General features: G+C 40.3%; 2 protein-coding genes and 1 long non-coding RNA gene across 3 annotated transcripts; 1 reads left to right on the forward strand and 2 right to left on the reverse strand.

The window, feature by feature from the left end:
* Positions 1–1611: 1611 nt before the first annotated feature.
* Positions 1612–17044, reverse strand: eve1 (even-skipped-like1). Its single transcript, XM_056400743.1, has 3 exons — positions 17017–17044; positions 10045–10268; positions 1612–3963 (listed from the first exon to the last, which is right to left on the reverse strand). The coding sequence occupies exons 1-3, from the start codon at positions 17042–17044 to the stop codon at positions 3478–3480; spliced, it is 738 nt and encodes a 245-aa protein (XP_056256718.1). The 3' UTR covers positions 1612–3477.
* Positions 17045–34422: 17378 nt separating this feature from the next.
* Positions 34423–36921, forward strand: hoxb13a (homeobox B13a). Its single transcript, XM_056401886.1, has 2 exons — positions 34423–35395; positions 36240–36921. The coding sequence occupies exons 1-2, from the start codon at positions 34669–34671 to the stop codon at positions 36485–36487; spliced, it is 975 nt and encodes a 324-aa protein (XP_056257861.1). The 5' UTR covers positions 34423–34668; the 3' UTR covers positions 36488–36921.
* Positions 36922–69468: 32547 nt separating this feature from the next.
* On the reverse strand, positions 69469–71975 carry LOC130184579 (uncharacterized). Its single transcript, XR_008830022.1, has 2 exons — positions 71848–71975; positions 69469–70411 (listed from the first exon to the last, which is right to left on the reverse strand). It is a non-coding gene; the product is annotated as an uncharacterized LOC130184579 (long non-coding RNA).
* Positions 71976–72089: the final 114 nt, after the last annotated feature.

Genomic DNA, 72089 nt, shown 5'->3' on the forward strand with positions numbered 1-72089 from the left:
TCTTGCTGATTACCTGATAACATTAGTACATTAGATTCATTATTCAACTTTTTGACAGATCTTTGTCTCTGTATGTCAAAATACTTCCTGCAACTGAACAGACAGAAGACAGAAATCATAGTATTTAGAGCAAAGGCACAGAGGCAGCAGGTCTGCACATACTTGGAGTCCAACTCCTCTTTACCATCACAGACCATGTCAAAAACTTGTTATTATTGACTCTTTTCATCATCTCAAAAATGAGTCGTTTAGAAACCCCATGCTTTTCTGACAAGCAGTCCTCTCTATAAAGCAATAAATGTCCTGGCATCTGAATATACAGTATATGTGACATGCATACTGTCTGCCTGTATCTTTGTCCAAACCTAATTATTACTGTTGTGCCACTCAGTAAAGCACTTTGAATTAATTCTGTATGAGATTGTGCTCTACAAATAAACTTGACTTTTGTTTATGACCAACTATCTACAAAATCAACAACATTCCCCCCAGCCTCAGGTGGTCTTTGTATTTAGTGCTAAATAGCAAATGTTAGTATGCTAATTTGCTAAACTAAGATGGGAAAGATCATAAATGTTGTCAGCATTGCCATTGTGAGCATATTAGCACACTGATGTACAGTCTTGCAAAACTGTAGACTAAACTTCTCCAAACCTTATTCTATTTTAAGTCTGTTAGTTTAATTCTGCCCAAATGTCCAGAATTAAACCTTCCAGTTGTTATAATTTTATATTATTTTATGTTTATAGGTTTTCACCTGGGGATGGTGTATATATACCTGGCAGTCTAAAGCCACGTATATCCAGTTTTAAAGTTTTAAAACTCATTTCTTTTGCTACGTTTACACCTGCCGTCCACACTACTTCACAGTGCTGCTGACCCCATTTTAATTTGAATATCCAGGATTGTGCAAAAGCTGAGACCTTTGCTAGCAGCTGTTGCGCAGTTAAATTCTGCCATTTACAGACAACTGCTACAACTGTCTTTACTGTTCCATGTTTGTAGTATTTTCCACAACGATTCAACTACAGAGTAGACAATCTGCTTCCTGTTTACACCAGCTCAACATGCACAATGTACCTGAACGCTCATGTGATATGCGGTTTCAGGTGTGATTATCTGGACAGAGATCGTTTGAAGGAATAAGAAGAGAGGCTCAGAGCCTCCTCTCTTCTGATTGGCTCACTGACCTGTTGTTACTAGAGCTCCAGAGAGAAGCCTGAGAGAGGAGATGTAAAACTTTGTGATTGTTTTTGGTTTGTAAAACCACAAATATATCTTATGGATCATCACTTCCAATAAAACACAGGAAAAGTGTACAATATGGACCTTTAACTGTGGACAGAGTGAGGCTAGCTGTTTTTTTATGCTACCTGGGCTAACCACATGTTCACTCCAGCTACATACTTGGACATGAACTTTTCATCTCACCCTCAGAAAGAAAGCTAATTCCTATAACTTTAAGTACATGTAGAAGCTGGAAGTAAAGGTTACTGTTGCATTTAGCATTTCCACAAGATTGTTTGACAATTTATTCAATATATTTTTTTAACACACTTCAACACCTTCTGTCTAACATAATCATACAACTGAAACCCTGCCAGAAGCACACTGATATACAGGAACTTTATGTTCTCTTCAATGAAATGTAAACAGCTTCGAACTGTACTCTCTTTACCCTGAAATAGCCCAAGGTGTCAGTGAATGCCACTTAAAGTTTTACAGTTGTAGAAATAAATAAAAGCAGTAGTCTGTAGTGTTACAGCAGAGAAAACAATGAAAATCCAACCAAACCCTGATATGTACATTAAAGGCTTCACTCAGTGTGATTGTGCTTTTGCGACCACTTCAACATATATATATATATATATATATATATATATATATATATATATATATATACCCCTGTGTTGCTTTTTCCTGGTTAAACGCCCTAAAAAATAGAAAGATATATTATCTGAGTCACATCGAACATCCTTATACAAACTACTCTTTGCATTGTCTGTGTCCATTCTTTTTTATGCCGGCCAGGTAAATGTGATATCTTGGGAACACCTTGAGGGAACTGCTTCAAATGTGACACAAATGTTTTCATTTGGACTCAAGGATGAACTGATTAGATTCTGGTGATCAAAGGTCAAAGGTTAATGTTGCTGTGACCCTAATGTTTATCCCATTCTAATGAATTTGATATCTCAGGTACAGTTTGAGGGAATTTCTTAAAATCAGGCACAAACGTTTGCTTGGACTCAAGGATGGACTGATTACATTTTGTTGGTCAAAAGTCAAAGCTTTAATGTAAAGCTGCAACAATTAGTCGATTATATTATTGACAGAATATTAATTAGCAATATTCATAACTACCTGATTAATTGTTTAAGTAATCTTAAATTGAACCCTAGTTTAGACTTAAAAATGTAATGCCCATCAGGAGCGCTGTTGCTTTTCATCTTTTTATACAAACCTGATGTCATTCATTTCTGCAGTACCTATACTGTGGACTTAAAGTGATAGTTTAGGTTATTTGACGTGGGGTTGTGTGAGGTACTGTTCTATACTCAGCGTATTACCTTTTCTCAGGGTATATTTTTTTTAAAGTGACTAAAACAGGTTTGTGCGGATGTCTCCGTCCACAGCAGCTCCTCATTCAGCTTCTGTGCTGATGCTCCTGCTGCTTCTCTAGACTGGGAGAGCTCTGATCTGAATCTACTGCAGGTAATACACTGACTACAGATAAGTACCTCACATCATGTAACTTGAACTATCACTTTAAGGTTTCTCAAGGTGTGCTCAGACTGAATCCAAACCAATTCAGACAGGTCACTTCAAAATGAATGGAAATTGCATCCATGTGACAGCTTGAATGAGTAACCACAGCTATAACCAAGGTCCCCTCTTCAGGAACATTACCAAGAATGAGAGAGAGACTGGGAGAATATAATAGAAAGACCGGAAGTTCGCATTAAGAGTCTGAGCCATCAGGTTAACATTACTACAATTGCTACATTAACTGTTTGGGATGAACAAACGGTGATTGTACAAACAAAAGCAAAGTGAGACAAACATTTGTTTTATAGCCAATTTGAAGGCATCTTTTTTGGGCTGGCAGTGTTAACCAAATGAAATTGAGTTCGATGTGTTAGCACTGACAAAATAGTTAGTGTTCAGGCCGATAAACTGAACTTGTTAGTGGCACGGCTCTCCATTACGCTGCCAGTTTGCAGTGCCATGTGATTTTTGATGTTTTAGATAAGACCTTTGACTTGCGTGTTTCCATTTCCAGTGTTTTGAGGTGCTTTTGATATGAGTCTCTTATTTAGAGTATTTAGACCACACGACACTTTAGTGTATAGCAGTTGCCCCTCCTTGTCGACAGCATTGAATGAAGGCAAAGGGAGTATGCTGCTACTTGTGGCAGCTTATTTGTTTGCAGCAGTTTGACAATCTTGGAGATCATGGTGTAGTTTCCATCTGGATTTACACCATCTCTTCTGTCCACTCCACACCAGCAGGCTGGATGTTGGCCTTGAGACCACGGGGCTGGCTCAGTCCCAGTGCCTCCCCTCTGGCTTTAAGGAGTTGTTCTGGTCCCGAGTGCAGACAAAGGGGACAGGGGCACGAAGATGGATGGTGCACGATGCTGGCGGGGGGGTAGAGGGTTGCTGTCGCCTGAGGCAGCCCCCCAGGCCTGTTGTGGTACTGGAAGAAGCGGAGTGCATCCAGGGGCCTCATGGGTGCACTGTAGGGACTGTGAGCTGAGGATGCTGGCAAGGAGAAAGCCAGGGAGGAGTAGTGGTGAAGGGGGAGGTGGGGGAGTGGGGGCGGGATGAAGGGGTATGGTAAGGTGGAGGAAGAAGACGCACGGCCCATCAAGAGTGCACCCAGGGGGTCGACGAGAGGGTGAGGCCAAGGCACGGAGTGTCTCTGGCGTTTATCCTTCATCCTCCTGTTCTGGAACCACACCTGGAGAGAGGGGATGGAGCAAAGGAGTGAGGAAAAAAAAACAATATGGAGAAAGTCAGAAAGGTGAGAAGGTGGAGTCGCTGTGAGTCTCCTCTATGGAGAGAAAGTACTGAAGCATACATGGTCACAGCCACTCTCGATGAAAGTGAAGCTGTTCATAGACGTCGACAGCAGTGCTCATGTGTTCAAACAGTACAGGAAGAGCAGGCAGGAAGTAGTGTGACATTGGTGTAGCATTGGTGTGGCGCAGGAAAAGTATCAGGGAGGATGGATGGATGTACAGAGGATTTATGTTTCCTCCCAACATCAATTAGAGCGACTCAACATACAGGTCAGCATGATATTTCCTGTCTTGTGTTTAACTAATTACAGTACAACCACATCATGACTGGACTGGACTGTGGACTAACAGGCTGGATGTGGTGACATCTACACTGCTAACGCACACATCCACGTCTTTTGTTGTTTTGTTATGTATAGAATTTACACAATTACAATGTTAACATGCTAATATTTACCAGGTTATGTTAGTTCCTCCAGACATGTTTTAAACTATATAAAAATCCTCTCATATGATCAACATTTTAACATAGTTTTTCCACATTAAAGGTGAAAAAACTGTGTCAGAAGCTCATGTACTCTTACTTCCTATACATGGATCAGGCCTTGAGCCCCGCCCACCACCTGCTGTCTCCAGGTGGACAGGTGAAAGAGCAGAGAGTATCAAGATGGTTAGAGGAGGAAACATCAGAGAGACTCAGCCACATGTTTGAGCCTCAGTCAGACTCAGACTCAGATGAGGAGTCTGAGACCAGAACTAGAGACTAGCAGACGTATCAGAACAGTTAGCATAGTTAGCATCTTTTATTTGTTTTTATTGTTTGTTAGCTTGTAACTGGCAGTGGCTGACACAGTGTTAGTTGTTGTACTAATGCTAACTCTCTCTCTCTCTCTACTGACAGGTCTCAGGTTTATTTAGCCCCGCCCCCCATCCCCACAAGCTGACAGGATTGGTTCCTGAGGTTTGTGACGTATGAAACCCTGGCTTTCTGAATCTGTGTTTATGAGACTGTCATTGGTTCACTGCAGGTCAAGGTGGAAACACTCAGTCATGGAGTTGATGATTATTTCTCTCATCATATGTCTTGTGTTATATAAAAACATCATATGTATGTTAACAAGGTTAAATACTGCTTTTCATCAGAGGAGTCTTTAACATGTTTATGGTCATTAGCATGCTAACACCTGCTAAGTAGCACTAAACACAAAGTGCAGCTGAGGCTGATGGTAATGTCCTTAGTGTTGCAGGTATGTGGTCATAAACCAAAGTATTTAATTTAGACCTGATCATGGTGCCAGATGATAAGACGGGATCATTAATAAAAATGTAATTAAGCCGGAAGTTGGATATCTATCTCAATGTTCATGATAATCCATCCAATATTTCAATCAAAAAAAAAAGTCAACCAGCTGGTGGAGCTGAAATAAAAGTTAAATGATCACCAAATCCTGTAAGATCCATCATGTGGGAAACATGAATGTGTTTATATTTCACAGCAATCCATTCAATTTTTTGCTTTTCAATTTCTAAACATACCAACCTGCTGGTGGTGCTACAGGTAATGTCAGGGGATCATCAAAGTCATTGGGATACATTGTGTGGGAATCATGAATATTACTGTACTAACGACTCCTAATTTATGTAAATATTCCAATTGCATTACTCTGCAGCAGATTCAATTTCGCTTCAGTTTGTCACATTAATACAGCACTAATGTCTCCACCTTCTTAAAACTTTATAGCTGAGGCTGACAAGTTGTGTGTGTGTCTGTCTGTCCAGTCCTCAACTATTTTACTCACAGACTCTCCCGGAAGACTGCGCTTCTAAAACGTCAGGTGGTGGCGTTTACAAGGCCTCGCCTCGCATTCCTGCTCTTTCATAAAAGACTCTCCAGTAGTTGCCAAAAAGGTGGCTGCATTTACTGCATATTAAAGCTGCTGCAGTGGGTCAGTGGGCCTCTGCGTCAAATGTTAGATGCTGCTAAACCTGTCACTACTCAATCTCCTGCGCTGATTGAAATGACAAATAAGAGGAGAGAAGATGAAAAACTCACATTCATGGGAAATGTCAAGGGAGTGTAATCATGTAGGTGAGTAGCTGTCTCTGATTCTGTTTTGATCTGCTTGTTTTTGTGGTCTATAAGCAAAGAAACTGTGTGTGAACAAATGAGGTGAGACAATAGAATTTCATAAGAGCTTAAAATCAGTGAAGGATGTACATTAGACACTGTTGTTGTTCCATATGGAGGTGGAGCTAAAGGGTAATTAGCTTAGCTTTACATATAGAGTAGAAGCAGGTGGTAACAATTAGCCTAGCCTTTCTAAAGGTCAAATATACACCTCTAATGCTGACTAAATAACATTTTCTGACTTGTTTAATCTGTAAAAAAAGAAAAAAAAAAAAAAAACAGAAATGTAGAAATGATTTTTGACACAGAGATGCTGCACAAAAGTACTGTGGAAAAAATGCTCACCAAAAAAAGTTCCAGTATTTAACTTCACCTAAAACCACATGATTTTTACTCTTCTGTTTGTGTAAAGATTGGATAAACCATACAAAAATACACTAATTTGCTTTCCTACATTTTAATAGATACTCTCATGTCTGTGAGATAAATATGTTGCTGCAGCCAGCAGATAGTTAGCTTAGCTTAGCACAAAGACAGGAAACAGAGGGAAACAGCTAGCATAGTTCTTTCCAGTCAATTATTTTCTCCTGAAGGCTCTTTTAAACTCATTAATGAAGACATGACATGTCTTTTGTCTAATCCTCCTTAAGAACAAAGTAGAAGAACAATTTTTTGTTTTGTTTTAGGGAGGTAAACTGCTGGGCTTGGTCATCATCATTTAATTAGGGAGCTTTTGAAAAGAGCCAGGCTAAGGCCAGGAAGCATGCACACTGGATGCGTGGCGTAAGCGTGGTGGCTGTGGAATGTGTTGATTTTAATTTCAGCGCACATTAACGGGTTAGAGCGAACACACTGGCGACGAGACGCAGAAATAGACACAGAAAAGACCCGTTGTTGTCATGTTGACGCCATAGCAGCAACATGACATAAAACTGACACCTTCCACTATAGCTGTCTCTGTCTATCCTGAAGCTGAATATGATACATATTCTGCTACATACACATAAATATTTTAACCTTTTTAACAGCTTTTTAGCAGCTGCATGTGGAGACAGTGGCTGTTTTCTGTCAAAAATAAATAAGAAAAGAATTAATAACGAATAGAAATCCAACATTCAGTAACCTGCAAACTGTAGAGAGATAAAGCTGAGCGCACACACACACACACACTTGTGAGTCACAGCAGTTCACTGACATAGCCACCTCGCACATGCAACGCAGGCAGTGTGTTCCTGCCATAACTGTTGCACCTGTATTCAGACTTTATGCTAAGCTAAGCTAACTGGCTGCTGATGGTAGCTTCATATTACTTACTGTACAGACATGGTACACTGACACTGGTAATGATTTTCTCATTTAAATCTTATTTATTAGAAAATGACCAAAAACATCTTCCAAAATGTAGAACTATTCTTGTAATTATGTAGCATAAGAGGTGTGGGTCAGTGTACTTTTGTATATTTGCCAGAGTCAGACATGCCAGCTGTTCTCTCCTTCCTTCAGTCTTAATGCTTATAGCTAAAGGTAAACATCTCTCGAGTCCAGCTCTGTACTCAGACATTTATTGTGGAAAGAAATCTAAGTGTATTTCCCAAAATGCTGAAGGATTTCCTTAAATTCTCTCTCCCCCTGCTTCTCCCTCCTCTGCTCACATATAAACCAGTGTTTTTAGCTTCAAACTAAATACAAGGTTTAAAAGAACTACAACCATGACAACAAAAGCATCTATGCAGAAATCATGTGGAGTAAAGATAGTTGTATTTTATGTTTCACCTTATGTCCAGCAAGCTGATGTTCATGGACAGACCAACCTTTCATCGCACACTACCTCCACAGCTGCACACACATATGCAGACTGAGTCTCCCTGATGTCTAATGCCAAGAGAAGTGAACAATCATATACAAGCTTTGTGCAGGGATCCTCACATACTAACATTGTTGCAGCTGATCTTGGAAAAGAACAGGAGGGCAGGTGTGTTGAGACTGAAAGCAGAGACAGTGTTGCACTTTGTCTGATTAAAAGTAGTGGAAAATGATAATATACGGCCCTGCATTTGCCGTGTAATAGTTTCATTAAGCACAAATTGATTTAAGAATATGCACCATATAAAGACACTATCAGTAACGTTTAAATACCACGTGCAGGAAACGCAGGAAACCTTTTACAAGATCAGATAATATGGAAGGACCCACCTAAAGGCCTCAATTATAATTCCTTCAGGACACACACACGGACAGCTGCAGACACCACGGTGTTGATATTACACTTACTTCTAGTCTGCTTGGAGGAGCACGTGGACAGTTAGTGCCCTACTGTGTGAACAGGCAACAAGTCCACACGGACACAACAAAGTGCTTACACCCTCTGATGATGAAGTTTACCCAACACGGACCCTCGTGTACTTCCACATGCGGAAAGTATAACACTAAGTTACGGCCCTAATCATGTCAGGTCATGTTGTTGTGCTTCAGTGGTGCATCATACCATGTTCCAATACTAAATTACAATTTAAAATGACAGTGCACTCTTGAATCTATCAATTTGAGTCATAGGTCTTTTTCACAGAAGACATTTGGACGTATCATAGTAGCAAATGTAAATAATTAATAAATAATGAATTAATGATGGTTGTTAGTGGGTTTTTGACTGTAGTGTAAAAGGGGCTGTACTGTTCATGCAGGCTCACTGTCATCCTGTCACGACTCACCAGACACTTGAATACAACAGAGCCATCGTTCATGTTATTAGTAACACCTGTGCTTTTCTTGTTATGACAAATAAACATGTCTGCTATGAAAAAGGACTATTCAGGAATTTCTAGTTATTACTTTTGACCTGATAAAGACTTAATGAAACAGTCAAAACTGCTAATAAGATTGTTTTGTTCACTGCTGTTTCCAAGGTCAAACATAGAGCAACAGAACAATTTTCATCTGCTGATGAAGACAGTGAGTAAAGAAAATCAGTCCATCTATCTATCTATCTATCTATCTATCTATCTATCTATCTATCTATCTATCTATCTATCTATCTTAACACACAATAAAAACACAAACAAATGAATTACCATACAATAAACCTGCACAGTTTCCCGTTTTGCTTGGTAATCCCGCCTGATTCTCATTGATCTATTCAACCATCTAAATCCTCCAGACCTGCCTCTGAGCACCAGGAGTTAATAGCAGATGAAAGTATCTTTCTAACATTAAAATACAGGTAGGTTGATGCTCTAACTGTATAAGCTACCCCTTTAAAACATCTCATATTGTGAATGATTGAACATTAGTTGTTGTTGGGGATAATATGTGGAATATAATGATCTTCAGATTGTTTTCATTTTGATGAAACCATTATGCTGCATGCAGACTTCATTTCAGCTGTGTTATGTATGAAGGATGAAACATGTGTCAGTCTATATTGTAAAGGCTAAAAATTAAAAATGTAGTTTTTTAATAGATTATCCAGGTAAAACACCAGTTTTCATTCACTTTAGCAAACAATGAGAAAATGAGAGAGCACAGACTCTAAGTCCAGTAAAGTGAATTGATAGAGGAGCCTACATGACTTTCAAATCACTATCTAAGCATCATGCAACCAGAACATAACTTTAATAAAACATAAAAACAAGAGAAAGAGAAGTTCTACACTGTTCACTGTTATAGATTATTGATCTCTGTCACATTGTTATATATAGCTAATCTCTAACATTTCATAATTTAGCCACTGCATGAGTTGAAACTAATGGCTTCCTATAGGGGAAAGCATTCTGAAATGTATGACAGTAGCTAATATCATTAGTCCTTATAAACTTATTGGTTTTAGTGTAAAACATAGAAGAACTGCGGCATGCCCTTTAACCACGCTGACTGCAGGGCTGCTTCACCGCTGTACCTTTATGGTTGTCTCTGGTAAATTGAGCGCCGTGGCCAGCTCGCACCGCCGGGGTCTGGACACATAGCTCTCCTTGCCGTACTCCTGCTCCAGTCGGGACAGCTGCTCTCGCGTGAACGCCGTCCGGTGCCGCCGACTCTGGTCGAGGAAGACGCTGCGCTGGGAGGGCTCCTGCTGCTCCTCCCCGGCCACAGCCGCCACCGGCGTCCGTCTGCCCTCCGCCACTGAAATGATGGATACGGAAGCACGAGCTCACAGCAGGCACGTGGCACACTTTACAATAAGGCCTAATATTAATATAGCCTGTACCTGTTAGTGGATGTAGCTTTGTTATTATGTCTGATTAGGAAAGACTTCAAACAGATGTTTCTATGCTGAACGCTACAGCCTGTACCTGTAACTCAGACATTAAAAACACAATCAAACTTTGATAGTCACTTTTCTATACTTACTTCTTGACCCTAATGATCTTTCTGGGCTCTTTATAGGCTCAAAAACGGATTTTGACGTGACATGTTCCAGGAAATATCAAACATAATAATTGCAGCCATGGTTAAATACAATAGATTTTTATCAACCTACACGCTCTACATCTGTGATTGGTGTTGACAGAATGTTTTTTACTCAGAAACTCCCTCTCCCAAATCCCAAATAAGTCTACGAAGTGTTTTATAACAGTTTGATGTTTGGAGTATGACTGTATAATAAGACAGGGCCTACTGTACATCTCTTTATTACTTTGGCTGTGGGTGAGGTTTCGGCATTAAAAAGACATATAGATTTTTTTGGTCCATTCAACGCATAAAGCATGAAAATGTCCTAATTTGGTGCAGTAATGTATGTTAATTTATGCATTTTGTCACGATAAAAAGTTTATGACAAATGGAACTACTTTTCTAAATATTAGGTCATAATATGGTCAGATGAAAAAAACATGTGGGCTAATTATCTTTTTTTACACACAGAGGAGTGGGGGTCTGTGGGACAATGAGGAAGTAAGGTATTAATCAAAAGTATAAATCATAAGGACATATTTCTATTTCTCAACTGTTTAGAATATTTGGAAAATGTTTTTTTTTTTGTAAAAAAAAATAAAAATAAAAGACTTTTGTTTTGTTTTTTTTTGTTGTGCAACAAAACACAACATTAGGAATTGATTGTTTGGGTCTCAGTGATAACAAAGTTTGCTCAAAACGTTTACTCACGCATCAGGTTGTTTTTCTTTAAAGGTGTAGAAATGACAAAATTTCCCTCCGTCTTTTTCACGACGGTCCCGTGTTTCTTCTCCCCTCCAGGACTGCAGGCAGCTCCGCTTCAGAGGCACCGGTGAAGATACTGGCCCAAGTCTCCTTTGACACTCTCTCACACACACACACACTTCATTCAGGTTTGTTCAGACACACAGGGAGAAGATGAGGTGTTTCTGTCCCAACAAACACCCCCTCCCTCCCCCCTCACGCCCCGCTACTGTCTGAGTTCCCCCGGGGCAGCTCTTCTCTCCTCCTCTGCCCCATCACCGGCGCTCCAGACAGGCCGAGGAGTGCTCGTCGGCCCGGCGCGGCGCCGCGGCCCGAAGAGGTGTTAAATGTGTTTAGGGGTAAAGCCTTTGGTCTCCGTCTCGGCCTTTGTACTTTTGTTATGGAGAATTAAAGACGTGCAGGCAGAGACAGCAGCCAGACCCTCATTGTGCTCCACCGTTTGATGTTTGGAAGTAAATCATTACAGGCCTAATGGCTCCAAATTGGCCGATGTGGAGCACTGTGCAGAGGACTTATTAATTACTATAATTATTATGGCTACAGCTGTCCGTATGATAGACCTATCATTCATTCTCAGTCTGGTTTGACAAATATTATAACTTATTATCATTTCTTATAGCCTATCGATTATTCTCAAGGCATTTCCTTCCCTTTCCTTTTTTCGAGAGTCGATGTATTTTTTAATTTTTCTGGGATGTAAATAAAGTAAACAAGCATCTTATTTTGAAATAAGAATTTCAGACCTGTTATAAAATAAATTGGCTCGTGGTTTTGCATTTAGATTTGAAGAAATATTCAGATCAGTTTAAAAAAATAATAATAAGCGGTTATGACTTCACGGGGCAGATGAATTGAGCTTTAGCAGCACATTAATCAAACCGTTCGGCTATAAGTGCACAGCCGTACCTCCAGGGTAGAAGCTGACCTTTGAACCTGTGTTTTGGGGTTTATTATAGCTATAATCTGCTCTGATTGTTAATCCAGCGGTCAGATGATGATAAAAAGGACAGAGACAGACAGACGCCAGGTAGGGTGGAGTCACTGTTACACGGAGGAAAGTTATCATTATAAAAAGAAAACACAGGTGCTATAGAAGAATCATATCCAGACCGAGCAGTCCCAGTTGCAGAGTATTATCATGAATGAACATTTTGATGCGTAAAGAGCTCAACTCTGCTCATCTGTTGTTCAATAGTGTGTGAACTGCAGTGGAGGGAGAGCTTTTATTTAATGAAGTAAAAGAAGCAAATAGCTCAGTGTAGCTGACCTACAGTCAATTTTCAAAAAGTATTAGCACAGAAATATGAATAAAAAGCCCAAAGTAAAAACACTCATCATGCAGAATAATGAAACTATAACCACTGACGCATTAATGTGATATTTTGTGGGCTACTGTCAGAATCTGCAAAGTAACTGATAGCCTACCTGAAGTTATCCACTGAGTGTTAGGAGAAGTAGAATATTTCACTCTATAACGTAGTAAAAGTATGAAGTAGCATGAAATGGAATTAGTGGAATAAAGAAAAAGTACCTCAACATTTTACAAGTGAAATGTAGTTTTATGACTGTGCAGTGTCGTTTCCTGAGAAACGTTTGTCTTTTCTTGACAGTGGCTTTGTTTCCTCCTACGTACAGGGAAGTAAAGGCTGAAAATATGAGAGTGAAAATAAAGCACTGTTAATACATCAAATATTCATGATTTTATTTCATGCATGTAAATGACATACTATGCATGAACAAATTCCTTTTTGTTTGTCATATCATTCACAAACACAGAGATGTGCAGTATGTAGAGTGATGTTCAGGTCAGTTAGACAGAGGGGTGGAGCTTTTATGAACAAACTGATAAAACTTGGTTGTACTGTGTAAAAACTACTGTCAACACCAATCAAAGATATAGAGCATAATAAAAATCCTTTGTATTTAACTGTGATTTATAGCTGGAGTCTCTCTAACAGAAGTAATCATTTTCTGTAGCAGACTTCTGAAACATGGGATCATTTCAAAATAAAAGTTATTCTTATAAAATTTGTTAGAGTTATGAAGTATGATTGTACATTTACCAATCAAAAAGTGACAGAATGAGAGCCAGCTGTTGATGATGTCTGACAGTGCTCTTTGCACACTCGCATGAAGTAGGAGGATTAACAAGAGACATTAAAAACAAAATGGACAAAAAACCAGACAGAGATGCTCTGACTTTAAGTCCATGCCGTATGCACCGGTGATCCTGGATATTGAAACTCTAACACCACTGTCAGGGAGGGTTTATATCTGTTGACTGCTGGCTGCTTATTTAAGAAGCTGAATGTCCTGATATTTACTTTGATCTGTTATTTCTTCACCCTTGTTTCCAATCTCTTCCTCCAAGCAGCCTCTCACACATTAATGCCTACAGTATCCTGCCAATGTTTCTATGGGTCAAGCTCCAAAAACACTGGATCCTTTAACCTCCATAATGCAAGTTAATAGCATCTCTATTACAGCCTCCCTGTCTGGTTAATTCCCACATCTTTTAAACTGCATTATTCTAATTTGAAATGTAGGTTTCTGTTATGAATTTAAAGTCTTCAAGCATAAGCACATTAACAGATCTTCATAATATTATCATGTCACACTTGAAAAAATACTTGGATTTGTCCCTGGTTTTTGTTTTGGTATGAGAGGAATCTGCTTGTTTCATTTCACTGTTGCTGTCACTTGTGTAGGAATGGCAGGAGCTTGGGGAGGTATTCATGCCCACAACACACACACACACACACACACACACACACACACAGGGGAGAACAGAGAAGACACAGGGAAATACAATGGAAGGGAGAAAAAAGAACTAACCTGAGCCTTGACACTTTGATCACACTGACCCACTGATGCCATTCAAACGCTCAGAACATTATTTCAAATTCTTGTATAGATACCATATGTGTCCAGATATATAAGGACAAGATTGGGTTAGGGTTCTTTTTTTTTTATTAGAAAATAAAGTGAAACTAGCGGAGTAATCTGTTTTTCCACACTTTTTCTTTAAACTTAGTGACAAAATAAATTGTTCCAGACTTATCTGATGGCCTGATCTGCAGGACGTCTTTCCAAAAACTGTTACAATTCACAGTTGAAACAAAACTGCTTCAAAACTACTTCAGAGGAAATAAAAGGAAAGCTGGTTTAGTGCACAGTCATAATGTATGAGGTGATAGGATGCTTCTGGGTAAATACTGTGTGTGACTAGTGCTCAGTTAACGTGCTATAATATTGCTGAACCTGAATACTGAGTGAGCAGGTGAAAGGTTCAGCATGTTCCTCATGAACACACGGGATGTATCTTCACAGTCCAGCAGCTTTCTGCCCTCCTGCTTAACTTGCTGTTCCCTCTCTCTGGGGTAAACACTGGAACAATGTGAAGATGGTTAGAGAAATGGTCTGACCTCAGTTTGAGGCTGTGGGAATAAAGGTTGGGAGGCTGTCACTGAGAGGGATGAAGTGTCTCGCTCTGTTGACTGATCAAACCCTAACACTCTGTCTTCTTCACTGTTTTCATATTGGAGGAACCATGCACATGCTGCATTACTTCTAGGTGCAACATGTGTTAAACATATGCAGCTAGGTCGCACATGTTGCTATACTGTTTATGAACTTACAGAAAATATGTGTGCTGTCCCCGAGTACACCCATATCATCAATGTGTTCAAAATGAAACAACCTAGCTGGGTTTGTGCAACATCTGCCAACGTCTCCATACCAGTAGTGTGTACAATGTATAGCCCATACCCCCCCCCCCCCCCCCCCAACCCTCAGTGGCAGTGATGATTGGAAGCCTTTTTGTTCAGCATGATGGTTAACAGTCTTATATTTGTATTTTCTTTGTAAGGCCTGTTCTAAAGTGTTTCTTATATGCACAACCTCCAGATATTATAAAGAACTCATCTCTTCAGTCCAAACTCAATATTCCATAATGACAAAGCAAAAGCTGAATTTTTTTAAATGTTTGCAAATGTGTTAAAAATCAAACAACTGAAATATCAAATTGACATAAGTATTCAGACACTTTGCTATGACACATTTCTCTTGATCATCTCTGAGATGTTTCTACACCTTGACTGGGGTAAACTTGTGTTAAATTCAGCTGATTGGACAAACACTATCTATATATAGTCTCACAGATGACAATGCAGATCAGAGAAAAACCAAGCTGTGAGGTGCCTGCAGAACTCAGACAGGATTGTGTCGAGGCTCAGATATGGGTGAGGATACAACAAAATTCCTGCTGCATTGAAGGTTCCCAAGAGCACAGTGGCGTCCATCATTCTTAAATGAAGAAGTTTGGAACAACCAGGACTGGACCCGGACTAACTGAGTGATCAGGGAGAAGGGCCTTGGTGAGAGAGAAGACCAAGAACCTGATGGTCACTCTGAGCTTTAGAGAACCTGTCCCATCAGTCCACAGAATCTTGTTTCTCTGAGAGAGACTTTCACAGAGAAGAAACTTCATCTGGCCTTTCTGCGGCTCGGTTCACACCTGGCATTAACATGCGTCACAGGTGGGCTGATCACAAGCTAACAGCTCTAAGCACGTCAGTTCACACCTGGCATTAGACTTCGTCTCCATGTGCGTCTCAAGTGACCCACTTCCCCACTCTAAATGTAAATAAACATGTGTTTGTTGTTTTTAGCTAGTTTAACTATGACTGAGAGAAAGAGAGAGAGAGAGAGAGAGAGAGAGAGAGCTCACGGCTCTACAGTGAAATCAGGTTTTATCTAGTTGAAATAGTCCAGTATTTTCGGTTCATGATGGAACAGTGTTGGGACTAATCAGACTGTAGCAGAGGACGTCAGTAGAGTAGCTGCTCCTTCAGTGTGGCCCAGGACACATTTGCATTCACACTGCTAAAAGAATGTGGCCACATGTGGTCCAGACCTCCTCCGAATGTGGTCTGAGTGACTGGATCTCAAATGCGTCCTAAATGTGTCTCAATGCGTGATTGGATCACCTGAGACGGATGTTAATATCAGGTCTGAACAGGGCCTGTCATAAAGTCCAGATCGGTGGAGTGTTGCAGTGATGGTCGACCCTCTGGAAGTTTCTCCCATCTTCACACAGGATCTCAGCTCACCAATCTATTAGCTTACAGACAGAGAGACAGACAGAGAGACAGACAGACAGACAGACAGACAGAGAGACAGAGAGACAGAGAGACAGACAGACAGACAGACAGACAGAGAGACAGACAGACAGACAGACAGAGAGACAGAGAGACAGACAGACAGACAGACAGAGAGACAGACAGACAGACAGACAGACAGACAGACAGACAGACACTGCCATTCCTAAGCCATGTGAACAGCGTGACGAAAAGTGAACATAAATTGTGAATGAGCCCAAATTCTGGTCTCTTCTGTGAACGTCAGATGCTAGTCCACCACTGTGACCTCCACATCCTTGCTTGCATATTTGCTACATAATAGGACACTACTTCCTGTATTGATACCAAACATATGTGCTGTACATAAAGCAAACTAATCCTCTATGAATGTATTTCCTGGGGTACTAAGCTGGATTTGACTATTAGCCACATTTAGCCTTTTCTGCTGTGTGGAACACAGATATTTGTAAGAACTTGTGAATGTGAATGTGTTGTTGAGTGCACCTCTTTCTTCATTAGATTCTTGAAGGGAGCATGTCTTTTATGTTTTCTGTCGAGGACTTTTGTTTAACCTATGTTCCCCAACAGGGGGCTGGCCATGGTGGAAGCTTCCTTATGAAATCTAACCTTCAAAATCCCTGTGTCGAGCTATTTACACAACACATGGGTGTGGGGTGGCTGAGGTTGGGGAACAAATGTGTTCAGGGTTGAAAAACAGCATTTAGTTATTAGGTGTTCAGACTGCATTAAAAATGAGAGGTTGTATTGTTTGGGTCATGCTGTTTTACATACCTGTGAGAAGATGAAACTCAATTCAGTAGTCCATTTTAAAGGTCCCATATTTTCTTCTTCTCTGTGTTTTGTTTGACATGTTGATCCATAAGAAGATATACTTGTAGTTTTAAGAACCAAAAACCATCTCAATGTAGTTTTACATCTCCTCTCTCAGGCTTCTCAGGAGGCTCTGAGCCTCTCTTCTGATTGGCTGACTGTTTTCTGAGTGATCCAATAGAAATATAACAGATTTCAGGTAAACACTCAGAGAAACCAAATCCTGCAAGGTTGGATGCTGGGTCCCGGTGGGTGGGGCTTCGTGACTGCTTTGTTGTGACATCACAAAGTTCCTGAAGTCCGGGTGGCTGGTTGTAAGGCTCAGTGTCTGAACACAGGCTGTGTGCATTTCTCTGTGGACTGAGGCTTTGATACTTTCACAGTATTAATATAGAACCTAGACCTGCTTTATAATCAAACTACACATGGACATCTACCTTTAGACTATATGAGGCCTTAAGGAACATCCATGAGTGAAGGTTTAAAACACTGCATATTGGTTTATAATGCTATGAGACATGAGAATATACTATAAGACAGGAAGTTTAATAATTTAACAATAATTTAACCTTCATGACTGGGAATTTTTTTTGTCTGACCTAAATTTGTCATAAAAATCATAATTCACGTGGCCACTAGAGGTTCATGTCAGGTATACGTAAACAAGTTTGAATATACGATGCTATTGTTTTCCTTGTGACGACAGTGTTGCTATAAATCACGTAAATATGAAATTTCAGAACAGAACATTCTTCATTAATATAAAGTACTTACATTTAACTTCAGCAAGGCTCTGACAGTTAACCAGTTGTATAAAATTAATTAGACTGAATTCAATCCTCTCACAATCGCTTTGAATTTGATGTTCAAACAGAACCGGACTGCCTGTGTTTAAAATAGTAGGTGGAAAGTTGCCTTGCTTGGGGCAGTTAGGGACAGCATTGTGTTTCTCATTGACTTTGATCCATCCGGATTTCATCCAGATCAGATTTCTACCAGCTGTTATTTTTACACTCTTGTTTCAGCAGTCATTCACTAACACCTGGCTTCTTATTAGAAACACATTGAATGCAGAGGGAAGAATAACTTCCCATACAGACACCTATTAGGACATATTTCTTCAAGCAGGATAAACAGCTTCATTTGTGCATACCAATGAGATTTATTTGGTGGCTTTGATTTCTTCCTCAACACCAGGGCTTTTTAGAGATGTAATGCTTTCCATTGGTTGCTGTCACACTCTGCCAAATCCTGTTATCCCAAAGGACTGGTAGTTTTGATCCAATGATCAAAGTACACAGTTATATCTGTAAAACATATGGCTATTGAATATGCTTTATCACCACGCTCTGGTGTTTTACCGTCCATACTTGAGCCGAATCTGCATGGCAATAATCACTTACTGAGAACACAGACTCTGTTCATAATTTTTCTGTTGTAGTTTTACCTCTGGTGTTATAAGATTGACCACTTTCTATCAACTTAAATCAATCTAAATTACTGACATTCTTAATTTACCTGAATGTTCTTCAACAACCCGCCAGGAAAGAGTTGTGACTTGTTGCATACTTTGAATTCTTACTGGATTTGAATTCTTTCACAATGAAAACTTACCAAATGCAAAGCAAGGTGTGGGGATGGGTTGGTGTGTTGTCAGTAAAGTTTGAATGCTCGTCAAATACCAGAAGACATTAACTTATGATGTGCAGCTCGGCTTGTTGATATCATCAATGATTCTCTCTTCAGTCTTATTTTTCCATGATTTTTCCAGCCGGAGTGGAGCTAGCTGATTAGCATGCTAACTTCAGTAGAAGAAAAGAAGTGACAGAAATAGAATCAAAAGAAGAGTTAACATTGGTGTTGCTTTCCACCAAGCATCAACCTGTTGGGGCTGAAAATGAAGCCAACATGTATTATACCCCTTTTACACTTAAATTTGTGCATATAGGCAGATTTTTCAAACCTGTTAAAAGGCCGTTGACTCCTTTCACCAGATGAGTTTGCCTTTCTGTTCAGACTGAGAGGACACAGACACACAACTGCACGGAGCATTGTCATCACATGCAGTTACAGAGCACACACACAGACCACACACACACACACACACACACACACACACACACACACACACACACACACAGATTCAAATGGCAAGCTGCCTGCTGCAATGAAGACTGTTAAAATGAATCTGCTGCGTCGCATCCATGAGTTGGTGTCACAGCCTCCATTTGAGATGCTTTGGTCTGTGATTGTACATTTTTAAAAGTTACTGAGTGCAGCCCTGAGCACAGCACACTGTCAGGTGTAGGAGGGTGTAGCTGCAGTAACAGGTGCAGGTGACAGCTCTGTTTACAGTGTTTGTGCTCGGAAATTTGTGTATTCACATCACTCAGGTGTCGTGTTTTTATCATGGAGTTGGAGCTGATAAATACCTTTGAGTTATTGGACCTGGGAGTGAATAAAAACCTGAAGTTGTTTGTTTTTTTTGTTCAGTGTAAAGACAAACAGCAAGTTTCCATAATATCTGTTTTTTTTCAGACTACAAAAAAGTATTGTCTTAGAGCTTTAAAGGTCCATATAGTATAAAGGTAGGTGGCCATGTGTTGTTTGATTATAGATCAGGTCTAGGTTCTATATTAATACTGTGAAAGTATCAGAGCCTCAGTCCACAGAGAAATGCACACAGCCTGTATTCAGACACTGAGACTTAAAACCAGCCGTCAGGACTTCTGGAAATTTGTGACGCCACTCAGAGAACAGTCAGCCAATCAGAAGAGAGGCTCAGGGCTTTCTCTCTTCTGATTGGCTCACTGACGTGTTACTAGAGCTCCAGAGGGGAGGGGACAGCCTGCATACATAGTACTGAGACATGCTGTGTGTGTGTGTGACTGAAGATTTTAATGAATTGTAATTCATTAAGGACATGTTATGAACTGATCCTCACTGATCCACTCAAGTGTTAACAGAAGAAAAGATCAATAGTCAAGTCACACGTCACACTGGCTGAATGTCAGAACGGTGTTACTGACCTCTCCAGAGCTGTCTTGTAGAGAACAATCGTCACACTGAAGCGAACAGAGCAGCTCCTTCTTATTGCACGCACCAGTTAAGACGTGCAGCTGTTCATCTTTCCTGTTTCAGCTGACTCTGCTGCAGATTATGGTGCTGCCCAGATGTGATGCACTGTTTGTTCAATAAATCTCTGGGCTTTGTGTTAAGAGGCAGTGAAAGCAGCTGCTGCTTTGAACAACAGCAGGGACAACACAACTCGTTATCTCTAAAAAATGTGGGACTATCACGAAGCAGCATTTTACAAGACGTTGGAAATGATTATCACCAGCGCTGCTGTGGTTTGCACTGTTTAGCTCTTTTCTGGCTCGTTGCATTTCTTAGTCTGTTGGAGTCTGTTGGTGTATCTCTGTTGTTCTACTGGAACAGTCTGACACCTGGGATTGGTGTTAATTTTGTTAGTGAAAACGAAAGTGCATCAGTAACGTTTCCTGTGCTGCACGTCACGTCAGGACGACATCGGCTGGCAGCACTCAGTGAGCACAGCAGCGCAGTGAGGAGTAATTTACTGGTCATCAACAAAGACAATAACAGTGATCGTAGACCTGTTGTAGAACAGCAACATCACAGTTGACCTACGACCGAATCACAGCAGTGCTGATATCCAGTATAACATCACTCCCTCTCACGTGATATTGCTTAAATAGCACCTCGCAACATTGCTACATCGCTTGCAGATGTAATGGGATTTAGTCTCACTGAAAGAAGGGTTAGGTGATGACATTTTATATTCAAAAGGTTAAAGGTCAACTTCATTGTGACATCATAAAGTTCTGCTAAAACACTGGCTATTATTCAACGCTGTAACTCAGGAAGGAGAGACTGTGACCATATTTTTGGGCGGTGGAGGGACACAACCATGACGTGGTAATTCTTATCTTTTTTCTGGACAATTTCTGATTGACATATTGTGCAAGAGTGGGATTGCATTGGATTTGCTAATGTTGTTCCAACTTTCCAGAATTATTTATTTGAACACAGTTTGCTGAACTCTGACTAAAATGTTCATTCTTGGTCTATAATAAAACTAGACTAAAATGTTTATTTGTGCCCGTCTGTCTGCCTGTCTGCCTGTCTGCCTGTCTGTCTGCCTGTCTGTCTGTCTGTCTGTTTGTCTGCCTGTCTGTCTGCCTGTCTGTTTGTCTGCCTGTCTGCCTGTCTGTTTATCTGCCTGTCTGCCTGTCTGTCTGCCTGTCCGTCTGTCTGCCTGTCTGTCTGCCTGTCTGTTTGTCTGCCTGTCTGCCTGTCTGTCTGCCTGTCTGTCTGTCTGCCTGTAGCATCACAACTGTGTAAGATACCACGTGAGTAGCTGAGATCAAAATGGAGACTGAGTTCAAAGGTGGGTGTGGACCGACTCATGGGTCTGACGGTCTGATGCGAGTCTAATTCCTTGTATGTTTAAACAAACTTGACCAATAAAACTGATTCTGATTCTGAGTTCTTCCACATTCATTTAACTTTCTTACAACAACCAAAAATCTGAAAATAAGCCTCATCCAGTTATGGTCAGTTCATTCTACTGCAGTAGTTTTTTTATTTCAACCTAGCGACAGTGCACAATGCCAAGCAGTATCTATGTAGATAGGTAATATGGATGGATATAAGTAGAATATATAGATAAGATAGAAATAGTCAGTTCTGATACTACAGGCTGACCTGAGCTAGTCTGAGGCTTCCTGGAAAACAAAAGGAGATTTCAACTTTGACATGAGTTTCAATTTCTAAACAAAATCTGTTCATTACAGTGATGTTATTGAGTGACTATCTGATCACAGGGCAGCAGTCTGTCAGGTTCTATACACAGTGTTTGATTTTGAGAGGCTGAAATTAATGCCTGACATTTACTGTTGATGTTATTGATCAATTGAACAGTTTCTCCCAGAATCCATCAGGACAGGTCTCCACGAGAAGAAGAAATGTGTGTAAACCAAACTGCATTGACAGCTCTTCAACAGCGTAATTGTGTCTTCAGTGGGTGATTGTTATAAATCCAGAAGAAAGTCAGATGTCTCTGTTAGAGCTTTTCATGTGATGATCACCTGAGCTGCACACTGAGGTACAAGGCTCCCTCCTATTGGCCACTGAGGGAACAGAACATCACACAGAAAGACCTGCCATCACAGACCTGAATGAACAAAGGTCCAGTCAGAATTATTTTTATATAGCCCAATATCACAAGCTTGTATCAAGGGGCTTAACAATCTGTACAGCATTACAACACCCTCTGTCCTCAGACCCTCAAATCAAGCTAGGAAAAACTTCCCAAAATAAAACCCCCTCTATTCTGAAAAATGGAAGAGCCACAGAGGAGGATTCCCTCCTCCAGGACGGATATTTTGTAGACCTCAGCGTGACAACATTATAGACTGTAAAAAATTAATGAACAATATGATCTGGAAGGATATTGAGCAACTTTCAGGTTTCAGCTGCAGCTGATTGGACCTGAGCCACACAACCTCGTCTCCACCATGAAGCCCTGGACAGAGGACAGACTCCACCAACACACAGGAGGGAAAACCAAGTACGTCATTATCACATGTAGGAGGAAACAATCACGCAGAAGGAGAGAGTTAACGGATATCCTGTCTGTTCACAGAAAAATACTTGAATACCCTAAAAACAGTTGACAGTTTCAACTGTAAAATCAGGATCTGAATACTTGACAGGTTTTTTATTTAAATATGTTTGACAGCATCACCAGAAAGAAAAGAATTACAACAAGCCACCCTCTGTATGTTGGCTTAAAAAAAGAAACATTTATTTATTCATATTAATCCACTGAAGAGATTTGGCTGACTTCAGAGACAGTGAGCAGCAGATTCAATTCCTACACGGAAATAAATTTAATGAATTAAAAAAAACCCTATAAATACATCAGCATGCTATAGAGAAACTTAAAGTAAGAAGTTAACAAGAACAAAAGATGCACAATGCTACAGATGTAAGAAACCTGTTTCTCATAATTATAGTTCATCCAGGGTCCTTTTTCCAAAATTAGCAATCAATAAATAAGATTGAAAAAAGTAGCATGATATGAAATATATATTTTATACAGTATAATACCACATGAGCTGCAGGATTTCCACCTTGATGCATTTTGTTCCTTCACTTAAATATATCCCATCATTTGATCTCTAAGGTGAACAGGTTTCGGAGTTTGGAGTTTGTTGCCAAATGGTCAACAAGTTCTAAACTGTGATACTGATACCTGACATTTTACCTGGAGATGTTTATAACAGAAGACAGGAGCCAGAGGTGACCACAGCTGGTTCAGTCAGAGCCACGTCAACAAAATAAATCACATTCTTAGATCTATATCTCTACTTTTCCTCTATTTCTTGATTTCTGTTTTGTTATTTCATTGTCAGTATTTCTAAATAGGTTCAGTTATTCTTGTCTTTCTTTCTTGGCTGCAAATGATTGTTTTACTTATCAAGTAATCTGCTGATTACTATAAAGTCCGTTTTATTCAGCTGGTTTACAAAGTCCTCAGATGCTTTGTTTTGGAAACCACCAGTCAAAAAACCCAAGATATTCAGGTTAGTATCAGAGAAAACCGAAGACAACCTGAAAATATTCACATATGCGAAACTGGAGACAATTTTACACATTTTTGCTTTTAAATTATTCAAATAATTATAGACAGTTGCAATTGAATTTTGTATCAATCATCTAATCAAGCAAATTGGTTCAGCTCCACGCTTTGTTAATGTACAGCTCTTTACAATATTGCTACTGGATTGTTTCTACTGTCACTAAAATAAATATTCCTCAGTCAGAGAGCAGCAGACTCAGGCTCACTGTGATGAACTGTTTTAAAAACTCCAGCTGTTTGTTCACTGTGCACATGGGACATCATCAGATTAGTTCAGTTGTCTTGTTCATCACAGCGAGATAAGCATTTAAACTACATATTTAAATATGTTCAATAAATTTCAGTGATGACACAGCAGAGATTTTACAGAAAGTTTTCTCAGATTTCATGTGAGTAATCAGACCTACTGAATAAATATAGAACAGCAACTGACCGTTGAACTAATGCACGGCTCTGTTACAGGCCGGCCTGTCAGCAGGGCCGCTCCATGTCTGCTGGATCTGATTCTTCATTTTATTGAAAAAAAACAAAGAAAAAACTCTGGGCACTACTCTCGCTCTCTGTCTCTCTCTCTCTCTCTCTCTCTCTCTCTCTCTCTGTCACACTCACACACACATGCACGCACACACAGCCACTCTCCTCTTGTTAAATGCTCAACAAGGTCAAGTTCAAGGACACAAGACACAATGAATGCTGCTGTGTAACACTCTGTATTATAACCACACATGTAACTAATTATCTGTGTGTAAATAATGTCAGTTATGACATTTGCGTGGAGAACTGGCAGACTAGTTTAAATGAATATTAACATACAGAACACCTTTTTATGATACAATAAAATAATTACATGTCACCTACACTCACCTGTTATACATCACAATAATCAAACCTATTAAACAAATCAAATGAGTTAAATAACATTTTCTTAGTTCCAATTAAAATGTGCTTAGAAAGATTTAATTCACCAGCAGACTTTAATCAAACAATAAGACAGTGTTCGTATCATCACAATGTGGTTCCACTTAAAACATATCGAGCCCACTCTTCCCTCTGCTAACTGGTAATAACTGGAGACCGGAGAAGTGGTCAGATCTATTTATTCACTGTTCACTGTAATCAGACTTTCAAGTAATTACTGCAGAATTAGCACTAGGTAGAATATCATATTATCATTACCTGCACCAAGGAGGTCATGTTTTCATCTGTGTGTGTTTGTTTGTTTGTTTCTCAGCAGGATTACACAAAAACTATATGCACCAAACTTGGTGGAGAGATCATTTACATTTTTTCTCTCTGAGGTCTGATGTATGTTGTTTGACATGTTGGCTCAGATTTATTTGTGTCTCGACAGGCAGCTTCTCATCAGCCAGCTGATTTATCCGTTTGTTCTTGTTCTGTCTTCATGCAGTTACTCTCTTCTGACCATCATTTACTGAGTCTCCTCAGAGGAAGTAGAGCAAATGGTCACTAACTTTTTAAGTAATCAGTGGTCAGCAGCAAGCATTAGGGACAACAACCTTTCAGCCCAAATCTATAACTTTGTATGAGCGAGAGTGAGACCAGACTTCAGTCGTTTATTTACTACCTGGAGCGGAACAGATTTAAAACCTGGACCTGCAGAGATCATATAGTCCATATATAAAATGGGTCTCCATGTTCAGTGGAGCAAGTGACAATGATGGTGATGAAGCCAAGATCCTAACCAGGCAGAGCAGACATCTGCCCTGATAGCAGGGACTCTTGCCCCAAAAGCCTCAGATTCACTTTTACCCTATTTACACCTGGCATTAAAAAGTGTTTTGGGAGATCGGATTCCAATCAGAGAGAGCTTGACCACATCAAAGGTGTGAATGCTCCAAAGACACAGTGAGGATGGATTGTGATCTGATCGACCAAACCACCTCTGTGGGGTCAGGGACACACTGAACAGAAGTGTAAATGCAATTCAGCGTCGTCAGTCCACAACATCTACGTGGGCGGAAATACGTTATCTAAATGATCGAAGTAGCAGCTCGGTATCTAGCAGCCATTAGCCAGTAAACACAACTATGGACGTCATTCGAGACACTCGTAGACGAAGACTCTTCCCCCGCTTTCAAAGGCAAGCATGCACAATAACACAGCATCTTTTTTGTTGCTTATTGTTTTTTGAGTGAAAAGAGTGAATCCATTGACTGGAACTTGCATCACCTGTATCTTTGCTTGCATATGTGCAGCTCTCCATGTGAACAAACACAACCAGTGGTGTTCTTTCAGGACAAGCAAGGAGAGCAGCGCTTGACCAGTTAAAGTTATAAGAACGATACTGAAGTCCAATATCTCTCCTTACATACCATTTGTGGCCTGATTCTGCCAGGTGTCAGATATGGCTGCAGGCACAGGAATAATGAGGTATGGAGCTGAATGAGAGGCTGGCAGGTTGCTGAATAGAGGCACAGCATACAGGTTTACATGGTGACCTTTTCACCCTCATGCTCACTCAAAGCCCACAAGCTCAGGTTCAAACATTATACAGCAAATAAAATCAGGAAATGATGAAATGAAGCTGAAAAACTCATATGACCGAAGTGAGATGTTTCTTATATGGACTTGAAAACAGTGAAGTGAAACCACACAAATGTTAAAGCTCCATCGAGTGTTACACAGTCATGATCTGCTCCTCAGTCCAGCATCTGCCCACCCTGGACTTTTTTCCTTGTCGCCTCACCCACCTGCTCACCTGTTTCTTATCTGCAATCACCTGAGCCGCCCGCCCACTCACACACCTGTTCCTAGTTTTCTCATCAGCCTCGTCACTATTTAAACCTGCCTTAGTCGCCAGCTCCTTGTGGGATTGTCTGTTGCATGTTGGTTGAGGCGGTCCTGCGGTCCTGCCTGTAAGCCTTATTTCATACATTAAAGATACTTCACTGCATCCTACTGTCTTTTAGTTTGCATTTGGCTCCTCCCTGCCTGTGCTGTTATCAGCAGTTTGAAACATATACTGTGCTTTATATATATTGTGATTTATATTATAATTTAATTTTTTTTTTTTAGCTTTCAACCACATCTCATGGTCTTCCTCAGTGGCTTTTGTTTGCTCAGTTGTCATGGAAATGGCTCAGTTGTCATTATATGACCTATATGGAAAAACTGACAATTGCCCAGTGCTGAAAAAGAACTTTGGATGTAATTGAAAGCACCAGAGGACACTGAGTTTTTAAAGTTTTACATTTTACCTTGATATTAAATCACAGTGGAGATACCAGTTTTTACCATAAATGAAAAACTCTGCGTGTGAGGCTTAGCTTTGTAATGCGTTTAAGTTATTCATCGGATATCAGATATATATTTGAACTTTAATGAAACTTCACTATACAAACAGCAGCCCATGTTCGTCAGACTTACGAGGTCAAAGGTCATTTAGCCACAGCTCAGTCTGGTTTGTCTGTTGAGACCGAATGTATGGACTGAGAAGCTACAAATGAATTGCTCATGGGGGATAAATAAAGTCGTCTGAACCGAACTGAACTGATCAGCATATAAACAGAGACTAATTACAGTCATGTTAATGATCAACCTTCATCTGAAAATGTAAATCGTTTTTGTAAATGTAAAGGAAATGTGTTTGTGTGCTGTATCACACCCTGGGTTTAAGATGGCTACAGATTTGTATGTTTGTCAAACAGCTCTAATGTTAACATTGGCCGTCTATTTGGGTTTAATGCATTTGGTCAACGTTGTGCTAAAAAGATCCACAGTTTGACACCGACTGATTTTCCTCTCACTTAAAATCAGCCTAGTTTTCCCCTGTGAACATGCTCTGCTAACAAACCACCCATGTAGCCTCCTGCTGCTTTTCTCTCTCACTAAAATCCCAGTGGTTTACAGTTTGAATCAATTTCCACATGAAGTCTAAATATTCAGAATCAATTCTACAGTAAATGCATCACACTTAGGAAGTAAGGTTCTCTCTAATGCTCTTTTGCAAAGATTTTATAAAAGAAAAATATATTTTTTTCAAATATAAAACACTGTATTGGTGACATCTTGCCCTTCTGTACAGGTTGCTTGGTGTACTTGAGTTTTAATAACCAGACAGCTGTCACATCAGGTTTTAGTGTCAGTCCTTAAACTGAGAGAGCGACGATTCTTACCAGAGTGGACTGAACAATCACACAGGGAGAAACCCATCACCGAGGCACAGAGATCATTTAAATGCAAAAATACAAATTGCCGCAATGGGGAAGCACAACTGTGCTACTGACCCAGTATTTCTAATGTGTTGTTTGTTTTCATGTCACTATTTTAAAAAATGTTTCTACAACCTTTGACAGGATCTTCTATAGAAACTATCAGTAGATTTAAAAATGTCACAGAACTTTCTGACTTTATTTTGAAGCTTTAGAGAGAAATACTAGGAACTGAATTGAATGTGGAGCTTGTAAGGAAATGCTGGTGTATAAGTATCTGATGGTAATATTTTATGTGTACAACATGCAGTTGGCTGCAAAGGTCTGAGGAAGAAACTCACGCGCAGCTTACTCTGGACAGGGACTGACTGTGAGTGTGTTTATCAAAGTGGATCAGAACATGTGCTTATGGTTGACACTGAAAATTTGAAAGTTATTCAGTAATAACGTATTAGTGAAATAGTCCGCTGGGCTGTAGATGGATGAGACTAACATTGATAACCAGACGGACATGAAACTAGACGCAGACATGTGTGTTTCCTCCGCGGTGCGGTCCTCACAGACTCTGCTGTATCTGGCGCACAAACTTCATGTATCACAGTCAGTCATAGTTCAACATGTTAAAGTGCAGGAGGAGATTGAAAGCTTGATGCCAACTTTTGCATCGCTTGTCATGTCAGTCGATCATCTGACGCTTCAGATTCAGATTGTCCTTCTTAATGACCCAATAACGCACGATCTCATCCAGCTTATTAGATGTAGGCCGCATTTCCTCTTATCTGCCTGGTTTGTTTACATCCAGTCTATGTGAAATGAAAAATGAAGTACCTGTGTCTCGTCATTTAAGATATTTAAGTTTGTTCCCATCTCTGATAGTGTTACCTGGATTAGATCCTTCCTCTGCCGCTGAGCTCTGCGTCTTATTCTGGCCTTTCAGGCATTTTGCAGACTAATGAAGGTGAATCAGTATTTTGATCACGATGGACACGAACAGAGGTATAGCTTTATTAATTTAGCATGCACTGGGCAGCTGTGTAAGATATACATATATTTAGGAAAAATCAGAAGAACTATAATTTGTCGCGTCAGACTCGGTATGAGGAAAAAAATCCACCCACAGTTGGATCGCAAACAAAAAAGTGATCAGAACATCCATTTTTTTTCATGGGCAATTTATCTATTTATTTTATATGAATATTTATTTTAAATTAATTATTTTTACTTTCCTGCAGTAAGTGTTGATGACAGTTCTGCTTCAGACTCGCTGATCTCAAGGCCTCAACATGAAGGTGAAGAAACAGCCGCAGTTCAGCGTGTTTGTTTTTTCATTATGTTTGTATTTTTTACTCTTGTGTATTTCAAGTTTCTTCTTACATTATTAAACTTCAGATTGTTCTTATGTTCGCCAATCAACTGTGTGTTTTTTTGCGAAGCGCACTTCTTTCAAATCGCCCCTTGAACAATTCGGTTTAATTGAAGTGAATTTGATTGAACATGTGACGCTGAAAGTGTGATAAATAAATCACACAAATAAATAGCGAATAAACACAAATCTTGTTTGACGATTCCCGATCAGCGACGGAGATTTGAAGACGAGATTTTCTGAAAATGAGACTTTTGTATAAGTGACTATGGGAATAAAATCATGAGCCTGAGCCGCGCTGTGTTACAGGCCACAGGAACAACAGGAAGAACTGTCACCAGACCAGGTCCAGAACGAACCAGTGAAGCATTGTGCTCCAGTTTAACATGACAATGCGCTTCATTGCTGTCAGTCTGTGCTATTTTTCATGTATGATTTTTTTTTTGCATGTATGAACAGTTATTATTATGTAAAAAATGTGGTCATGTGTTTTGCATGTAATATACTGCACTCTTACATTGCAGTTTCTTTTTTTTATGTGACCATTTTATTTTATTTTTACTGGACGCAAAACAAATGAGTTTCTTGGTCATCGTGTCAATCATCAGTCCACACATACATACTGTACATGTGTTGATATATGTATTATTAACATTCAATAATCTGTTTATGTACATTTCTGCAGTAATTAAAAAAGCTCCTCCAGTTCTTCTATCTCTCCCTCCTCCCTCACTGTCCATCCTCTCATAGCCCCCACCCTTCCCGCTTTATGATTACATGAGCATATCTTACTGACGGTATGTATTAATGCAATCTCAAACATTTCACAATCTAAGTCGAGTGTAAATAAAGTTTCTCCACTGTAAGCAAGTCATTAACTGTGGTTTCCATGGCAGCGTTAATGACAAAATACGTTCAAAGACGATGAGAAATATGAACTCTGTGGAGGCGTTTCCACCTCAGTGAGCAGCTGTCAGACCTAAAAGTTATTTCTCTCACATAGATATAGAAAAGAGTAATTGTCAGATACTGAAATTTAATATTAGATGGTTTGAAAACTAATATCGAGACGAGACAGAAATGATTTCATCCACTAATTCGTTTTAAGATTGTACATGTAGACTAATTCAATAAAACATTGTCATGTCAAAAAGACAAATCCTTCCAAAATCTTTCCCGTCAGGCACCTGCGGTCAATAAACCACAACTGGGCCTGAACTTCAGTCTTTCCCTGCTTCCCCCTGATGAGACGCTTATAGCGGCAGCCACATGCTAGAAAATGCAAAGATGCTGCTTTTTAACTGATCACCGTGTTGATCATTTGTTGACGTACACACAATACTCTTATTTTGAAGGGAAATGAAGGCTTGTTGGACTGTTGTTAAGTTTCCTTCAGACAGATGAGTCTCTCTCTCTTCTGGTTAATGATTGACTGAGTGAGCAGCAGTCCGGGTGTTTGTCTTTATGCCGGCTGTACTGGTTATACTGGTTATACTGGACCATGCCGGTGCCCATCACAGAGACAGCATGGCGTCTTCTGTATTATCTGCAATGTAACACACACACACACACACACACACACACACACACACACACACACACACACAAATAAACAGAAGAAGCTTCAAGGTGTGCTGCAGTGGCCTTGAACTTGAGCTCATTTCATCTGTCTGTGCCTCTGTCTGCACCCCCCCCCCCTCCCTTTCCAAGTTGAACTTGACCTTGACCCTCAGGGGCCAGGCTGACCCCCCCCCCCCCCCCCCCCCCCCACGCAGGCCGGCAGACCACACCATGGGAGAGAGACTGACTGTCTGGGTGATTTGCGTGCGTGCTGGGTGCGTGTGTGTGTTCAGGCTGTTTCTGAACTTCAGAGTGAGTTTTTTTTTTTTAAAACAAGCGGCCAGTTGCTGTGAATGTGAAATAACGATCAGCTGCTGTGATCTAATTGAAAGGAGAAATATAATTCATCAGACCAGAACTCTGCAGCTTCACGGCGCCATTAATGCTGTTGATTCAAACAGCTGATTCTTCTTTTCTGTTGTCTGAGCTCAGCTGCTCCATGTGTTGACGCACCGTTTTTTTTTCTAAACTCAGCAAAACAGTATTATTTTTATTTTTTTATTATTATTATTTAACTTGAACTTGGAAATTCTTTCTTGATGTTGGAAGCAGTAGATTGACAAAGATCCCCGGTAGAAGAAATTCAAGCATAAGGAAAGTGGGGAAAATGTAATAAGAAATAAAATAAGAATAGAAACAGAATCGAAACTAAATAAGATAAGATAATAATACTATATACAATAACAATATACAATGTATGCGATAACACTAACCCTAAATAAAATGAACTGAAGGGAGAAAAACTCAGCGTCTATTGACGGAGGCTCTTTCTGAAGCTTTCAACTGCATCTCACGGTATTCATCACCAACTGGAGTTAGCAAACTCCATTCAAAAAGCGGAACGTCAGTTAATATTTTATTCTTTTTATTCCTTCTTTGTTTTTCCTGTTGATCTTGTTTATTTTATTGTTCTATCATCTATTTATTTTGAAGGGACATTTACCCTGACTTCCCCTTAGAAACCACATACATTAAACAGACGGCTCCTCCTTTACATTCAATCATTCTTCATAGTCAGAATATGTCAATTTAAAGCTTTAAATTCAGATTGCTTTGCTACTTTTGGATTCAAAAACATTTCATATAATGCTTTATACTTAAATGCGTTTTTATTTGACATTTCTTTACTTAAAGAAGACTTTGCCGCCATCACTCCGACATGCTCTGTCATTAGTTCAGTCTCCACCACAGCTCAGACCAGCGGCTGATGAAGGTTTCTCTCCCCTCACTGCATGTTCCTGAGTGACACCTACACGCGGTGGAAGTAACACGCAGAGAAGACAGACACATCCTCACTGCTGCCCGCAGCCTCCACCTCCATCAGCCGGAGAAGCTTCACACCTGCTTCTGCTGCCAGTGAATAATACTGAAGGCTGCTCTTAACATGAGGTCTAACGCAAAACCATAGTGTATTGTTCGTCATTCATCCTGCCGTACACACAGAGATACGACCCCAAAAAGAAAGCAACAGCAGCAGATCAAATCCTGATGCAGAAACCGAAAATAAAATCCAGTCAAATCAGACAAAATATAATTATATCTTAGAAGGGCGACTCAGTTGTTGCCTCTTCGGCCCTGCTACACCCACAGGAAGTGTATTACAAGCTCGTGTTGCTGTTGGCAAGTCTCTCCAGCCACATAGATTAGCCACTCATTATCTCGAGGTATCCACAGAAACCACATGCGTAAAATAATGTTTGTAATGTCTAAAAAATCTGTGCAAAAATAATGCTAAATCTACAAGTTCTTAATTGGAATAATTGGAGAAGTTTGACGCATCACAGATGCTCTTCTTCTGTACAGATGACCTGCAGTGAAGAGAGAACAGAATGCAGGCCTCGTTACCAACAACAGCACATTATTATTACAACAACCCTCTGGGTCCTGTTTGCAGGGAGATAACTTATTTGAACGCTCGATATTTTTTTTCCCTTTCGAGAAGCTTTACGCATAAAACCACACACTCCTCGTTGTTTTAACGGTGTGTAGAAAGTGACAGTCCATCCATTTAGGTGCATTGTGCCGCAGCGTGTGGAAACAAGTGTGGAAGAGTTCAACCTAAACCTATACCTTAGATGGCTCTGTAAATCTAAAACCATCAGCAGCCAGTCAAATTACTACGCAAATAAGGCCGCTCAGAAGAAGTGCCGTGAAGACCTCTCTGGATCCGTGTTTCTGGAACCTTCAGACCTCCACCCCCCCACCCCCACTATAAACCCAATTTACGCTTCCTTCAGTCAGGTGGTGTGAGAACAGACAGACGAAAAGCACACATAAATTCAGTCTGACAAATGTCCAAGCGGGTGCAATTATTTTAATAATCAAATGTTTCTTTTTGGAAACTGGAACTACTCTCGGTACGTTATGATTTTTTAATACTTTTATTACAGCGATAAACTTTGTTTTCATACATTTGGCAATGCCGATTATTAGTCTTTAAATATGTCCATAACTGTGTGTAATAGTGAGCATTTTATTTTGGAGCTCAAGTAATTACAGCCAAGAGTCAAACAATTCAACATTTGAACAACGAAATTTCGTTCATTCCTTTTTTCGCTTTTATTTTCATCATATTCACAGACAGTACCTGCGCGTGCTGCCTGTTTATTCACACTCAGTGTAGTGGAGCCGAGATTTAATCACACATGAATCATATAAAGGGCCGCTGGTTCAGGTATCGCTCGTTCATTGTAAGAAATGGTTGTTTGATTTGCCTTTGATGCGTTGCAGACCACACACACACACACGCGCTCCCCGCTGCCTCCACCAATATCACAATAAACAATAAAACAAAGGACGAGCCTTCTCTGGAGTCTGATTCTCTAACATGAGTCTACGTCCACAGATCTACCGCCTCAGTCAGTGCGAGAGTGTGAACTGACTCCACGGCACACATCACCGTTTGCATATGCGCGCGTTCCCCGTGCGTCTTTACGCACAACACAAAACATCATCTGTTAAAGTCATTTATTTTTTGTATCTGGAATCACAAAGATAATGTTACTCTTTGTGGCAACCGCAGCAGATCTGAGACTCCTTTGACATGATGCAGCTGCACGAAGCAAAGCAGCACATTCAGGAAGCTGAATCCACTCTGCTCATGCTCCTCTCGTGCCACAGCTCGAGCCTCATAAAAATATTTTCTCTTTGACTGACAATCCCCAACAAGTCTCTTCTTCTCCGTCTTTTTTCTCTTGTCCCATCACGTGACGCCCCGGTCCCATCCAATAGACAGGCGCCCTCCCTCTTCTCCTGGTCCTGGGGGCTTGTTGCGTCAAGGTTGCGGCTGGGATGTAACTGGGGGTCCAGCCGGTTGCCTGGAGTCTTTGCCTGCGAGCGAGCGCCGTCACTGAATGGTGCAGCAAGTCAATGCACGCGTGCCACGACAGTGCGTGTGACTGTAGATGTGAATTACCTGAGCTGTGTATGTGGGCAGGAGAGCCAGCGGTGACAGAAGAAGAAATAGGCTCCAGTTCACCTCATTCAGCCAATGTAGCAGCTTAGCGCACAGGACCGGACAAAGTCTGAGAGGAAACGGCGACGAACGGAGACCAGACCGGGAAAAGTAGAGCCTATGACAGCCTCCCTGGTCCTAAACCCTCGCTGGCCAGCGGAAACGGTAATGTTTGTGTATGATAACAACCTGGACGACCTGAACAAGAACATGGAGGGGCTGGTGGGAAGCGGCAACTTCGCTGCGGCCACAGCAGCCAGCCAGTGTCGCAACATTATGGCGCACTCGGCGGCCGCCGCCGCTCTGGGCGGCCACCCGTCCGGCCTGGTGCACTCTTCAGCCGGCTACTCAACAGTAGACGTGTCCGCGCCAGGCTCCAGCGAGACCGGCGCGTCTTCGGGGAAGCAGTGCGCAGCCGGACCTTGTCCGGCGGCCGGCGTGCCTCACCAGAGCTCCTCCGCTCCCACCGCGTTACCTTACAGCTACTTTGGTAACGGCTATTACCCATGCAGGATGGGGCGGGGTTCTCTCAAGTCATGCACCCAGGCAGCCGGAGCCGCGCTCAGCTCGCAGTACATGGACACGACAGTGAGCACTGACGAATACCCGAACCATCGTGCCAAGGAGTTCGCCTTTTATCACGGCTACCCGAGCCCGTACCAGTCCATGGCCAGCTACCTGGACGTCTCGGTGGTCCAGTCGCTGGGCACCGGTGAGCCGCGCCATGAAACCCTGCTCCCCATGGACAGCTACCAACCCTGGGCTCTGACCAACGGCTGGGGGGGACAGATGTACTGCTCCAAGGACCAGGGGCAGGCCGGGCACCTCTGGAAGTCCGCTCTGGCTGGTAATACATCGCTGTTTATTCTCCTTTAAAACCATCTCTGTCCAGTGGAGGCATTTAAATGAATGAAGAATGATGTAGGCTATAAGCCTCGAGCTACAGTGACATATTTTATTAGGAACAAATTATAGACTTTCATTTTAATCCGACTTTGAAGCTGATTTAATTTCTCTGGTAATTAAATTCAGTCATCATAAATTCGGACTGCAGCTGCATACATACTAACATGGCGAGTGTTTTTCTGCATGCAGCATCACTTGAATGGGGAGGCGGTCTCAGCTGCTTCATGCTCGACGAGGCCATTAATTAAGCAAAAGGTCAGGTGTTCCTGGTGCTGAGTGACCCATCTAGTTAATCTGATAATAAGCTAATATTCAGGTGACTGATGCTCAAGGTGTTAACATTGCGATACTATAATGATCAGCACATCGATCTGGGTTTTAATTAGTGTTTTTTATAACAGCTGACTTCTGATCAGCCTGAATTTACACTCAGGTCAACTGAGGCAATAATTGTAAAGACAATATAATGAGCCTGAGGTTTCTACACTGAGTATTGTCCATTTGCATGTGGATGCATAAACATATAGCTACATTATAATCACAGACACAGAGTGCAGCTCAGCCTCATGGTGCTGCTTGCAGACCGCAGACATCCACCATGTTGGTTGTGTATGTCTCAGGTCCAGTCCTCGTTCTCATTTAAGGCGCAGACGTTAAACTCAACACAGCGCCGCTTTTGTCTTGAAACCCAGGAGTGTGTGGAGTGTGTAAATATGTCCCGGTGTGTGCAGCCTCGTCCTCAGACCGCCTGTCTGTCCTCTTCTCTTTGTCCGCTTTCCAAACAGATGTGGTGGCACATCAGCACGACAGCTCGCCTTTCCGCCGCGGCAGGAAGAAACGGATACCGTACACCAAGGTGCAGCTCAAGGAGCTGGAGAAAGAGTACGCCGCCAACAAATTCATTACCAAGGACAAGAGGAGGAAGATCTCGGCCGTGACCAACCTGTCGGAGCGGCAGATCACCATCTGGTTCCAGAACAGGAGGGTGAAAGAGAAGAAGTTCGTGGCCAAAGTGAAGACCAGTGCGCCGTAGCATGTAAAGTTCCTGTTGTCTGGACGATTTTACTGAAGGGACTGGGCGCATCTGCCTGCTGTTGAAAATGAACTAAGTGAAAAGACAAAAAAATTGTGGGAAAAAAAAAGAAACGACGTGGTTCTCGTGGAAGACTTGGGACTGCGCGTGCCCGTGTGCGTCAAAACATGGAAGAAAAAAGACAAAGAAAAAGGACAAAGGATAAAAATAAAGAAAAGAAGCAAGGCCCTCTGATAAACCTTCTTCTCAGAGGCATCCTGTAAATCCAGCAGCTCCCTGCCTGCTTTAATGTAACTGTCTGTCTACTGTTTGTGTTTTATTGTTTGTCAGTGCTGTGCGTGATCAGTAGCCAATAGCTGAAACACACTATTATGCTGTCCATATTGTTTATAACGCTTGTAAACCAGTAATCAAAGATAGTGCGGCACTTAATAAATTCTTTTAATCCCGATATAGTCTTAGCTCTTTTATCAATCAATCAGTATGAAAACTGAAAAGGGTGCGTTCACGCTCCTTCAGAAAACTACGCGCGTAAAAGTTGCAAGCAAATCCGCATTTGACTCATATCAAAGGCTGAAAGCTGATATCCGCCAACTGCACAAACAGCGGAGGAATCCTGATGAACAGTGTTTATGAGACCGTGAACTCATATTTGGGTCTGGCCTCCCTGCTATCCGTATCCTCCTGTCATTTCACAGGCCTGTATAGACCCGTGTGAACAAACCTTCCAATAAACTGAATATGACCAAATGGTAATTATTTAATTCTCAAAGCTTTTAGCTGTGAATTTAAACGATTCGCAGCATGAGCAGAAAATATTTTTATTTTCACATTTAGTTTCAGAATTTCTTTCTTCAGCTTCTTGCCGCTGTTTCCATAAAGCCTCCGCGCAGTTTCCATGTCTCCTTCTGCAGAGACCGTGAGGAGCAGAGACACGGAGCGCGGAAAAGTATTCTCCAGTATTTCAATTTGAAAACTGTAGCCTACAGTAAATCTATTCAATCTAATTCTACATTAAATTAATAGTTTTTGATTTGATTGAAAGTCCATTAGTACTTACACAAAATACTTTATGGTTCTGTTGCTGAAAATTACTTTTGTCCGTATTTAGTCTGAATGATAAACCAACAATATGACAGGATGTTTCATTTTTTGAAACTGTATTGTAGGTATGATGTTAACAGTAAGCAGAACTGCATTAGAACTGTACTGCGTGTTAGTGTGTGTGTGTGTGTGTGTGTGTGTGGTGTGTGTGTGTGTGTGTGGGTGTGTGTGGGTGTGTATGTAGCCTTTAACCTGTAGTCATAGCCAAATATTTAATCATGAAAACTGAAAACTGAGCAGAATACACACGACACACAGAGAGCTGGAGACATTGGAGAAAATGATACCGAAAATTGAAAGTAGGTTTTTGCGTTAAATGTTATTAAGTCATTACAACCTTCAGACAGACACGTCGCTGGAATAGAAGAGAACAGATATTACATTCATTTGCGCTATTGTTTGTGCGCTTTGTGCGAATCCTTGTAGCCTGTAACTTGTGTACACTATTTGTGTGTGTGTGTGTGTGTGTGTGTGTGTGTGTGTGTGTGAAAGAGAGAGAGGAGCACTTGACCTTGACAGTCACGTGACCGACAGGACTGGCTCTCACTCAAGTCTCCCGCAAACATTTTACAACAGCAGGGCGTTGCGTAGTCTGGTCTGATAGAGACACCCCCAATACCACACACACACACACACACACACACACACACACACACACACACGCTGCGGCTGCAAACTTCCCGCGCACACTGACCCGCTGTATGGCCGCTCCGTGTCTGATCAGCTTTGGTTGATCAACGTCAGCTGCAGGTTCATCGATTTTTTAACTTTACACAGACTCTTGGTTTTCAGATCATGTCCAAACAGCTGTGCGTAATGTTTGGTGCATCCAGGCTTTTATAGAATCCTGATTTTTCTACTTTCCAAACAAAGTCCACTGAGCTGCGTCAGAGAACACGATCCTCCTGTTGACTTACTCAGTAACTGTGACTCTCTGCAGAAAGCGGACGGAGGCCAAGCCATGACTGTCATGTAGCCTGAGGCCTGCTGCGGTGTCACCGGGGAGGATGAATCACGGCTGGTGTTGTCGTTCACTGATAGGTTTATCATGTGTGGGGAACTTGTCAGCTTCAGAAAACTGTGTCCACCGGCTCCTCTGTCAGCTCCCGGAGCAGATACAGAGTCAACGCAAAATGTCAAAACCCCTCACAAACATCACAAACTCCTCTCAGCTGAGTGCGCATTCGCACTTTTGTTTGCTCACAAGGACATTAAATAGTTGTTTATAACAAAGCGGAATTCTCCCTTTCACCCTTTTAACATACATTTAAATGCTGCGGACAGAACCACGGAGATACGTGATTTCTAACGTGACCAAGGTGCATTACAGCTCCCATTACAAATGACTGGTAACTATTCTGTGCGTCCTCGATGTTTCTATTCCTCTGTTCATATTAAGCAAATGTTTGACATGTGTTAAATGGTGCAAATCTATTTGTGTGTTAAATCCAAGTCGTTTAGGCTTCGGCCTTTGCTGCTGTCGCTGTGGGTTGTTATGTTTAGTGTTGCACTGAGAGCTGGAGCGCCACGCCGTCCTGTTTGCTTTTGACCACTGACGCGGCCCGATCGCTTTCTGTCCACCGAGGAGACGAACTGACCTGACTCTCAAATACATTCCACTGTTCAGGCCGGGGTTGCTTTTGCTTTGAATATCAGTGTTTTTTAAACTTCATTTTCAGTGTTGTGGTGATGTTTCACCAGGTGATTCACACAAATCTGAAAAACAGTTTTGTTCAACTTATAGAAGTCGGATTTCTCTGCTCTGATGCACAATAATGATAATAAATAAAAACTTGAATAATAATAATAAAAAAAAATGTATATGAAACAGAGCTTTTACAAGGCCTGAGCTACCTGCGCTGAAAATATATACCAGGCTTTTCTCACGTGAACATTTTGGTTTCACGTAGCTTTGAATTTATACTTGATTTTTTTTACTTCGCCTGTAGCTCTATATTTTGCTGAAAGATTATCTACATCTTCTAATATTCTGCTTCAGGCTTTTAGCAGCAAAAAATGCGCATTTCAGTGATTTACTGTATCTAAAAGAAATTTTAGTTGCAGTAAAGAGATTAAATGCGCGCATAGTTAAAACTATGAAACATTCATTATGTGAGAGAAAGAGTTTCAGTAGACATTTAATTATTATTCGTTTAGGATATATAATGAGCTGAGAATATGAAATACTGTTTATTGTCTGAGCTCGGGTCGTTAAACAACACTAATGTGCAATTTCAGGTTCTTTTATCAGTGAAACAAACGTTGAAATTGGACCTTCAAACAGACGGTCAATTAAAATGAAATGGTCAGTGATGTTTGTGTGTGGAGCAGCCGGGAACATCAACGAATACTCTTCTTAAAAGATAAAAAGATAAAGAGCAGAAGAGAAGAGAAGAGAATAGTTGCAATACAATATATTCTATACAATACAATAATTGTTGTTCATTTCTTGTTCGGGGGAATATTGATTAAAAAGAAGCTGGATTTTCTTTTCTTTTCTCTCTCTCTCTCTCTCTCTCTCTCTCTCTCTCGGACTGTTAAACATTAACATTGAACTTGACAAACGGCGGTGTGCTCTGCTGGCCTGTTGACTCTCTTTACTGCTGTCTCTGTCCAACAATACTGACGGAAGCCCTGAAGCTCATAAAGCTCGTTGTCCCCTTTAATCCAAATACCAGAGATAGGAGGAGGAGGAGGAGGAGGAGGAGGAGGAGGAGGAGCTGCACCAAACAAATCACGCTGCTTTATTTTATTTTACACATCAAACAAACAAACAACAACACAAGTCACGTGAATTCACTCCAGCATGCACTTTAGTTTCTCTAAATGTTTTTTTTTTTTTTTTTTTAATTCTGCTCATATCAGTTATATAATGTTACTTTTACTTAATGAGTGAAACTTATCATTTTAAATGTGTCTTATTCACACATTTCCACCTTTCATGTGATAACTTTCTCAAATAGAAAATGTAACATTTACACAGGAAGATATTATTAGCTGCTGCCTTTGCAAACACAGTGGATAAATAAATAAAATGTCTTCGATTAAAAGCAGATCAATTCAACTTAAAAACAACAACATAATAATAATAATTCATTTGAGCTGTCTACATAAACCATGGGCAGTACATTCACATTCCTCCTGCCTACTTCAAGTACATCTCACAGTGGGTTACTTGCACTTTACAACTTTACGTGTATTTTACTTTTATTTTATTCTTCTGCTCCTCTACATTTATATGAGAGCTGTTTTAAAAATAACCTCCACTCAACTACAACATACACAGTGGCATCAAAAACAGTGACATTAATAAAAGAGGCTGTAATAATACGATTTGGAAGGGGATGTTTTTTTCTGCATGAGGACTATCTTTATTTCTGAGTACATTTTGCTCATAATACTTTTATACTTTTGATTAAGTGTATTTTTAAATTCAGGACTTTTAGAAAGGCAACTATTTGTATTGCAAAACATAAACGTTACATACAGCAAATAATAGAGGGAAGTCAGTGTGGGACAAAGCAAATAAAATAAGGTAGACAAAACCTGTTATACAATGAAGAGGTTTAGTGAGAACAAGCTGCAGCACAATCGGCTTCAGGTCAGTTACATGCATCAGAAAAACTACAGCTGTTCACAGCACCGAGATAATGGACACAACAAATATCTTTAATATACTGAAGCTAAGAGAATGAAGCTTAAATGGAAAAAATCCAACAAATAAAATAAACAAATGTTTTATTTCATTTTTTTTTATTTCTCTTTTCACTTGATTCCCATTCACTGATTTTTTTTCTTTATTTTATTCTCTTTTTTCAGTGTGCTCAAAGGCAGACTAAATATCTTTGTGATGTTATCAAAATGACCACAGGGAACTTTTGTTTTTATGCAGATGTAAGAAAAGTCTGATTTTTGTCTTATTACAAATGCATTAAATAGAATAAATTGAAATAGAAGGCAGGATGCTGGTGTGAGTGATGCATGTTTAACTTGCCGTGGTAAAAACTAAGTGAATAGACACAGAGCACATTACATTCCTGCCTTCAGACAGCTGCACTCACAGAGGAAAGGTGGAGCCTCATGGAGCTGACGGACACAGATCTCGTGTCACTTTTATTTTATAAAAAGTGTAATGTTTAGATTTATATGACTCAGTGTGCTGACTCTGGGTTTTCTTTTCCTACTTAAAGTAAGAAAAATACAAACCAACCCCTAAACCTGAACCAACACAAGCAGCACCATCATGAACCAGAGAGGTGATGGAGCCAAGTCAGTTACATTCTGAAAAACCTACTATGGTGGAGGAAAATTTCAGATTCTGTAGTTCAATAAAAATTAAGTAAAAAGAACATTTCAACAATAGAAAACACTCCGTGACAAGTAGAAGTCTTGCGAAATGTCACTTACATAACAGTACGTAAGTATCAGCAAAATGCACATTAAGTATGAAAATTAAAAGAAAGAAAGAGCTTTAGACTATTTGTCGATGCAGCCCTTGTTTTGCCCCAAAAGCAGACGGCGCTTCCCTTCCTGGTCTTGCTCTGTGGCGACATCTGCCAGGATCAGGGTCATAATAATCACAAAGTTTTGCAGGTAAATGCAGTTCACTTCAAAGTTGAATGAATGCTGGCAAGACTTCTACTTGTCATGGAGTGTTTTCTATTGTTTTCAGGGAGCATGTAATACTGGACTGTGACTGGCTGATGGCAGCAGCTTCATGAGCAGCAGCAGCAGCAGCAGCAGCCCAATGTTACAAACCACCCATTGGATGGATTTTAGTCACTCTGGGAGAAGAGCCAATAAAAAGTAAATCCAGCTGAGCTGAGAGTCAGTATGAAAGTGCCAGGGAAAGTGATGGAGAGTGGAGAATTAGAGTACATTTAAAAAATGTAAGCAGCTAATTTATTCACCCTCAATTTACCCACTGTTCTTTAGATATTCACTCATATTGTGACCTTAGAAATATGAAATTCTAAAACAGTTATTCACATAGACAAGGCTATTATCATTTTTACCTTTTTGCATTAATGTCCTTATAATTTGAACAGCAAAAAAAGTTTTATACCCAAAGTCATTTACTAACTTTTCTGTACGGTTAGATCTGCTAAGCCAATCAGTGCTAAGAATACTCGCAGGAGAACCAATCATGTTCTGCTGTTTCAGTCTGTTGTCTCACTGCTCTGTGAATGAAAAAAAAACAAAGAAGCTCCTTTTTGTGTCTTCACAGACAGAACACTTAATTAGTTGTATCTGTAATTAACTTGTCAGAACACCCACTTTACATATTTTCGCACCTTATATTGAGAGTAGATCTAACATCAGTTTTACTCTATAGGACGTTAAAACTTTAATCCTCAATTTTTCAAAACCACACATAGAACCATATAATTCCGAGGTGAGGATATAAGGTGGAAAGTTTTATTCCCTATGATTTGGGACATTGGATTTGTGAGCGGACGGCGCTCCATGGTATCTGCTGTTACACAGTGTAGTGGAGCAGAGCCAGTCTCCTCCCTGTGTCTGTCAGCTGTCAGTGAGCTGACAGACGGAGCGCTGCAGAGCCGGTTCCTCCTTAAATCAAACCTCCCTCCTGTCCAACACCGTCCATCTTCTATTCCTCTGAATACAACAGAATAAAATCCAATCCCAGAAGTGTTTTAACACAAGAAATATTTTCCATTTTCTATTCTATTCGATTCTATTCGATTCTATTTTACAATGGTTTATGGGAGAGTGGGAAAGGAAGAGAGGACCCACCCCCTGAGACCCACACACACACACACACACACACACACACACACACAGCTCCCTAGAGTGTACTTTATGTTTGAGACCAGGAATGCAGGGCTGAGGCTCATTTTTCTGTCTCAAGTTCATGTCCAACAGACCCCCCCCCCTTCGCTTCCTCCCTCCCTCCCTCACACACACACACACACACACACACACCCACACTCACCCTACCGTTTTTACCACCTTCTTTCTCCTCCTCCTCCTCCTCCTCCTCCGTCTTTGTCTGCATTGCGGACTGTCTTTTTGTTTCCCAGGTTGGACTTTGCAGTTGAACTTGAGACAGACAGACAGCTTGTAAACAGTTTGTGGTCTGGCCCCTGTCTGGTCTGGAATGGCCTGAGGGACAAAAGGGCCGAGGAGTGGACACTGGACTGAAAAAATCTCACTTTAACACAAACACCTTCAAATGAATTTAGAGATATAGAGAGAGAGCAACTTCAAATACGTCCAATAAAAAAAGAAAATAGTGTAAAATAAAATAAATCAATGGAAGGCCGACAGATGCTGGACAGTCTGTAAGGATGACATTTCTCAATGCAAAACTTACTGTGTTTACATATAAGGATTCCTTTTCCAGCTGAAGTAAGTCCAGTCTGCAAATAAAAATAAAACATGGCGTGTATTTCAACAGCTCAAGAGGAAAAGAAAAATAACTGTAAACACACTGTACAGCCAGATGCGTGTGTGTGTGTGTGTGTGTGTGTGTGTGGGTGGATGCGGTAGTAAATGTGTGTGTAATAAATGCTGCGCTACTCTAAGTCCTTTTTGAAGTACTACTGTCCGTTCTGATTTAAGAGTGGAGAAAAAAAACAAACATTATTAAATAAATTCTAAATCTTTCTTATGGCAGAACAGAATGAATGAATTCCATACATGAGAACATTATGACAAAATGAAAACATGTTTTCAGAATTATTTGGAAACTTATTAAAAATCAAAAACTACACTCTTTACACACCTGTGTAACGTCCTACAATTCACAAGGACAAAAACATAGATATGAAAAGAAAAGAAAAGCATTTGGAAACCTTTGTGTTCCCAGGAGCACAATGGCCTCAATCACTGTGGAATGAAAGAAGTCTGCAACCATCATGACTCTTCCTGAAGTGCTGTCAGTGCCTAAACAAATCCACAACCACCATTTTCCCAAATCCTTGAGCAAAGTGCTTTTGTTGCGTAAACTGACCAAAGACAGGACTCTGGATGCAAAACCCTGGTCTGGTAACTAGAACTGATAAAATAACAAAAACTAGATGTGAAAAAACACTTTCATTAACTGAAATAAAAAAAAGAAAACAAGCTTTATAAAAAAAAACGATAACTAACTTAAACTGTATTATGTGTTTACAAAATGAACTAAAATAAACTAAAGTAAAGAGAAAATAGTTTTCATCCTTGTCAGTTTATTTCCTGGTATTTTGGGTGGATGTGAAATGTATCTTGCAGTTTTTTCCTGCAGTGATGATCCACTGAGCTGCAGCACTTCTGACCCAGCTGGGCAGGACAGTTGGCTGATGAGTTCATTGTGAGGCGGTTCGGCTTAATGAATCAAACCTCTAGAGTTTTTTCGGGGTTTTTCATATTTCTTTTTTATTGTGACACGACCTGCATCTCACCTCGGAAACCAAACTCAGAAAAACAATTGACAGCCTGTATCCTGTGTCGACTGTTTACATATTTGTGCCCAGATCTACATTTTATGTTCTGTTGTTGTTGTTGTTGTTGTTGTTGTGTCCAGTTGAATTTTTCTAGTTAATGACACAAAGACACTAACACACATCTTTTATATGTGTGTTCTTCTGTCCTCAGTGAACACATTTTAAAAATGGTTTGATGTTTTGAGTTTTTATCACTCAATAATTTTACTGACTTTTTTGAATCTCACCATAAAGCAAAAAAAACCTAAAACTAACACTGAAACTAATATTAAAATTAATCAATCTAAAATTTAGCAACTAAATCAAAAAATCTGCTTTAAAATGAATTAAAATTAAACTGAAACTGAAAACAAAAGCTTGATTGAAATGAAATAAAAATGAAAACTAATAAAAAATACAAAACTATAAACTTGCAGTTAATAGTCACCCACCATCTACCCTGACCACCTCCTGGCGACTCTGCTGACATTAATAAATGCTGGATGGAAAGTGATGCCAAGAGGTCCAGACCAAGTCTGTATGTGATGAGTTGCGAGAGAGAATGTGTTGAGAGAGAAGCCACTTTGGATAAAATGTATGTGACAGCTGACTATGAGTTTGCCAAACAGCATTTACACAACTCTGAGTACGAGAGAGAAGAAAAGACTCAAGAAAAAAATCAAACCCTTGGACAGAACTGTAAGTCTGACACACACTGGGCTCTGCTGGGTGAAGTGTGGGGGTGGCAGCTTCATGCTACTGAGAGGCTTCTCACCAGCAGGGACAGGGTGAATACAACCTGCTGCAGAGTGCATGCAGCGGGTATAGGCCGGTTTTTTAAACACGAGTAAGCCTGCTGAGAAAAGCCATTGACTCTTTTTACTCTGCCAGACAAGCTGTCTTTCTGAGAGGACACACACAACTGCAGGGAGCAGTGTCTTCACATGCACTTACCGAGCACACACACAGACACTGGGGAGAAAGAATGAGCTGTTGACCGCGGCGCAAACATGGTGAAACGGACCTGTCGCATCTCATCCTCAGGTTGTTGCTCCTGTAAGAGAGTCGGAGCCTCCGTGTGAGACGCTTCAATCTGTGATTGTGTTTTTAAAAAGTTATTTCAGGGCTGCAGATTCACTCCCTGGTTGCAGTGTAGCGCCGGTGTTTCTGGTGTAACAGCACCGTGCTAGACAGGTGCGTCTACAGTGTCTGTGCTCTGAAAGACGTCACAGCAGGAAAAAGGGCGAGTTCACCCGGGTGTTTACATGTCTGCTGATTGGAGCTGCTTCTACAGAGTCATTTGACCTGAGAGTGAATGTTAGCGGGTCTTAGCAGGTTTTTTTGACCAGTGGAAAAGGGGCTTTAGATTGGGTTGACGGTTCACATTTCAACATGACAATAACCAAAGGCATACAGCCAAGACAATGCTTGATTGGCTTTGGTACAAGTCTCTCACTGTCCTTGAGTCCTTGAGCTGAGTCAAAGCCCAGACTTAAACCACATCGAACATCTGTGCAGAAACCTGAGCGTGGATGTTCGGACGCTTCCCATTCAGTCTGAATGAGGTTGAGAAGATCTGACAGGAAGAGTGAGATAAACTGCCAGAATCCAGGTGCAAAGCTTGTTGAGACTTGTCCAAGAAGACTTGAAGCTGTAATTGCAACCAAAAGGGCTTCTAATAATGTATAATTAAAGGTCTGGATAACATTTGTAAATGAGAGATTTCAGTTTTTGATTAAAAAAAAAAAAAAAATCTTTTCATTATGGGTCACTGAGTGAAGATTGATGGTCAAAAATAGGAAATGTATCCATTAAAAATGAAATCTATAACAATATTATTTCGGATTCGGATTTTAACCATTTTAGCAGCTGCATATGGAGACAGAGATATTTTAGTGTTGTTTACAGTCAAAAATAAATCAGAATCCATAATGAAAAAGAAATAAAATTCCAGTAACCTGCTGATCCAAGGCAAACTATGTAGAGAGACAGAGCTGGCAGAAGCGACGCAGCAGACACGCAGTCGGTGCGAGTCGCAGCAGTTCAGTGACACTGCCATGCTGTGTGTTCCCAGAATGCACAGATTCAATTCTATTTTATTCAACTATTTAGGATAAATATTAAGATGTTATTCATTTATAGTTATTGAAGACTGATATTCTTATTTTCTTTTGTCTTTAGAACAGTTGGAAACCACTGTGGGCTGTGAAGGTATTGCAAGGGAGCTGACAAAACATTTGCAAAACAGTACAGCATTGGTGAAAAAATGTATGTAAATTATAAAAATTCAAAGTATAAAATGAAAATATAATGAAATGATCTTAAACAGCTTTAAAAGTGCTTAAAAACTACTTTCATTGTTTGTTTTTTTCATATGAAGGTATATCAATGTCATAAGCCAATGATAAGAACTTTTAAGTTGTTGCCCACTGGATCACTTTGCCAATGGACCACATCATATACTTGTATTGTCACACACACAGGGGTGGACAGTAAGTAGGATTGCCACGATACTAGAATTTCAAACTCGATACCGATACCCAGGAAAATACTCAATACTCGATACCATGTTTAATACCACAGGGAGAAAAAATGACCCTAACCTTTTTTTTAATAAAGATTATAAAAAACAATAACATCAGTGACAACACTATTTTTAGGTTGTCTGAGGTAGTGCAAAAAAAAAAACCAAACAACAGTAATGTTACTGTGAGGTGTATATATATGACATGCAAATGTATTCAGCTACAGCCCTGTTAATTTTCTGTGCTTGTGGTGCCTTGGCAGCATATTTTCGTTGCTGATCAAACAGAGTTGGTAGGGTAGGCTGTCGCTGTTTCTGTCTAGTTGCCAGTCGACTTTTCTCACCTTCAACTTCAACTGGGACTTTAAGAGAAATATAACACTTTTCAGACACAAATAATTGTGTTATCCTGTCAATTTAACACGTCTATTAACGTTACAAACGGGCAGGACTGATAACGTTTGTTGCCTAGCTCCCACGTAAACGTTAGTCATTTTATTATTAGCCATAGCCGTTAGCTTATTGATAACTTAGCAGACGTCTAATGTGGCTATCGGCTAATTGCTAATAGTTAAATGGCTAATGTTATCATGTGCCACCGGGCAGGTAAAATAATGATGCAAAATAATTCCAAACGGCACTTTTTTAAATTTCAACTACAACAAATTGTGAAGGTCGTTCAGCAGAAGCACCAGCTCGGCGTTGCGAACGTCAACTAGCATTACTGTTTGTGTGCCGGCCTGTCTGCAGTGGTGCTGTATGAAGTTGTGTGTCAACTGGAGGAGGAGAAGGCGGCACTTTTGGTATCGATACTGATGCAAATGAGTATCTAATCCGATACTAATTTATAGTATCGATTTACTTGAGTATTGTTGTAACTTTTACTCTACCATACTTACAATACTTACAAATATTGTTCTTTTGACTCCACTACATTTCTGTGAAGTACTCTTACTTTGAAGCAGTTTTTAGTCAGTGGAATGAATTTTGTTTTATTTTGAAAATGTGATAGACCATATACTTTTTTCATCACAAGAGAAAAAACAATCACAGCCAATTCCTCCACTGTGATGATGTGCTGCTGCATTTGCATTTTTGAACAGCTCAGTTTGAACCTACAGTCTAACCATGTCTGAAATTTTATAAATAGAGAACGATTCCTTTCATTTTAAATGTTGGCTGTGTTTACAACAACCAGACTTCATCACTGCATGAAAGAAAGACAGATTTATGAAAACAGCATGGCTCCTTTTGTTGATTCTGTTGTGTTTTTATGTCCATGTCCACAGGCTTTGTGTCATATTCTACAAGCTCTTTATTCAACAGGTTCGACAGTCAGTCAGTCAGTCAGTCAGTCAGTCATATTCCGACTCAAATAATGGAGTTGTCCTCAGTTGACTTTGTCCACCTCTGCCCACAAACCCCTCATCTCCCCATCCAAACACCCAAACCGATGTCTTATGGCTTGAACAAATGTGTGAAGGACATCAATGGGGTGAAAAGAGCTGCAAACCCATTCGTAGAGTGGACCAGTTGGAAGTTGCAGGAGAAGGACTGTGAGATGGAGGGGCAGGTTGCCCTACCTAAAAAACGGTTGAGAAAAAAGAAGACCATGCCAGGTGAATGAATAATTGAAATGAATAATACACATTACAGTTTTTTTTCGATTGCATAAACACTAAAATCAAAAGTATTACACAATTATCAAAACCTTACACTCACGGAGCAAAACATCGGCCCAGATTTGCACCACTATAAGCACAATGTCAGCCTCACACTTTTTGCAAAACAATACACACAGTGATTTGCAAAACACTAAACACACTTGTATACATGAGACACAGAAGTATATCATGATGTCACTTCCTTGTAATTCCAAAGCACTGACAAATTACCACACCTATGAGCCAGTTGGTTAAACACAGTCATCAGGTGCGCAAACACATAACTGCTTAATTGTAGACACACCAATCAGGTTTAAGCTCTATAAACATGCAGCACCTGAGTTCACCTGTCTTCAACCAAAATGGAAGGAGTCAGAAGAAGAGGAGTGAGGGTGAGAGGGGGAATCCATGGCGGAGGAGAAGGAGGTAGAGGAAGAGGAAGAGGCGGAGGATGTGCCAGAGGTAGAGGCTGAGGTGGAGGAAGAGGAAGAGGAAGACCCGAAGCAGGAGGAGAACGTGCTCAAAGAAGATGAGGACCAAATTTATTAAATGAAATTCAAGATGGTTCTTCCCACGTTGTCTTGCCAATGAGGATATCGCCTGTGATGTTGATGAAATTCTCTGGCCAGATCCAGCTAGGTGAAGAGATAATGTCTCGTATTTTCTGTACTGTATTGTACTGTCAGATTTTTGTTGTTGTTGTGATTCTCCATGTTGACATGTTGACTGATTTGGGTGTATGGGGAGAAATAAATGATATTTTCATCAGTCTGCAGCATTGGTCTTGTGTAGTGTTTGGTGAATTTATTGTATAGTTGCACTTCCTCTGTGTACTTCACCTACAGTGCCCTAATCACTGAGAAGTATAATTGCTAAAAGTGTTTCAGGTTCAGCACAGCAGTGTATAACTGGTTCAAACAGAACTAAGTCATATGAAACGTGTGTTTCATATGCTAACAAAATATAGTTTTTATAAATTAGTGTTTAGTTTTTACAAGAGTGTTTCATTTTGCTACGGATCTGAGGTGTTCTGCTAATTGTGTGTGTGGTTGTGCTAATTGTGTGTACAGTTTTGAAAAACCAGGCCCTGATTTCCAAATTCTGCTTAAAGCAATCAAAAAAAAAACTGTAATAAATAATAAAATGAATAGGCTTACCTCTGTAGCCAACCACTGCCCAAGTGTCCTCTGTTTCTCTGTGGGCTGCTGCTGCACAAATACACTGTATTCCCCATGCACGGAATGAATGGAGTTGCTGATCCAAAATACAAGTTACCATAAACAATTATTGTTTCAGAAACCAACCTGCTGGAGACATGATATTAGTTTGTCATTGTGTACTGTGTCTAACTATATTATCGTATTAACTACTCTCAATAAAATGTTAAAACAAGGATTTATGAATTTTCTAGTTTGTTCAGCCATGTACATTTATGTTTTGACAAATAATTTTATCATAAGCATTTACTCAGCCAACAATTATTAAACACTTGATTGTTTGTATGCTGTTGGTGAATCTGGATGATGATGAGGAAGAAGAAAGGGGGCAGGTCATTGCTGAATCCAGAATATTTTTGTAATTGTATGGGATAATTTCACTGTTCTCTTCCACAAAGTGGTTTACAGCTCATCACAGGATGGTGTCACTTTTCCTCAGCTTCATAGAGGAATTCTTTTCCTAATGGAGGTGGAACGTTTGAGATCAGATGTCTGTCTTTGACACAATGAATGCCAGATGTCTGGGCATATTTGTAGGAGATTGCCAGGGATGGGTCAGACATGCAAATGATTCTTTCCCAGAACAGGGTTGACTGGTTCTGTTGTATTTCTACGCTGGTAAGAAGAATGATGTAAACCCTTTGGAATGACCTGGTTTTCTGAATTAATTGGTCATAAAATATGATCGGATCTTCATATCAGTCACAAGTACAGACAAACACAATGTGCAATTCATTCAAGGTTGTAAACATTTGAAACTATGATGCTCTAAGTCACAAAAGAGTGCCAAACTGCTAGTCGGAATTCATTTTATTTCACTTTAACCCATAAACTGTATAGTGCAAATAAGCTCAGTAGTTGTAATGCTCTGTTGCCAGAGGGTGGTGATATATAGCACTACAAATTCTGCTACATTGTTGGCCTAGTAAGCTCCGCAGCCACTGCAGAAGCAACGGATTTCACTCCAATTAATACGACTGTTGCAGCTGCAAATAATTCACATCTCCACTAGCAATGGCTTTACAGAAACGCTAAAAATAACCATGTACTAACTGACACTGTATAGGTAGCTAACAGACTTGTGCATTCAAATCATTATCTACAGCACTGTGGTGGTTAGCTGGTGTTAGCTTCTATTAATATTAGGTAGTTATTTCTCTCTGTTCATTATTTGGTGGATTACTTGTAGTCGTCGGTCTTGGTCCCACGTTGGGTTTGGCCAAAAATGTCATGATTCTGGGTGCAGAAGCTCTTATGGATTACAGTTGCCGCTTCTCTCATGTGGAGATGTCAAACGACTTTATAAAAAGTTTCCTCTATTTGGAATCCTTACCAGCAAGGCTTTATATTTGGGATTGTCAAGCCAGCCATCAGAAAACTAGTATTCAACTAACATAGAGGACATTGCAGGTGTAGGGGCAGCTCTGCGTTTAGACGCACAGAATCAAATTTGCACTCTCTCATTTTGGTTGCACTGGCTACCTGCTCCAAATGCCATTTTAAAAATCTGCTTGTACGATGAATTTATGTTTAGAATTCTAGAAAACGGGAAAATAGGGGCAATAGTCTGGAAACCCAAACAAAACTGTCTTTTTTCTATACTTATCCAGACCTGCATCTTGCTTAAATCAAATTCCTTACTTTTCCATACTATGTAGGAACCCTGTACATTGCAGTGCAAATGAATAGATAGATAGATAGATAGATAGATAGATAGATAGATAGATAGATAGATAGATAGATAGATAGATAGATAGATACTTTATTTATCCCTGAGGGGAAATTAATGTGTCCATTAGCTCATAGTTGATAATGATAATAATAATAATAATAAGAAGAAGAACAAAAATAATAACAGTTGATAATAAATAAACAACAATAATTAAATTAGTCCACTTCCTTTGGCTGAGGTGTTGTATAGCCTGATGGCAGTTGGAACAAAGGATCTCCTGAACCTCTCTGTTCTGCAGCGCAGTGAGATGAGACGTTTGCTGCAGCTGCTTCTCTGTCCTGCCAGAATGTTGTGGAGAGGGTTTATAATAACAAGTAGTAAACATTTATATAAATCAGTGGAATTGTTTTACTGTTCCAGACCAGCATGTGTCCATTCCTCTAATGCTTCTACAAACAGAGGAGAGTTTATATCACTAAATAAATACACAATAACTATCATAGCTTAATTTTAATGAACACAGATTCTTTAATTGCACAGGATTCCTGACTGTATTGATGCTCTTACTCTTCTTCATCACTGCAGCTCAGAATAATATGATCAGACTCTGTGACAATAACTGGAAATAGAAACTAAACCTCTGATGTTTTGATCTACCACTTGTTATTATTGATCACTTTATTGTAAACTCCTTTGTCCCTGTCAGGAGTTAAACCTGGAGTTACCTCGATAACTTCTAATCCTGCTTCGTAGTACAGGCCTCAGGTTACCAGCTCATGACAAAAAGTTTCCCATTTGCCCATTAGATCTAACATAAGTTCTTCAGTTTTACACACATTGAGCAGGTGATGCTCATCACACCAGTCCACAAACCTATCCACTCCAGCTTTATAGCTGGCAATATTGGACTTACTTATGAGTAGACTAAGGATAACTGTGTCGTCTGAGAATACAAATAATCAATACAAATTGATTAAACTGGGAACTAACACAATCATTTTTATACAGGGTAATCAAGAAGAGTGAACTAACACCTGGGGCTTTTATAGCTCACCGCTGTATCAGAAAGTGCTGAATTCAATGTGTTGCAGCCTATTTAATTAAAAAAAAAAAGGATATAGCCACTTAATCAAAAAAGGACGAACCTTAAACTGTTCTAATTTTAAGCAGGGTGTGTCTTGTGTTTAGGGATTTCTGGACACAAATGAAAATTTATTTAACAATAAAAAGACAAAAGCAGAAAGTCAATAACTTTAAAGGCCAACTAACAGAACCATGAGAGGACACAAGGGAAACTGAACAGATGAACTGACAAAGACTGAGAGGAACACACAGACTTAAATACACACAAGGGGAGCAGGTAACCAGACACAGGTGCAACTAATTGGGGCGGGGCAGAAAATCACTAAAGTAGGAAACACACTGGGACTTGAAGTAAAATAAACCATAAACACAACAGGTGAGATAGTTCAAAATAAAACAGGAAATCAACTAAACAGAGTCCGGCAATAAAGTCCATCAGAAGTGCAGATCATGACAGCGTGTGGATCAATAGAATTAAAGGCAATAAAATCAATAAAGAACAGGCATATAAAGCGGGACTTTCTAAGAGCTTCAAGACCATGTGCAGTATTGTGGAGATGGAATCATTTGTGTTGTGATTTCTTCTGTGGTGGCATGAAAGGTGCTAGAGGGTTCAAACCATTTGGGTGCGGTAACAACATATTAAAAAAAAAGAGTTCAAGCTCATTCTGAAAGAAACTGACTCCATTCTGACGACCATTCACAGATTGTGTAAAGTTCTAAGACACTGATACCATCCTCAAAGTTTAAAGAACTTCCTGGCAGTGCTGTAAACTTTGTACACATTTTTGGCAGCCTTAACATGCACCCCGGACCACTGGATTTTACTCAGTTCTCCACAAGCCTCACTTTAACTCTGACAAGGTTGCAACTCTCTAAGGTTAAGGCATGCTGACCCCGCTGGATATTCCCAAATGTCATTTGTTGCCATATCACACAATTTTGGGGGTCTTAGAAGTGGACCCAGACCCACCACCAAATTCAAGTCACACAGTGACAGTGGATTGTAGTACAGCCTAGAGTAGAATCTGGAAGAGAGAGGAGCAAAAGAGAACCAGAGAGAGATCTATCCTGAAGTCCACATCTGACCATTGGCTTTATTGGCCAACAAAAGCTTTCCAATCGGCTACGCCTTTCATGTAAGATGTTGTGAGGTCTTGCTCATGGACCTCCATTTGTATGACTGAAAGCAGAGTGGCTACACACTTGGGGTACATATGGTGTAGGGCATAATATTTGGCCGTAAGGTATAAAGCAGCCGTGGTAACCTTCTCTTTAGGGAATGCGGATATCGGCACATCTTCTACAACCAAGAAGCAGCTGGACGAACTTACAATCAGGATGGGACAGGAGAGAGGGCACTTCTTCAGGTAGGTATTGAGGTCTTGGTTTTCTTTCAACACACAACACAGACATCCTTCAGTCAGGATAATGCACTTTATTTTTGAACCTGAGCCCTTGAAGAAGGTTGTATATTATCAATGTAAACTTCCAAAGCAAAAATCTGAAAGTTAAAGCTGAAGTTTTTAACTGTTCCCAATGCATTTCCTGTTCACTAATGTTCTAAAACTTCCAAAACACTGCAGACGTATGTTTTCAGTGTCAACAGGCTTAAAGGATATCAAAATGCAGACAAAACTGTGTTGCTAAACACATTGTAGTTCAGTCTTCATCAGGTATATAAAACCTGCTACTAACCTGGTAATGCATCCATTTTCAACTGTAACATTGAGCTACACACGTCTTATCAGAAAAATTCTGTTTCCAGAATCAAATGTTTTGGGTGTATTTGAGGACTTAGAACGTGAAGTACAACAAGCAACTTCAGCTATATTTTTTTCAGCACTGCACTCATATAATGTTTGGCCATGGTGGCTAGATTTAAAGATTTGAAACATAATGTGAAAAGAGCGTGACTAATTTTTACAAAAAGAAATTAAAAGATGGATTAATGAAATTAGATAAAATGTTGCAATTAAAACTATCTAATGACTTTCGATGCCTAATATTTATAGAATGAATGAATGAATGAATTTTTTAACACACTTTAAGGACCTGCAGACACCCTGCATCATTGGAAAACCTACCTTCAATGTGAGTGTGTGTGTGTGTGTGTGCGTAAGAGAGTGTGTTTGTGCGTGGACAGAGAGAGAGAGAGTGGAAGAAAGATGGCAGACAAGATCACGTGTGTGAGGACGTCTCACACAAGCTCAAGATGGCGAACTTAACTGCAAGATTTGACCCGGGGAGGTGGGAGACAAAGGGGTGAGTTAGTAGGAAGGAGAGCGAGATAGGAGCGTGCAGCGCAGAGAGGGGAAGATCGTAGCCGCCATGAAGAGGACCAGGAAACGGTTCTTTTTTACCATCCAGTACACTGGTCTTTTAACTGGTAAAATACAGGTTATTGGCTCTGGCTGTGGTGGTGAAACTAACACAAGTAGTCACTGTAACGCATTAAGCACAATCAAGCAAGCAGCAAACAATGGTCAACACTTTGTGTATTTAATGTGTAGGAATAAAATTAAAATAAAATACACATCCTGTGACACATTTGAAAAATGTCAACTGGCCAACAATTTGGAGAGATCTTTTAACCTTTAACAGGTGGATCAGCTGTGGTGGCAGCTTGCAGCTGTTTCTGCGTCACATCAGTGATGTGACATCAGGACAGGAAAGGCAGGCAGTGCCAGTTTAAGTTGAAAATAGACTCTTTGACCCAAACAGCGTTCTGACCCTTAAAGTATCTGATGCTTTTCATTCATCTTGAAACTTGCTGACCTCTTGTGGCCCCAGTAGGTTATTGTCTCTGGAAGCTAGCTCGACTACCAGCTGTTGTATCTATCATTTCTGTCCTTTTTGTGGGCGTGGCCGGGTCCCATTGACCAAGGCAGGGGCTTGTCAAGCAGAGGGGGAGCAGCATTTTTGGCACATGCACATTGGAGATAATCCTGGGATCTTTGACTTATTTGTAGCTATAGCTAGCTACAGTGTATTTGTCAAGCTGCCCTTCACTCAGCCTCCACTCCTCTGAGGTCTGTTATGATATTGCAGCATTGCTATACACATGCACAGAAACGTGTGTGTGGAAACTGTACTTGTGCATTAGATAATTAATTCAACATTCTTTTCTTCCTTAGCTTTAAGAGGTAGCAATAGCGAGTAAACAAGCGAATCATACTGTGATCATCACACAGAGCTATGTGTTGTTGTGGAGCAGCTTTTAGTAACTCCTTTTGGAAAAGAAAAGCTTTCACAGACATAAATCTGTTATGTCCGCCCTGTTAATTCTGTTCTGTTTAGTTACTATATTAATATATTTTCTTCTCTAGTGTTCTCTGTGCAAGATCTGCAGTGAGTTTTATATGATAATTCACAAAGAAGATTTGGCTGTAACTTTGGAGTTACATTGTGACTTTGGTTCAGGCTCTGCTCATATTCAACTTCCCAAACATCTCACTAGCAGACAGCAATTTTCAAAAGGTTGTACTTGTTCTAGACAGCATGTTTTTAAATCTCAGTTTCATAATTCTGTTGTTTTTAACCTTTGTCTTTGAGATTGTGAACATTGCTTTACAGAAACGTAATATTTATATATGTTATATGTTAAATCTTAGGTTTTTCCATTGTTGTTTCTATATCTTTTTTAATATATTATATATTATTAATATATATTTTTAACTTAATATAATAAACAAGCTGAGAAGTCAAACTCTGTTTGATGGTGTCGATAATGTTAAATATTGCTGTGTTCTTCTTTAAAATATCCATTTGCCAATTTCTATCTTGTCATCTTTCCACAGCGTCATATATGACAAGAATTTAGATTTTGTCTGTATGCACATAGACTGTTAGTGCAAACTTTGAATCCACTCTTTCTACCAATATGGAACTGCAACAAATACTAGCCACTCTAGCAGGTAGTTTCCTTTGTTCATACTTCCACTCATTTCATACTGTACAGAATCAGTCTCAGTATTTCACAGGCCTTACAACAGAGAAGAGGGTCATAAAAATATATTATGTAATATATATAATGATGTTCAGCAGGCAACATCATCATTAATCTGTTTTTCCATTTCCATTCCATTTGGAGAGCCTCTCTGTCACACACACACACACACACACACACACACACACACACACACACACACACACACACACACACACAGCAGTTCTGGCATGCTGATAGGAAGCATATGTGTGCAGGATCAGCTGACCTCAGAGTCACTTCCTGCTATGACCGCCATGTTGTTGCTCCCGTAAAACTGTGTTGAAAGAGAAGATTTCCACCTGGGTGGTTTACAAACAGAAATGTATGTGTGTGTGTGTGTGTGTGTGTGTGTGTGTGTGTCTTTGCAGCTCCACTCTCACTTTTCTTTCTACGTTCATCTGTAGTTTTTCAAAACACGCTGCTGCCGCTGATTCCTCTAAGAAACTAGAATAAAAGAAATAAAGTAATCTCAGAATCTCAGTAATCGGAACACACTTGTCTACATTAGACACACAAATCCAACATGAGGTCACTTCTTTTCTTCTTTCAAAACACAACACTAACGAACCAGCTGATCAAACAATCAGGCGGGTACACCGAGGTGCTTAATTGTAAACACACCAATCAGGCATAAGCACCATAAAAAGGCAACAGTTTACCTGTCTTCAACAAAAATGGAAGAAACACGGCAGGAAGAGGAAGAAGGAGAGTGAGAATGAGCGGGGGGTTCCTGCGGAGGAAGAAGGGTCTAGCTAGAGGAGGTGGAAGATGCAGACCTAGAGGAGGATGAGGACAAAGACGACGAGGCTGGACAAAGAGTGCTGCGCAACTTCAGCGGCTTTATTGTTCCAACAGTAATTCAGACAGTTTGACAAGAGCACAGGTGTAAAACAACTTCACAGTACTATTCTCTCTACAGTAAAACCAGCCCAGTACAGTGCGATATCAGTACTGCTTGGGTCCAGTCACCGCCTTCCATGTTTGAAGCAATACCTTGTACACTGTCTTGTGACATTTTACTTGTATTTTGATTGGTCTACATTGGATTGAGGGTCGGGAACATGAGGGAGGAAGGGGCCCCATATCCTCAGTTGAACAAAAAAGCACTATTGTAAACATGGTTTTGCCCAATAATTCAGAGAAAATGCAAAACAAACATCAATGGCTACAGTTTTCAATAACGTCCATCAGGTCACTGTATCAACACAAAAACATCACAAACAAACAACTCTACCAAGTGCCATGTGAAAGAAATTCAGAGAGTAAAAGACCTGCAGCATGAAAATGTGGGGTTAAATTTACAGTAGGCCTATTGATAGTAGGTCCAGTGTTTTATTAAGGATATTTTGCAGATAGATGCTGATGCAAACCTGCAAGAATTTATCTTCATAGTTGAGGCCTGATTTAACATGAGAACAGAGGAAGAAGAGGGAGAAACGTCGCTGGCCACAGAGCGACAGTATTCTGATGGTCCTCCCAGTACCAGGCAGAGTTAGGTCCTTACAACACGGACCACACACTCACAGCTTTAGACCGTCATCAGGGACAATGAATCTTTCCAACAACCTGCTCTGGTTCCAAACTGGTTTCATTTTCACTCCAACACCTCCCACCATACTCTCCCTCCCTTCACCTCATTGAGAAATCTTTTTTGGCATGGCGGCGGAAGGTCGAGCACCCGGTTGTGTGACTGGTACAGACAGAATGAGATCATATGAGCTGTGTGTGTGCTATGTGGTGACAAAATTGGGTTTTTATACATTGTATATTTTGAATGAAGTGTTACTTGGTGTGTTACACAATGTGCAGTGTTTTACAGAAGGAGCCCTGTTTTCCTAATTGTACTTAAACAACTGTAAAAAAAAAAAACAAAAAACAAAAAAAACTTCAAATGTGATTCTCTCTTAAACTAATTCACATTTTAAAAATGTATCTTTTAGAGGTGATATGAGAAAAAAATGATAAACTATAAGAGTTCAACCAGGCTAGTTTTTCACATCAAATAAATACATTTTTACCAAATCTGTAATCTTAACCAAAGTAACTTAAACTAGCCTGACTCCCTGTGACTAGTTCAAAACTGCTAGTCTGACACGGTTGCCATGTTTACACATAAAGTTTATCACTGGAGAGTGATTTTCAATAATGTATTTTAAGGATAATGAATATTATCAGCTTCAACTGATATAATAATCTTTGCTGTTTTTTTTTTGTTTTTTTTGTCTTTAAAGCAATGATTCTCAAACTCTTACACAAATTAGACCATGGACCCATCTGATGAGATTTTTGCTTTTAGATGTTTCATTAGGAAAATGTTTTCAACCCAAAATAGTCATATGTTCTGTCATTGTATTACTACTATTATTACTATATTAAATTATTCCCCTTTTTGCTGGGGACCCCCACTTTAAGAACCACTATTTTAAAGCACAATATTATTTATAATCTTTCATGAGAAAAATATATTTTGTCTTTTGCTGTCTTTAGGACACAAAGTGCTCGGCACAGTGTATGAATAATAAAGAGAAAGCTAAGATAAAAGACACCTCATTTATTTATTTATTCATATTTATGAATATATTTATTTATGATTGTATTTATATTTATAAGGATATTTATATGTTTTAGACAAGAAAAAAGTTCAAAGGTCAAATTGATAATCTGTAAAAACACTGAAAACAATGGAGTATCACATACAGTATGTTAATTGGAATAATGAAGGTAGTCTCTCAAAAGCAAAGGAGGAATCCGCAGGACGTTGTTCCAGCACCCGGTTGAGTGTTTGGAGACTGGTGGTCTTTCTTCCCACAGTCAAACTCGTTTTCTTTTCATCATGGACAAAATCTTTTCCTGAGTAACACGTCGTTTCAGTCATCGAAACTTCATAGAGGAACAAAAGCTTAAGTAGTCACATTACAAACTGGCATTGCGTGTGCTCAGCCCAGGGTTTGTTGCTCTGAATCAACATCACTGGTGCCCGTCTAGTCAGCAGAATCACCCTGATGATAAAACTGAAGGACGGACTTCACCAGAGGTCTCCTCACTGAGCAGTGTCCCTCCTCAGGTTGTGGCCCGGCTCAACTCTACCTCATCTTCCTCACACTCTTATATATATATATATATATATATATATATAATATTTTATATTAGAGGTAGGTGTTACATAAAAGTATGAGAAAATTTGCCATCACTCAGGGGATCTGATTGGTAAATATATGGATATTTTTGCCTACTATATTCTAATACATTTTACCTTGTTATTCAAACGATGTTCAAATATCCTATTCATCAATAAAACACGTTTAAATTCATCCACACAACATGTTAGCATCAGTGTCAGAGGCCTGAGCATGTTGTCAATAGAGTTACCAAATGTTTAGCCAACGTAGCAAAACTTAATGTAACATGGAACTAAAATGAGCAGATTTCTGATAAAAATACTGACTGAGTTCAGGTTTTGATCGGATGTTGAAAACACTTTGACCTCATTTACATGTGTAATGTCTCGGCCAAATATACAGTACATAGGATATTTTCTGTTGCAGTGCAGGAAGACACCTGAAGCTCTCTGGCATTATTGACATTTTTTTCCGTAGTTCATTGATTACATTTTAAATCAGAATCAGTTGCAGTGGCCAACCAAGTTTATTTATTTAGGAAATATGTCTTAGTGGTTTGATCAACATTGAACAGAAAATATATAGAATATATTCCTCTTTTTGAGGAAGTGACTCAGTGAACAATGCACATATATAATATGAATGATCGTACAATACTTATAATATTATATAAAACAAATGAAACATGACAGGATGTGTGGACAATGGCTGATCTGGCTGTTAACAGCACATGACAAGTGATAACAACATGGATAGTCTCACAGCCAGGCCCGTGTCCACAGCTCTGCGTCAGTGCTGGAGAACAACATCGGCAAGAGGAATCTTTTTTAAGATAGCAGCTGTAGGATTTCAGCATTTCAATCAACCATTGTGTGTATCAGTCTATCAGTACTATAATTTAATTACATACATGCCATAAATGTGACAGAAAGTGTAGGCTGCACATAAAACAAAGCAGGATCTAATAGATGGCTTCATGTTGCCCACAGGGAGGACGGAGAACAGTGTTCAGTGTTTAGCTCTCTTTCTCCATCTAGTGTTTTCTATAATGAACTGCATCTTAAGGAAATTTGGAGATGAACTGCAGGGTTGCTTCTTTCATCAGTCCCAGTCGATGTACACACACACACCAGTGTAATTATAGGACAATTCATTACAACTGCAACCTACAATAAAATGTTACCTTGAGGGAGCTGGAGCCATCGCACTCCTCCAGGCTCTCCGGGCTGTGGGCGACATGCGACAGCACACGACTTTATTCTCCCCTCTCAGCAGCACATGTGCGTCAGAAACAGACAGTCGCACTCACACCAGCCCCCCATTAACATTGGCAGGTAGGAATATATATATATAAAGCATAAAAAGCATAAGTGGGCCTACAGTACTTTCATTCTACGGGCATCATTTTATACACACTGTATGAACTGGTCAGATATTTTGTTAACTTTTATAATTGAATTGAGTCTATGATATAAGTAGCGTGAGTATTGTTGCTGACCATGTTCATCCCTTCATGGCCACAGTTCACCATCCTCTAATGGCTCCTTCCAGCAGGATCATGCTCCATGTCACAAACTGGTTCAACCACAGACAGAGTTCAGTGAACTTCAGCACGAGTTTGACTTTCTGGGTTTTTAGTGAAATGTCTCGACAACTATCAGATGGACTGTTATAAAATTTGGAGTAGTGCAGTATTCTTGGTAATGTAGTGTTACTAAGGTGGCTGCAGGAAACCAGAGCTTCAGGCTTTATAAACCATAACCACAATGTTTAGCGTTTGAGTTGCCTAACCTCAACCATCTTTTTTTGCCACAACAGTTGTCACCTAGACTTAAACACACTGTAGTTGCCATGGAGAAATGTCACAGAGACTACAGAATTGTCCAATACAGATATTCATGTAGGGCAAAAGGGTTCGATCTCCATGGTGACCAGAGGATGGTTCCTACTGACTGTGGTGATCCTCTGACTGTTGCTCTACTGCCACCAGCAGGTGAATTGTCTAAACAGCTGTTGGGTGGATTGTCATGTAATGCAGACATTCATTGTCTTTGTGAGCTGTCGTGATACCCTGACCTTTCACCTATAGCACCACCATCGGGTGAAAATCAATATTTGTCTAATATTAAATATATATGTATATATTATTTATTATTTATCTTCAAAATTGAAAACATTCTCATCAGTCTTGACTGTACTTTGTGTTTATTGCTACTTTGAATTGATGACTTAAATGATGACATCATAAAATCTCACATGTAACAACATTTTGACGTTTCTGCTCACACATAAATAAACTTCATAATATTGCCACACTCATTTCTGCTTATCACATGATAAGCCCTTCTGACAGGTTACTGAAGACTTTTATTCTGACACCTTCCTTTTTACATTTAGGCCACTGACTCAACTTTCATCCATCTGTTTAGCTTTGTTTATAATGAGCATTACAAGACTTGCTTTACTCTTTTCGGAACAAACAAGGGATTCACAGTCATGTGTTCACAATTTCAGCTCATGTTTGAAGGTTGCATATTTTACTCTTTTCCTATTTGAAGTGTTGTAAATTTGTGGTTTTAAGAACCAACAACCATCTCAGTGTAGTTTTACCTCTCCTCTCTCAGGCTTCTCTCTGGAGCTCTAGTAACAACAGGTCGGTGAGCCAATCAGAGGAGAGGAGGCTCTGAGCTTCTCCTCTGATCTGAACATTGACAGAGAGCCACTTTTAAATGTAAGTATTGGGTTTCAGCTCAGTTCAACAGCTAACGGTACAACTGTTAAACCCGGGGGCCTGCGGCGCCGTGGTGGCTGTCCTAGTGGAGCGCATACCACACAGGCTTAGTCCTAACTTCGAGCCTGATCCATGGCCCTTTGCTACATGTCATCCCCCCTCTCTCTCCCTCACTTACCTGTCTCTCTCTCGCTTTGCTATCAGAATAAAGGCAAAAAATGCCCCCCCCCCTCCAAAAAAAGAAAAAAACATGGGCATTCAAACCTCAAGTTTTTGTGACGCAACGGTAAGAGCGGCACAGAAGGTGATGCACAGAGAAAATCCTCCTTGGACCAGTTCATCCGGTTCATCCTTTGCAGTCTACGATGGCTGAGTAGGTGGGCAGGGTTCTGGCCATGATTGAGAGCCATGAATGCGTTGTTGTGACATCACAAAGTTCTAGAAGTCCTGGCGGCTGGTTGTAAGGCTCAGTTTCTGAATACAGGCTGTGTGCATTTCTCTGTGGACTGAGGCTTTGATACTTTCACAGTATTAATATAGAACCTAGACCTGATCTATAATCAAACAACACATGAACTTCTACCTTTAGACTGTATGGACCTTTAAGGTTATAACACAAGATTAACACCCGGTGTTAACATGAGCTCCTGTATCTGGATGCTTATCTCTATGTTAATGTCAGGTGTAAATGCAAAGACCCTTGGATTATTATTCAGATCAGGTTTGCAGACACAGATCACATGTTAATACCAGGCTGAACTGCACCAATAAAACAATAATCAAATCTTGCTTCACTGTTTTCCTCAGACTGGGTGACTTTCAGGGTGAAATGATTTGGTGGCATTGCTTTAGAGTAGAACATGCTTTGTATCTGGTTGTCATGTTGTCTCAGCTCAGGTGTGATGAAGGAAAAAACAGAAAAGAAAGAGGCTGGACTCTGGCTCAGTACCAAGGTCAAATGAAACCTGTTTGGGGTGGTGTGCTGCGGGGATCCTGGTTTTATAGCGCTGGGAATAAAACCCTGATCGCAGTGGGTTTTCTATCTACTACTACTCTTCCTCCCCGTGATGGCACGGCTGCTCGTTTTTCACAGAAAGGCGCTTTTTATGGAGCCGCAGGCTGCTGACGGGCAGCAGGCGTGTGTTCAGCAGACTTTAATTGTCTGTCGGTGGCAATAAAAGAGCCGGTGAAATACACAACCGTATAAGAGCTGCAGGCCGGAGCCGGGTGCATCCTGAGAGACGGAGGTGAATAAAACACTGGTTGGGGCTGGATGTAGATGGTGAAGTGATCGGACAAAGAGCCTCTCATCTAAAAATTTAAATTAGGATACTGGATGGATTTCAGATTGGTAATGACTCTGCCTGAAAACTATCATCGAGGTTTTTCAATAAAATGTGATTTACAGCTGCTGATGCTCCAGATCATACAGCTGAAAATAAATAAGTCATTTTTACCATTAATACCTGAATGCACAGGAAACATGATCTTAAATAGTCGAACAAAATAACATCAATGCAGCAGTTTGGCTGCATCTTTTGGAAATATTACACTGATTATGGAGTTATACATCTCTTTTAAATAGACATATTTTTCTTTGTTCCTTTGTTTCTCTCTGTTTTCTTTCTTTCCATGCACCACAGTGCCATCTCCTGGTCATATATGGACACCGCAGGGGCATTTCATTTCAGACAACAAAGTGAAAATCTGCAGTGAGATTGCAGAGGAAAGCCTTATTGCCTAAATATGTAGTATAAAACTGGCCACTGACAAAATGTGTGGGGATTAAACCTCTACATTACTTTAGATGACGAATCAATCCCAAGATTAATTCAAAGATTTGATAATAAATCTGTTCTACAAGAATAAAATGTTAGATGAACCAGACGTCTTCAGGTCATTCTAAAACCTACAGCCTAAAGAAGTGAGAATGAAGCCTCAGACCATACATTACCAGTTAATAGCCCCCTGTTCATATAATGTTTCTCACACAATGTTGAACAGCTCAGTGAATGAACACAGAGAAGATGATTAGTTTCAGACCAGTGACACATTCATGTCTTGTGTACAGCTGCACTTAAACATGAACCAGAGAATCAACCATGGGGATGAGAGGTGCTGAAAATGAATGAAGTCACTGTGTGGGGGAAGCCCACACCCCCACCCCACCCTACCCAAACACACACACACATTTTCGGAAAATGCTTAAATAATTGAGGGGGATAGATATTTGGCAGAACAGCAAACATCTCTGCTATTGTGACGCTATTTCAGACCAACCATATGTCCAGAGGAAAACATCTGGCTTCAGTAGAAATGAGCCTTTAACAGCTTCACCACATGTGGCGGACTAAAAAAACAGTTGATAGGTTCTGAGTTATTCTGGATCTACTTATTGATGATTCATTATCAATCAGATGGTTTCGGACCGTTCCCATGTGTGTACCGCATGTTACTAATGATTCCTTCAACACAATGTCATTTGTTTACTTATTGAACTAAAAGTCTACTTATGTCAAAGTTCTGTAACTTTCTGTTTATTTATATGCTGATTTTAGTCTGATTGAAATGATTAACACTGATTAAGACTGATCACATTGGCGTGTTTATGATTTATCAGGCTGAGACTGTGGTTTCTATTCAGTATTTAAGCTTTCAACAAAGTATGGTCACCTATATTTTCTTTTTCTCTGTGGTTTATTTGAAGTGTTGATCCATAAGAAGATATATTTGTAGTTTTAAGAACCTAAAACCATTTCAGTATAGTTCTCTCTCTCTCAGGCTTCTCTCTGGAGCTCTAGTGACAACAGGTCACTGAGCCAATCAGAAGAGAGGAGGCTCTGAGCCTCTCTTCTGATTTGCTGATTGTTTTCTGAGTGATCCAATAAAAATATATTTCAGGTAAACACTCAGAGAAACCAAATCCTGCAAGGTTGGATGGTGGGTCCAGGTGGGCGGTGACTACTTTGTTGTGACATCACAAAGTCACAGAAGTCCTGATGGCTTGTTTTAAGGCTCAGTTTCTGAATACAGGCTGTGTGCATTTCTCTGTGGACTGAGGCTTTGATACTTTCACAGTGTTAATATAGAAGCTAGACCTGATCTATAATCAAACTACACATGGACAGAGACCTTTAGACTACATGGACCTTTAAATAGTGAGCTTCACACCTGCAGTATCCTCAGTGTTTCTGATCAGTTTAATATTGAATCAGTGGTTCTTCTTTTCCTTCACTTTGTGCGCTTTATCCCACATCCCCCACAAAAACATCATCAGATCTTTAACTGTAAAAAACGACCTCTAGCTGCAGCAGGTCAAACTATCGATCTGCTTGCAGAGCAGTGAAACTACATTTAATCCAAACTGACCTCGACCTTCAGACCTTCAAGGTCACCGGGGGCCGGTAAGAAAAGCAAGCCCAGCTCCGTTAACAGCCCGAGTTTTAATCCTGCTGATGCGCTGACTGACTCCGGTTTAATGGAAAATGATTCAATTCCCCGCGATTCGTTTTATGGAAAACAACCTTCTGAAGGCACGAGAGGAAGAAAGAGGAAGATTCCAGTCTATTAGGACGTGGATTCCGTTTCTTCATCACCATTCCTCCCAGTGACACACACGCACAGAAAAAAAGAGGCTCAGTGGGAGTTTCGGGCCTCTTTCGGTGCTGTAAAACTTTATAGCGAGCTGGGGCCCGGTTGTCATGGTAACCGGTTATACGAGCTTGACCGGGGATGTGGATGTGGAGGGCGAGGGAGGGGGGGGGGTCAACACTTGCAGAAGTGTACGTACGTGTGTTGTTGTTAAGTGCGTGTGTGTGTGTGTGTGTGTGTGTGCGCGTGTGCGTGTGCGCTTGCGTGTGTTAGCAACTCGTCTTCTGTTTATAATTAAGAGGAGAGTGCGAAGGAGAGAGTGTGTGTGGGGTTTTAAAGGAGGATAGAGAGAGGGGATGTGTGTGTGTGTGGAAGAGAGAGAGGGAGAGGGAGAGGAGGAGAAATCACAGGGAGCAGAACGGTTATCTTCACTGGGCGGCTGCGGCTCAGGAGATAGAGCATGTCGAAGTGTCCTTGTGCATCTGATAGTTCAGTGTTTGCTGTATGAAGGAATGTGTGAATGTGGCTGAAGCGCTTTGAGGGGTCCATTGGGCGCAATATCAGCAGGGACAGTAACAAAGTACATTTACTGTACTTAAGTATATTTTTCGATTATCTGTACTTTACTTGAGTATTATTATGACTTTTACTCCTCTACACTTAAAGGCAAATATTTAAAATTTGATTCCACTACATTTCTATGAAATACTCTTACTTTGAAGCAGTTTTCAGTCCGTGGAATGAATTTTATTTTTATTTTGAAAATGTGATAGATCATACACTGTGTTCATCACAGGAGAAAAACCAATCACAGCCAACTCCTCCACTGTCAGTCATGTTTGAACCTGTCAGTGTCCTAACGATGGCGACGTTAGATAAAGAAGAGGCAGGAGATTCTTCACCAGAGACCATGGTCTGATCTGAGGTCTGTGTTTGAAGGTTTAGAAATAAAGACAGATTCCTTTAGTTTGAAATGTTTGCTGTGTTTACCACGACCAGACTTCATCACTGACTAAAGAAAAGAAACATGAAAACAACAATAGCTGCTTTTGTTGATTCATTTGTGTTTTTGTCTGCAGTCTCTTTATCATATTCTACAGTCTGTTCTGCAGGTTCTACAGTCAGTCAGTCAGTCAGTCAGTCAGTCAGTCAGTCAGTCAGTAGGTTGTTTCAGGATCATTAGGTTCCGTAATTGTGGAACAATACAACAATGTGTTGACATAAATAATTTTGAATACCTCAGTACTTTTACACACACACACACACACAACACACACACACACACACACACACAACACACACACACACACACACACACACAGAACCGGGGCAAGGGGGGTCGTTAATTCGCCGACACCAAGGTGACTGATAGACAGGGAGGCAGCTGGAACATGAGGGAGACATATGAAAAAGGGAAAAACTAATTCTCCATTATGGTCCGCGTGCGTCCCGGGGGGGAATCTATTCTAACAAGTAGCTACAGCACTATCCCGTTAGACGTGGTGATTGACTAACTCCTCGGTGAAGCAGTGATTTGACTCATTATCATGGAGTTACCGCGGCTGGCGATCAGCGCTGAAGTGACATGAGAGCAGCGTTAGAGGCCTTTCTGGACGCCACATGTGCGCTCATCCACAGACCCTAGATCTGCACTCACTATTCTCACTCATCGTCCATCTGGGACTCATATGCAGCTGAGACTCACTTCAGTTTCGCGCCATCCAAAAACCTTTGGCGGTTATTTTTGGCGACCTCCGAGAAAATAGTAGCTACATTACATTGGGTTTGATCCAGGACCGGAGTTAATCAACTGCTGTTTTAATGATCACGTTAATGATTATGTTAATGATCCATTAAAGGTAGGAGACAGATGTGTGTCTGAATTTGTGGATAAGTTCTAATGTGACTTTTCCTGAGTCAAGTAGAATTTCTGATTTGGGACTGATGACACGTGTCAGAGCGGAGCTGCAGGACATGACGCATTACACTGTAAAACATCATTAATAGAAAAATACAGAAAAGTCCACGAGCTTCTGTGAAATCAAAACAGTTCTGGTAGAAATATTAAGCGCTTTTTTAAATATTTTTTTAATCCAGCTTGAAGCGGCACACAGGTCTCCACATCCCGCTGCATGTCCCAGTTGTGCTTGTTAACGTCACATTTACAAACACACATTGATATATATTGAATTTCGATATATGCACATATGAAGTAAGATCATATATGAAGGCTACATGTTTTTATATATAGCCTGTAAAAAATTACATATGGAACATGTTAGAAATTGGAAAAATGTTATGTATTGATCTATACTGTATTTCTAAGACAAACACGTATGTTTATGTATGTATGCTTATATCATAGATATATGTTACATGATATTTAAATTGAGTCACTTGTTATTATATGTATCATTATCTGTTGTGTATTGTTCTGTTATGATGAGTAGTGTGAATATCTATGGTTCTACTGTCAACGTCAAAACTATGAAGACCCCAGAGAGAACAGCTGATGCAATTTAAAAGCTACTGAGGATCTAAATAAACCACCGAACGTAAATATATTTTTAAGGCCCAAAGCCTGTCAATATACAGCATGTTATTATATATTTTAAATATAAGAGATAGGCGGATGTATGTTTAATATTAATAAGAAATTAATAGGAGAATCATGCTGTATATGTAGTATGTTGTTTTGATAAACTTGCATTTCATGGGTATTTTTCATATATGTAATAAAATTAGGTTATGTCTTAATTTATCCAGAGGATGTATATATGTGATAATAATCTATCCCCTTAGGTGACATATATGGCGACATTAGTCTTGATATAGGGACATATACGTCATATAATACATTTCTGTATGGTAGCGCATGAGACATGAGTTTATTTCTTCACACCAACACGTTAGATTGTAAAGGACAATATATAAACGGAAGGAATCTGGCTGTGACTTATCATATCAATGAACGTATGAAATAACATAAAATTAACATCCATTCATTATTGAACATTAGCTAATGACATGAAATTTAAAATATTGACTTAATCGTTTCTTAATAGAAGGCAACAGAAATTCATGATCCTGCCTTCATCCATGTATTATATCATCATGGGTCAGGCATTAATTATTCATTACGTGTGTATTACAGTCTTATTATTAAGTGTTTTTAGAATTTCTCGACCATGGAGCTCAAACATTTCTCAGTGAGTCTGCAAAACCCTGATAGAGTCCAAATATATTTTTACTCAGAGCTGTTTTTGACTGATCTTTACAGCTGAGGGAATTCAAGGTTATTATGGTAAACTGCCGCATCAGTAGCTTTCTACTTGTTCTGTTTTAAGTGGAACTTTGAGTCCATGTGCTCCGTGATTTACGCATAAGAATCAAACAGTTTCTCATGTACAGAAGCAGAAGTTTGCATCAGTGGCACATATTCATGCTGCATTTAAAACTAAAGTTTCCTGTGTTTGCAGGGTGAGAATGAGAAGCTGTGCCAGAGACGCAGCGACAATTATTCTCAGTCCAATTTGTGAGAAACAGGAAAGCAAGGGGTTTCCTTTGGTGAGGGTCCCAGTCATCATCATCATCATCATCATCATCATGGCCGTCTGACTTTTCAATTCTCTTCTTCTGGAATCTATTTTAACGCAGCAACGCTCCGCCTCCGGCCTGTACAGCCTGTTCCGTTTCATTCAGAAAGGCCAGAAAAAGACAAATATATTTCACCACCTTCGAGAGCGTCTCATCCTGTGGACCACGTGTCATCCTGTCGCGTGGATTTCAGTGGAACACTTCCTGTAAAAAGAAGAAACACTGACAGTTAAGATCAGATTTACTCTAACATCCACTACAGCTACAACACATGACACATCAGACGGATCAGATGTGCTGCTGCTCTTCTGTTGAGGAAAACAGACTTCACTGTTATTTTACTAGTAGCTTCGATTCATTGAAATGTTTCTGTAAATTGAGGATGTTCATAATACTTTCATGCACGTGCCTTATGATGGTGTTTGCATTAGATCCCTTCATACTGGCTGAATCTTCATATTCCAGTTTAACAGTTGAACAACAGGCGCTGGAAACTGTATCTAGTCTTGTTTAATTTTGTTTTTTTGTTTTTATTCAGGAAAAAAAAAATCATATAAAGATTAGGACTGTTAATATGAAGTGGAATGATCCACAGAGCTGCTTTAAAGGCTTCTGGTGCTGCAGGAGAACGTGTTTTTTTGTTTTCTCCATGTTCAATAAAAGCAGAAGTTGAACCTATAATCTTACTTTGACTTTAAGTGACAAAGAGAAAAAAACAGTCAGTCGCTGTGTAACTTTTCTCATTTTTTGATCAGAGTAAACCTCCTGCTGTTTGCTAGCAGCTTCAACTTCACGTTCAGCTTCTCCCCATGCAAACCTCTGCAACATAAGAGTAGCATAGTTTTGTATTAGAACGATGTGCGGACTCCATCGAGGGGAAATTCCTCAGCGGACTGGACTGAACTGCTCTGTAATTGGATGCAGCTTGTGACTCAGGCCGCTTCCATCCCCGTCTCGACCTCCAGCCCGATTCCAGGCTCTGGGGAAAGAGCACTACTCTCATTTGACGCGGCTGTGAAATATGGACAGAGAGTTTTAATCAAGACCGTAGTCGATTTCCAATTATAAATAAGAAAGAAAGAAAGAAAGAAAGAAAGAAAAAAGAAAGAAAGAAAGAAAGAAAGAAGCGGCCGTCAGAGATGGGGCGTGGCCTGCCCGTGAACCTCAGACTGCCATTGGCCGCTGAACAGCAGGCTAAGCATGTCCATCCAAACTCTCTCTACCCCATCAACCGAAAATATGCCCACCTCGTCTTTCCCCATCAATGTCAGAAAGTAACACACGCATGCACACACACACACACACACACACACACACACACACACACACACACACACACACACACACACACACAAGCACACGGGTAGCTAGGCGGCGACCTGCCGCAGCTCCAGTGTAACGGGTCAGACTGTGAGCGTGGAGATGTTGCGCCAGCAGCTTCACTCCTGCCCGGTGTCACCTACGCCAGGTGGGCACGTCACGCAGTCGTCTCCTCAGAGCAGAAAGCCCCAAAACACGTCCTGGATCATGGGCTTGACGCACGTGTTGCTGTTCGCAGTATTCCCACAAAAAGGACCCCCCCCCCCCTCTCTCCTCCGCCACATCCTCCTCCTCCATTACCCACCGCAGCCCGTGCACACCTTCTCTCCCAGTTGACACCTCGCGACATTTGTGGACCTCATACACTCCGAGCTGTCTCGTGGATGAAAGTGACCTGTTACTGTTGGCCTCGCGGGGTGATGGCAGCACATCGATCACCGACGCCGAAGAAGAAGAGGAGGCAAGAGGAAGAGGAGTGCCTGAAAGACGGAGAGAATAACGCAAAACAGTAAGGGAGGATGTCATTCGGTTCCGGTCCAAAACGACGGGAGGAACCGCTGCG

This window comes from Seriola aureovittata, chromosome 17, assembly GCF_021018895.1.
Source record: "Seriola aureovittata isolate HTS-2021-v1 ecotype China chromosome 17, ASM2101889v1, whole genome shotgun sequence".
Classification (NCBI taxonomy): domain Eukaryota; kingdom Metazoa; phylum Chordata; class Actinopteri; order Carangiformes; family Carangidae; genus Seriola; species Seriola aureovittata.

Excerpts from the sequence above, each read along its gene's own strand:
- eve1 (XM_056400743.1), bottom strand. The coding sequence starts at position 17,044 with ATGGCCAGCCCCCTGTTGGGGAACATAG. Across the intron at positions 10,269-17,016 it reads CCCCCTGTTGGGGAACATAG|TGGCGGAGGGCAGACGGACG; the intron begins GTTAAACAAAAG and ends CCATCATTTCAG. Across the intron at positions 3,964-10,044 it reads TACCAGAGACAACCATAAAG|GTGTGGTTCCAGAACAGGAG; the intron begins GTACAGCGGTGA and ends CCCTCTCTCCAG.
- hoxb13a (XM_056401886.1), top strand. The coding sequence starts at position 34,669 with ATGACAGCCTCCCTGGTCCTAAACCCTCGCTGGCCAGCGGAAACGGTA. Across the intron at positions 35,396-36,239 it reads CTGGAAGTCCGCTCTGGCTG|ATGTGGTGGCACATCAGCAC; the intron begins GTAATACATCGC and ends CTTTCCAAACAG.